This window comes from Rattus norvegicus, chromosome 3 (assembly GCF_036323735.1).
Source record: "Rattus norvegicus strain BN/NHsdMcwi chromosome 3, GRCr8, whole genome shotgun sequence".
NCBI lineage: Eukaryota > Metazoa > Chordata > Mammalia > Rodentia > Muridae > Rattus > Rattus norvegicus.
The window spans coordinates 115,191,175-115,256,475 of record NC_086021.1 but is presented as its reverse complement, the minus strand read 5'-3'; the positions used below and the strand labels follow the sequence as shown (position 1 = coordinate 115,256,475).

General features: G+C 36.7%; 1 long non-coding RNA gene and 1 pseudogene across 1 annotated transcript; both read left to right on the top strand.

Moving 5' to 3' along the window:
* The first annotated feature begins 4,582 nt into the window (after positions 1-4,582).
* LOC134486418 (uncharacterized) lies at positions 4,583-44,639 on the top strand. Its single transcript, XR_010065284.1, has 4 exons — positions 4,583-4,914; positions 40,487-40,651; positions 42,109-42,195; positions 44,416-44,639. It is a non-coding gene; the product is annotated as an uncharacterized LOC134486418 (long non-coding RNA).
* Positions 33,707-37,902, top strand: Hnrnph1-ps1 (heterogeneous nuclear ribonucleoprotein H1, pseudogene 1; annotated as a pseudogene).
* Positions 44,640-65,301: the final 20,662 nt, after the last annotated feature.

The window sequence follows — 65,301 nt, the reverse complement described above, 5'->3', positions numbered from 1 at the left end:
AAAATACTAGTTTCCAAATATGTTGACATATATCACATTTACCTATAGTATTGTGAAACTTGACAAAAAAATTGGAAAATTATATTTACTTACTACCTTTTACTATGTACAGTGCTTCAATGGAAGCATACTTAGGAAACATGGTTTTTTATATTCCAACTTATTTGTTTGCATAAATTAAATCAATAAAGCGATATAAGAAGCGAGCAATCTCTTTGGTTAGGAAATTTAAAGTAACAACTAGAATTAATTGTTTGATACTAGGATCTTAATTTTAAAGAAATAGTAATTTACTTTAAAGCATTTTAACAATCTAAGATCAAAGTTTCCTGTGGAGAATCCTATATAAAAGAAAAGATTGTCAATGTAGGAAGGAAAGGTACTAACTAGATTTTGGCTTTTTTAGTCTCTCAGGAAATTACAAAACATTGAACCTTTTGTAAGAACTTCACTCTGTGTTCCAGTACTTAATGTTGACACTGTTGAGAATGAATCATGATATGTGTGAAGGTTAAAAGAAAAAATGTTTAACCAACTGTCCTTTCTTAGGGCTGCACACTTAGTAAAATTTTCTTTTCTCTATATATTATATTTGGACATGTAGGAGTTAGATGATGCATTTCTTGACTACTTGAGTTCATAGCATCATCTTTATACTAATAGAACTAAGTTTTAGTAACTAGAATGAAATTAAGTAGCATAGGGAGGCTATGTTTATTCATTAAGAGAAGGAGGATTTCTTTGTAAATTGAAGACCTAGAATTTGTAACACAGCTTGAAACATGGAAAGGAATCCAACATGGATTGAGAAAAACCTACCCTCTCCATCTTATAATTTGATAAAGTTTGGATATTTGAAATAATAAACTTAATTACATAGAGTACCAGATATCCAAACAATGATTTTCATATGTATTCTTCCAATAAATGAGGGCTAGAGTATGGGATAATTTGTTTTGCCAAGAAAATTTTTCAGTGCCTGATATCAACTATGTATGGGATGAGATAAACAGTACAGAAAGAAATAATATTTGTTTTGTGGAGTTCACAGTACATGGGAAGACAAAGAAGAAATGTTTGTTTTTGTGGAGTTAACAGAACACTGGAAGACAAAGATGTGAAAAAGGTATTTTTTAAAAATTAGTTAAATTATAACTTGGAAAGTTCTGTGCAGATTCCTAGAGGAATCTAGGATACTGGCATATAACTAAGAAATTGGGATGAAATTTTCAGAGAAGGCAAAGTAAAGCAGTGAACTAAAGGGTGCTATGGTGAGATGTAATGAAGAAACATATTTTCAAATACGTTTGCTATTATAAATTACAGGTAAGCATATGACTGGAAGCATGACTTCTATACTAAAATATTTCATCATGACTAATTACTTTTTATTGAATTGTATGTGTAAATATTACAGTCAGCTTCAGGAAGTGTGTGTATGTGTGTAAGTGTGTGTTTGGGGGTGTATGCATGTGCACAGGCATGTAAATGGACACATAATCCTCTCCATCCCTGTATTTGTGCTTCAGACCTAGATGGAAGGTTAGATCTTCTATTTTATATACATGGACATAACTAACATCAAAAGAGATGTCAGAAAATTGAAAAGAATTCATGTGAAAATCCTGTTGGGGTTGTCTAGAAGGCAAAGCCTCTTTTTAGTAAAGTGGATTCTTAGATCAAACACTTTATTCTGAAAGGACGGTATGGTCAGAACGTGGTGACACTAAGAGAGTTGCTGGCTGTGCTTAAAAAAAAGTTTTATTTTTATTGATTAAATTTGTTCTTTGGGGTGCTTCTCAAAAGTGTAGCAAAACTTCTAAGTCACAAAGAATGCACATTTCAAACTTACTGTATGGTTCATAATTACTTTACAAATGTTTACCACTATCTCGACACATTTCCAAAACAAGATACTGGTACAGTGCTTATAAAATTCCGTTAAAAGAACTACGTGAATACATTCAGTACTATTACTTCTGTTTTGGAGTACTCTATTTAAATTCCTTAATATGTAAAAATCATGTGTATTTAACATATGAATACTGATGAGTTTGGGAATAAATAGCAGCATGCAAAACTTTTACCATTATGGTAGGCACACATTGTTGCCCAAATTCTCACATGGAACCATTTATTAGTGTATCAATGTTTAAAAAAATGTTGATCCCAATCACCAAAGAACACACATAGTATGTACTCACTGAGAAGTGGATATTAGCTAAGCAGAAGCTCGGAATACCCATGATACAACTCACAGACCACATGAAAACCAAGAAGAAAGACAATGACACCCAAATCTAGATGCTGCAGTCCTACTCAGAAGGGGCAAGACATAATCTCCAGGAAGTAGAGGGAGAGAGGGATCAAGGAGGGAGAGAAGAGGGAGAGGGGAAAGGGGAAAGCAGTGGCGCGGGGGCGGGGGCAGTTCAACTCCGGGAGGAGATGGAGGAGAAGCACACAGTGTCAGGAATTTGAAAGGAGTTGTATAGCAGTGGGGAAGGGGTAACTTGTGAGTAGTCACTAGAAAGTCCCAGATGCAAGGGACCCAAAAGGTTCACAGGGCCCAACAAAGATGACATTAGCTGAAATACTCAACAAATGGGAAATAGAACCTGTAGAGACCAGTGGATATGCACAGCAACCAGTTGAGGGATGGGGCCATCCACCCACCTCAAAAATATTAATCCAGAATTGTTCCTGTCAAAAGGAAATGGAGGGACAAAGAGTGGAGCAGAAACTGAAGGAAAGGCCATTCAGAGACTGCCCCACCTAGGGATTCAACCCATTCTCAGACACCAAATCCAGACACTACTGCTGAGGCCAAGATGTGCTTACCAACAGGAGCCTGGTATAGCTGTCTCCTGAGAGGCTATGCCAAAGCTTGACCAATACAGATGCGGATATATACAGCCAAACTTCATACTGAGTGGGGGGGATTCCAGTGGAGAAGTTGGGGCAAGGACTGTAGGAGCTGAAGGGGTTTGCAACCCCATAAAAAGAACACAATATCATCTAACCAGAGCTCCCAGAGACTAAACTACCAACTAAAGAGTAGACATGAGGGAATCCATGGCTCCAGCTGGATATGTAGCAGAGGATTGCCTTATCAAGCATCACTCAGAGGGAAACCCCTTGGTCCTGTGGAGAAGTCCACAGGGAAAGGGAATGCTAGAGGGCTGAGGCAGGAGTGAATTGGTGGGTGGGGGAACATCCTCATAGAGGCAGGGGGATAAAAGAGGGTTGAGGGTTTGTATAGGGGAAACTAAACTAGGAAGGGGGATAACATTTGAAATGTAACTAAATAACAACCAATTAATAAATGAAAAATGTAAACTGTTGCATATATTAAGTACAGAGTGCAGCATTTTCAGCTATGTTGTAGCGCCTGTATCTTTAAGTCTTGTCTTGCATAAGTAAAACCACTTTTCTTCTCCCTCATCTTGTACAGTATACTACAGTTTTTTTTGTATGAGTTTGTACAATATGTAATCTGGAAATGAAGTTTTACAGTATATGTTTTTCAATGTCTGACTTAATTAAGTATAATGTACTCTTGGGTCTTATGAATTAATTTATTTTAGTATGTCATAAGTCTTCTTACACACCATAGGTATGAACAGCAATGCTGTTGTTCTGTTCTTGAAGGGAACCATGTTGGATAGAAGATGACAGCATTCCTTCAGGTGGTTAGCAAGAAGTTGACTATATTTTATGCCATATTTTTAGTATTGTATTTACAGGAAATGTCATAATCTCTTCCATAATGTATATACTGACATCCCAACTAACAGTGCAAATGTGGTTAGCTTTTTTTATCAACATTGTCATCATTCATCTTTTTAAAGCCATTCTAACGAGGGTGAGAAAATATCTACTTTTGATTTAAATTTCATTTCTCTTTTCAAGTTGAACATTCTTTCATATATGAGTTGATTTGTAATAACGTTATGTACCCACTTATAATTGAACATTAGTCATAAAGTACAGGCTAACTATTCTATAATCAATAAGACAAAAGAAGTCAAATAACGAGGAGGGCACAAGGGAGTGGATTGAGTCTTCCTCAGAAGAGGGAATACACTATATATCAGGGGTGGATGGATTGAGGGAAATGGGAGGAAGAGGGGATGAGGAGGGGAGGAGGGTGGGACTGGGGATCAGATTAAGGAGAGAGGATATAAGTCAGTGGTGAGTGCAGAAGAAATACTAAGAAATGCCAGAAACCTGGAATGGAGAGAGGCCTCTGGGGGCCTATGGTTGGAACCCTAGCTGAGGCTCCTAGTACTAGGGGATAGGGATCTTGAAGTGGCCAATTCCTGTAGCCAGGAGTGACTGTCAGCAGAGGAGTAAAGAAAGCAACCCACCCAAAAATTCTTCAACTGTGTCCTGTCTACAAGATGTACAAGAACAAAGACAGAGCAGAGTCTGAGAAAATGGCCAACCTGTGACAGTCCCAAATTGAGACACATCCCACAGACAAGCACCAACCCCTTACACTATTAATGATACTCTATTATGTCACAGACAGGGGCCTAACATAACTGTCCTCTGAGAGGATCCACCCAGTAGCTGATGGTAACAGATGCAGAGACACATAGCCAAACAGTAGATGGAGCTCAGGCAGGCTTATGGAAGAGTTGAGGAGAGGATTGAGGGACCCAAAGAAGACAGGGCCTCTACAGGAAGACCAACAGAGTCAAGTAACCTGGACCCTTGGAGGACACCAGAGAGTGAAAAACCATAGAACGAGTGTGGGCTGGACTTAGGGCCCCTACACAAATGTAAAAGATGTCCAGTTTGGGCTTCACACAGGTCCTCTAACAACTGGTTTGGGGGCTGTTCCCCAGACCTGTTGCTGGCCTGTCTATGAACCTATTTCTCTAACTGGGCCACCTTGTCTGGCTTCAAATGGTGAGAATGTGATAAGTACAGCAGTGACTTGATTGACTGGGGAGGGTGGGGGTGCACGGTGGAAGGGAATTGAGAGAGGAATGGGGAGAGGAAGATTTGTTTGACAGAGTACTAGGTGGAAAGTCATAGTTAATAATGGGATGTAAAGTGAATACATAAGAAAATTAATTAAATTAGAAAAATAGAAATTCCAATTCAGTCATTAATTTTCTCCTGTTAATTTTGCATTTATTTCCTACTCTTCTTTTCTATTCCCTCTTCCTCCTCCTCCTCTGCTTGTCTGGTTCTGTTCACTTCATCACTTGTGGTCACATCCATACCATAAGATAGTACATGCGTGTGTAGGTCAAGGGACAGAGTTTTATATCTCATCGTGCTTCAGGGACATTTTCAATATTTGGTTGAATGGCAGGTTTCTTTGCTTGAACCTCTTAAGCCCATGTTGCTTTGCTTAAGTTCTCTGTGAATTATATTAGTTGGTTATTTGATATGTGATTTTAAGCATATATTCCCATTATGAAACTATGTTGGCTGTCTCTTTGGTCTGTTAATTTTAGACCTGAGAGCACAAGCCTTATAAGTGGTGCAATTTCATTTGTTTACTTATGCTTTCCTCTTTGTACTTTTTTCTTCCATTTTTATTAAGTTGGGTATTTCTTATTTACATTTCAAGTGTTATTCCCTTTCCCAGTTTCCTGTTCATCAACCTTCATTGTACTTTTGAAGTGGTATCCAGACAGTCATTATATAGACTGGTATCATGCAATGTTTTTTGTCCATCTGTCCATCCATCCACCCATCCATCCATCCATCCATCCATCCATCCTTCCATCCATCCATCTAACTGTATGCACGTGCATGCACATGATCATATCTGCCATGCTTGTGTGGAAGTCAGAGGAGAACTTTCAGAGATTGATTCTCTTCTACCATGTGAGCTTCAGAAAAGATTGTAGTCATATCAAAAATGTGGCAATAAGCACCAATACTTTTTGAACCATTCAAATGATGGTGTGCAATATAGTTTTGAAATCAAGAAATGTGATACCCAACCCTATTTATTTAAATGTTTAAAACTGTTTTTATTATTTTATTAGAGAAAATTTTAGAACCATATTTTCTATTTTTATGGAGAGCTCAATTATAATTTTACTGTTACATTAAACTTTTAAAAAACATTGTAGAGAGTAGGTGTGTATAGAGTATTTAGAAATATTATTTGTATCTATTTAATTCATAAGTTCTGAGTTTAGGTTGAACTTTGAAGATTTTTCTCTGCATGAGCCTATGCCACAAACAGATATCATATTCAATATTTGATATTAAGTCAAGTGAGTTTTTTTCCAAAATAACTTATACTTAATATCTCTGTGTGTCATGCTAAAGGTCACTATGGATATCAGGTATTTTAATGGTAAAATATACCACATACACAGAAATGAGCATCAGAACTGCATCAACAATTAAAAACTGCATTATACTTTCAAAATTGAGAACAATTTATATACGAAAGAAGACCGTGGTTCTTCCTATGTATTTGCAAACCCCTTCAGCTCCTTCAATTCTTTCTCTAACTCCTCCATTGCAGTTCCCATGCTCAGTCCGATGGTTAACTGAAAACATCCTAATCTGGATCACTAAGGCTCTGGCAGAGCCTCTGAGGAGACATTCATATCAAGATCCTGTCAGCAAGCACTTGGCATGAGCAATATTGATTGGGTTTGGTGGCAGCATATGGAATAGATCACTAGGAGGGGCAGCCTCTGGATGACCTTTTCTTCAGTCCCTGTTCCACTCTTGTTCCTGTGTTTTCTCCTGTGAGTATTTTGTTCTCCGTTCTAAGAAGGACAAAAGTATCCACATTTTGGTCTTCCTTCTTCTTGAGCTTCATTATGGTCTGTGAATTGTTTCTTCAGTATTCTGAGCTTTTGGACTTATCAGTGATGCATACCATGTGTGTTCTTTTGTGACTGAGTTATCTCACTCAGGATGTTATTTCTAGTTCCATCAATTTGCTGAAAAATTTCATGTTCCATATATTCTGTATCTATTTCTCTGTTGAAGGACAACTGGGTTCTTTTCAGTTTCTGGGTATTATAAATAAGGCTGCTATGAACATAGTGGATCATGAGTCTTTTTTGTATGTTGAAGCAAACTTTGGGTATATGCCCAGGAGTATAGCTGGGTCCTCAGGTAGAACTATGTCCAATTTTCAGAGGAACCTCCAGACTGACTTCCAGAGTGGTTATCCAGCTTGTAATCCCACCAACAATGGAGGTGTGTTCCTATTTCTCCACATTCTCACCAGCATCTGCTATCACCTGATTTTTTTTTAATCTTAGCCATTCTGACTTGTGTGAGGTGGAATCTCAGGGTTGTTTTGATTTGCATTTCCCTGATGACTAAGGATGTTGAACCTTTCTTTAGGTGCTTCTCAGCCATTCAGTATTCCTCAATTGGGAATTCTTTGTTTAGCTCTGTACCCAATTTTAAATAGGATTATTTGATTCTCTGGAGTCTAATTTCTTGAGTTCTTTGTATATATTTGATATTAGCTCTCTATCAGATGTAGAGCCTTCCAGAGTTCCAAGGGACTAAACCACCAACCAATGAGTACACATGGAGGGACACATGGCTCCAGCCACATATGTAGAAGAGGATGGCATTGTCTGGCATCAAAAGGAGGAGAAGCCTTTGGTCCTGTGAAGGCTTGTTTTCCCATTGTAGCAGAATGCAAGAGTGTGGAGTTGGGAGTGGGTCAGTGGGAATAGGGGCATCTTCATAGCAGCAGGGGGAAGGGAGAGGGGAAATGATAGAGGGGGAAAGGGAATACCATTTGAAATGTAAATACATAAAATATACAATAAATATTTATAAAAAAGAAGATTGTGATTTGTAAAGGGGGTAACACTGGTGCAGTGTTAGTGGCCACAAATTAGAGCAAATCCAATCTGAAGCCAAATACAGGGATTAAATATCAAGGCAAAACATAAACATGAGGCTCAAATCAATATTACAGTATAGGTGAATGTGTGGGACAAATGTATTTCACCAGTACATTTGGTACAGTCACATTTGAGTAAACCCAAGTTTCTTCCTCAACATATGAAAATCAACTTAGCTGTTCCAGAAGTGCTTCAAACATGCTCTGTGAGTTTTAGGTTTCATTTCTTCATTATATTCTTTTAATGATATTGTCTTTATCTTTATGTGCTTTCCTTTAAAGAAGAAATATATTTTGATGGAGGAAAAGCAATCCACAGTTAAATATGCAGCATTTTCCCATTATCTTAGTGTTTGTGTAAAACACTAGCAACTGTTATAAAACCCCTATGCTGTGTGTACTTTAATACACATTATTGCTTTACTATTACTCTCTGCTTAGATATTTAATAATCTTTGGTGTTTTCATTTGGTGTTCCTTTCACGTTAAGCTTAATGCAAACTACATACTAAGGGCACAGATTCTAACTTCTCTCTTTCATTTTGTATGTTTCCTGTAAAACAGGTTCATTTGTTCTAGTTTTGGGTATTTGAATATAAGTAGGAAAGCCAGAGCATTTTTTTTTCTTTTTTCTTTTTTTCGGAGCTGGGGACCGAACCCAGGGCCTTGCACTTGCTAGGCAAGCACTCTACCACTGAGCTAAATCCCCAACCCCAAGCCAGAGAATTTTTAGCTCATGAAGTTATCAACTTTCCCCCCATGGTTTCACTTCTGTCTTGTTTATATCATTCTTTTTACATTGTCTGCTTACATTGTCTCTTTACAATCTCTGGATTTCCTGTATCCTTAAGAAGTAGGAAGCACAAAAACCTCTTTAAGAATGTTCTGTTGACATCACTTGTGTCATATATATATATATATATATATATATATATAGTATTATGTATTACCTAGCTCTTTGTATAACAACTAAGGGATAAATTATTTTATGCCATTATTCCAAAGTTACATGGTCTAAATGCAATGAAGAATCATTCAGTGAACTCTCTAGAGACCGTTTACAGAATGAGAGGAAATCCTTGATATCTATTTATCTGATAAGGTATTAATATCCAGCATTTGAACATAACACTAGGAACTGAATACAGAAGTATTAAATCATCCTATGAATGAATGGGTTGAAAAATTTCAGAGATAACTTTCGAAGGGAAAATACAAGTGTTTGAAACACGCAAAATCATCAAATATAATGTAGTTTCTGGCATTTCTAGAAGATACCTCACAGAAAAATCCCACCTTCCTCAGGCTTTTATAATATTTCTGCCCCTCCTTCAAAATGGCTTTTGACCTTTGTGTGCTTGAGTTGTGTTATAGCTATATTATTTGAGTCTGGACTCTACTTGATGAGGGACGCTGCCTAAACATGACCTTAACAAACACCAATAGCTGTAACAACACAGAAGTGGAAAGGCTCACAAATCTTCATCCCTACACAAAGAACCACAGACAACTAAAGAATGCTGAGAACATGAAAAATAGTCTTCTCCTTGGAAATGCATACCAATTAATTTTCTGATACCAAACATCCTTGAAAAAACATTTTTGTACACTAAATAATACACATGCTGAACTGGTTGCATTTGTCTATTTAGAAATGTGTGTGTGTGTGTGTGTGTTTGTGTGTGTGTTGTGTTTATGTGCAGTCATGCAAATGAACATATTCATGACTGTCTAAGGTAACATATACAAAAGTATATTTACATTCATGTTTACTAATTAGCTATTCACACAGTTAAGAAATGAAACTGTTGATATTAATCAGCTGATGAGAGGATGTGTACATTTATACACTGGAATATTTTTAGCCATACAGAACCATATTACATTCAGGGAACTGGCTATCATGCTAAACGAAGTAAGCTGGACTCAGAAAGGCAAATGCCACATGTTTCCACTTATGTTCAGAATTTAGAGTTCTGTGTGTATGACAAACGCTGAAAAGAGATTATGAGGGGAGTGTTAGAATCATGAAGGAAGTAAAAACAGAGAGTAATCGAATACTTGTGGCATAGTAGAAGTATGTTATATTTGACTTAAGGATGTTGAGTTAATAAGAATAGGGAAACAGGTGTGGATGGCAGAGCATATAGAATGAAGAAGATGAAGAAGAAGAAATCATGTGTCAAAATGACACCATGAACCCACAATTTTGTTATCTTAATATTAAAAGAAATAGTGATCTAGACAATAAGCTAAGGTAAATAGTAATATAAGTTTAAAATAATTACAAACTTTTGCTTTGTGAAGGTTAAATGAGAGAGTGAAATTTGAAAGTAAAATACAAAGCAGTAACAATAAATTTGATTAATAAGAATGCAAATTGTTTAACAATGATTGGTTAAATCAAACATTGCCAAGAAATATATTATAAAAGTCAGAAAAATTACTGAATAAAAACAATTTAGAATGTGCTTATAGTTTAATACAGTGTACAAATTTAAATCAATACACTTAATAATCAAAACAAATTGAGAAATTATCTAGGCATTACTAATTCATGACTGGATAGAATCAAATTTTATTTTATTCAGTAGATATTTCATTTGTTTCTTAAAAATTGATTGAAGAAATAAAGAAAAATGAAATTACATCAATAAGCTGAGTCTATACTTTGGAAGTAGTAAAATAAACTACCAAAAATACACAAACTAATTTCTAAACACGGTATAAAGAGGAAATTCTGAAGATATGCATATTGTATGATGTAGTACAGGCTCCCCTTCCTTGCCTGTGGTGAGACAATAGACCTTGATTGCTCCTGACAGATCCTTAGAGAGGAAGTAAAAGGGAAACAGCAGGGAGTGCAAGAGACCTGAGGCAGCTGAGTAGAATAAGAACACCTTCTCAGGAGGCAGCTTCAGTAAGACAGCACATTTAAGAGAGAAGAAAACGACTTCTTAAAACTTTGGGGGAGCTTGGGGGCTTTTAGGGTCAGTGGACATCATTGGCCAGAGCCAGGGGTTGGGGTTGCCTCATTTGCATAAGGATTAATTTCAGATACTGCCAGACATGAAATTTTAAACTAGGTACCGGGGACAAAGAAGTGGGTGTGAAGGGCTCTGCTTACCCAGACATGCAAGTCTGGGGGCAGTGGGGAGCAGTCCCACTCCTGCCCATCTTAGAGTTTAGACATACCTTGGCTGCCTTTCCGTCCACCTCCCTGGTCCAACAGTAAGAGAGGACATTGTGATGTTTATTTTCAAATGTAAATACTAGTTCATCAGGTTTGATTCAATTCTACTTACTGGGTCTGAAAAAATATTTTATAAAATTACCAATAAAGTTAAAGACCTAACATACAAGACAGCAAGCAGAGATTTCTGAAAGAAGATATTAAAACTGAGGAGAGATTCCATTTTCATAAACAGGTAATAATGAGAAGATCATCAGAGTACAACCTTGTAACAAAACAAAAAACGTTTAGAACTTACCTTCTTCAATAAAAGTGTGAAATATCTAGTGTCAGGTTTCCTGTTCCCACACAAACATCATGACCAAGAAGCAAGTCAGGGAGGAAAGGGTTTATTCAGCATACACTTCCACATTGCTGTTCATCACCAAAGGAAGTCGGAACTGGAACTCAAGCAGGTCAGGAAGCAGGAGCATGCAGAGGCCATGGAGGGATGTTTCTTACTGGCTTGCTTCCCATGGCTTGCTCAGTTTGCTCTCTTATAGAACCCAAGACCACCAGCCCAGGGAGGGCACCACCCACAATGGGCTGGGGCCTCCCACCTTGATCACTAACTGAGAAAATGCCTTACAGCTGGATCTCTTGAAGGAATTTCCACAACTGAGGCTCCTTTCTGTGATAACTCCAGCTTGTGTCAAGTTGACACACAAAACTAGCAATACAGCTAGCCATAGAGAAATATATTTTATATTATTTTTAGTATAGATCATTTTCAGTATAGTATATCAATAGTATAGATTGTGTATATAATATTAGTGTAAAATATAACTGGGAATTTAATGTTTTTCACCCAAACATATCATTAAAAATCCTCCAAGTGGACTCTATGTATATATACAAATGATAAATAAAATTGTACAGTTTTACGACAAGACTTATAGACTGCATATCCTAAACATGGTGTGAAAAATGTTTGGCAGTATATATTAAAATTAAATATGAAAATATGTGATCATCAAGAAATTTTAATACTTTGGGATGGAGTAATACTATGTTAAATTTCTAGCACCCAGATAGTGGTTCACAGCCATTTATTCTCCAGTTCTAGGAAATACATACATATATATATATATATATATATATATGTGGGGAGGGTGGGTGGATGGGTGTGTGTGTGTGTGTGTGTGTGTGTGTGTGTGTGTGTGTGTGTGAGTGTATCTGTCTGTCTTTTGGTCTCTATCTCTATGTCTCCCTTTCCTTCTGTATGAGTGTGTATGTGGTATGTGTATGTGTGTATGCTGGAAAGACATGTGGGATAAATATAAAAACCATTGTATAGAATGAAAATATTTATAATAGCATCATTTATAATTAGTATACACATAATTAATGGGATTTCAAATGAACATCTACAAGATATTAGATTAAATTAATTGACGAAGGTAATATAAATGGGAAATAATCAAATAAAAGTGATTTCCGATCAACGAATACATTTCATAAACATCAGTAAAGACCCAAAAATACAATATAAAATATTATTAAAATTTTAGAAAAATTAAATTTTGATTATTAATACTTGTTTATTTTGGAGAGTGCAATAGGTATATCATAAGGAGGGGTTACAAAGGGGTTTCTTAAATTAAAGTGCTGTGTTCTTTTAATTTAAAACACAGGTGAGTTCATATTAAGATCATCTATTGAACAGCAGCTTTAATGTTGATTTACTATTGTGTCTATTTGTCACAGTTAAATAAAAAGAATCAGTGAAAGAAGCAAGGAATGAAGCTTTAATAAGGACTTTAAAAACTACATTAAACATAGGTAATTTTACCTCATAAATCTGAAGTAATCTATTTTATTCAAATCATGAAAGGTAAGTGATACCTAGAGAAATGATTCCTCAGATATAATAAGACACAAGTATCTTACCCAGATTAGAGATTTCTAAAAATTGTGTTTCTAAAATACACAAAAAAGACCTTTTTATTTTTTATTTATTTATTTATTTTTTTTATTATCTTGAGTATTTCTTATATACATTTCAAGTGTTATTCCCTTTCCCGGTTTCCGGACAGACATCACCCTCCCCCCTCCCCTTCCTTGTGGGTGTTCCCCTCCCAAACCTCCCCCCATTGCCACCCTCCCCGCATAGTCTAGTTCACTGGGGGTTCAGTCTTAGCAGGACCCAGGGCTTCCCCTTCCACTGGTGCTCTTACTAGGATATTCATTGCTACCTATGGGGACAGAGTCCAGGGTCAGTCCATGTATAGTCTTTAGGTAGTGGCTTAGTCCCTGGAAGCTCTGGTTGCTTGACATTGTTGTACTTTTGGGGTCTCGAGCACCTTCAAGCTCTTCCAGTTCTTTCTCTGATTCCTTCAACGGGGGACCTATTCTCAGTTCAGTGGTTTGCTGCTGGCATTCGCCTCTGTATTTGCTGTATTCTGGCTGTGTCTCTCAGGAGCGATCTACATCCGGGTCCTGTCCCTCTGCACTTCTTTGCTTCATCCATCTTGTCTAATTGGGTGGCTGTATATGTATGGGCCACCTGTGGGGCAGGCTCTGAATGGGTGTTCCTTCAGTCTCTGTTTTAATCTTTGCCTCTCCCTTCCCTGCCAAGGGTATTCTTTTTCCTCATTTAAAGAAGGAGTGAAGCATTCACATTTTGATCATCCGTCTTGAGTTTCCTTTGTTCTAGGGATCTAGGGTAATTCAAGCATTTGGGCTAATAGCCACTTATCAATGAGTGCATACCATGTATGTCTTTCTGTGAGTGGGTTAGCTCACTCAGGATGATATTTTCCAGTTCCAACCATTTGCCTACGAATTTCATAAACTCGTTGTTTTTAATAGCTGAGTAATATTCCATTGTGTAGATGTACCACATTTTCTGTATCCATTCCTCTGTTGAAGGGCATCTGGGTTCTTTCCAGTTTCTGGCTATTATAAATAAGGCTGCGATGAACATAGTGGAGCACGTGTCTCTTTTATATGTTGAGGCATCTTTTGGGTATATGCCCAAGAGAGGTATGGCTGGATCCTCAGGCAGTTCAATGTCCAATTTTCTGAGGAACCTCCAGACTGATTTCCAGAATGGTTTTCCCAGTCTGCAATCCCACCAACAATGGAGGAGTGTTCCTCTTTCTCCACATCCTCGCCAGCATCTGCTGTCACCTGAGTTTTTGATCTTAGCCATTCTCACTGGTGTGAGGTGAAATCTCAGGGTTGTTTTGATTTGCATTTCCCTTATGACTAAAGATGTTGAACATTTCTTTAGGTGTTTCTCAGCCATTCGGCATTCCTCAGCTGTGAATTCTTTGTTCAGCTCTGAACCCCATTTTTTAATAGGGTTATTTGTTTCCCTGCGGTCTAACTTCTTGAGTTCTTTGTATATTTTGGATATAAGGCCTCTATCTGTTATAGGATTGGTAAAGATCTTTTCCCAATCTGTTGGTTGTCGTTTTGTCCTAGCCACAGTGTCCTTTGCCTTACAGAAGCTTTGCAGTTTTATGAGATCCCATTTGTCGATTCTTGATCTTAGAGCATAAGCCATTGGTGTTTTGTTCAGGAAATTTTTTCCAGTGCCCATGTGTTCCAGATGCTTCCCTAGTTTTTCTTCTATTAGTTTGAGTGTGTCTGGTTTGATGTGGAGGTCCTTGATCCACTTGGACTTAAGCTTTGTACAGGGTGATAAGCATGGATCGATCTGCATTCTTCTACATGCTGCCCTCCAGTTGAACCAGCACCATTTGCTGAAAATGCTATCTTTTTTCCATTGGATGGTTTTGGCTCCTTTGTCAAAAATCAAGTGACCATAGGTGTGTGGGTTCATTTCTGGGTCTTCAATTCTATTCCATTGGTCTATCTGTCTGTCTCTGTACCAATACCATGCAGTTTTTATCACTATTGCTCTGTAATACTGCTTGAGTTCAGGGATAGTGATTCCCCCTGAAGTCCTCTTATTGTTGAGGATAGCTTTAGCTATCCTGGGTTTTTTGTTATTCCAGATGAATTTGCAAATTGTTCTGTCTAACTCTTTGAAGAATTGGATTGGTATTTTGATGGGGATTGCATTGAATCTGTAGATTGCTTTTGGTAAAATGGCCATTTTTACTATATTAATCCTGCCAATCCATGAGCATGGGAGTTCTTTCCATCTTCTGAGGTCTTCTTCAATTTCTTTCCTCAGTGTCTTGAAGTTCTTATTGTACAGATCTTTTACTTGCTTGGTTAAAGTCACACCGAGGTACTTTATATTATTTGGGTCTATTATGAAGGGTGTCGTTTCCCTAATTTCTTTCTCGGCTTGTTTCTCTTTTGTATAGAGGAAGGCAACTGATTTATTTGAGTTAATTTTATACCCAGCCACTTTGCTGAAGTTGTTTATCAGCTTTAGCAGTTCTCTGGTGGAACTTTTGGGATCACTTAAATATACTATCATGTCGTCTGCAAATAGTGATATTTTGACCTCTTCTTTTCCGATCTGTATCCCCTTGATCTCCTTTTGTTGTCTGATTGCTCTGGCTAGAACTTCAAGAACTATATTGAATAAGTAGGGAGAGAGTGGGCAGCCTTGTCTAGTCCCTGATTTTAGTGGGATTGCTTCAAGTTTCTCTCCATTTAGTTTAATGTTAGCAACTGGTTTGCTGTATATGGCTTTTACTATGTTTAGGTATGGGCCTTGAATACCTATTCTTTCCAGGACTTTTATCATGAAGGGGTGTTGAATTTTGTCAAATGCTTTCTCAGAATCTAATGAAATGATCATGTGGTTCTGTTCTTTCAGTTTGTTTATATGATGGATCACGTTGATGGTTTTCCTTATATTAAACCCTCCTGCATGCCTGGGATGAAGCCTACTTGATCATGGTGGATGATTGTTTTGATGTGCTCTTGAATTCGGTTTGCCAGAATTTTATTGAGTATTTTTGCGTCGATATTCATAAGGGAAATTGGTCTGAAGTTCTCTTTCTTTGTTGGGTCTTTGTGTGGTTTAGGTATAAGAGTAATTGTGGCTTCATAGAAGGAATTCGGTAGGGCTCCATCTGTTTCAATTTTGTGGAATAGTTTGGATAATATTGGTATAAGGTCTTCTATGAAGGTTTGATAGAATTCTGCAATAAACCCGTCTGGACCTGGGCTCTTTTTGGTTGGGAGACATTTAATGACTGCTTCTATTTCCTTAGGAGTTATGGGGTTGTTTAACTGTTTTATCTGTTCCTGATTTAACTTCGATACCTGGTATCTGTCTAGGAAATTGTCCATTTCCTGAAGATTTTCAAGTTTTGTTGAATATAGGTTTTTATAGTAAGATCTGATGATTTTTTGAATTTCCTCTGAATCTGTAGTTAGGTCTCCCTTTTCATTTCTGATTTTGTTAATTTGGACGCACTCTCTGTGTCCTCTCGTTAGTCTGGCTAAGGGTTTATCTATCTTGTTGATTTTCTCAAAGAACCAACTTTTGGTTCTGTTGATTCTTTCTATGGTCCTTTTTGTTTCTACTTGGTTGATTTCAGCTCTGAGTTTGATTATTTCTTGCCTTCTACTCCTCCTGGGTGTATTTGCTTCTTTTTGTTCTAGAGCTTTTAGGTGTGCTGTCAAGCTGCTGACATATGCTCTTTCCTGTTTCTTTCTGCAGGCACTCAGCGCTATGAGTTTTCCTCTTAGCACAGCTTTCATTGTGTCCCATAAGTTTGGGTATGTTGTACCTTCATTTTCATTAAATTCTAAAAAGTTTTTAATTCCTTTCTTTATTTCTTCCTTGACCAGGTTATCATTGAGTAGAGCATTGTTCAATTTCCACGTATATGTGGGCATTCTTCCCTTATTGTTATTGAAGACCAGTTTTAGGCCGTGGTGGTCCGATAGCACGCATGGGATTATTTCTATCTTTCTGTACCTGTTGAGGCCCGTTTTTTGACCAATTATATGGTCAATTTTGGAGAAAGTACCATGAGGAGCTGAGAAGAAGGTATATCCTTTTGCTTTAGGATAGAATGTTCTATAAATATCCGTTAAGTCCATTTGGCTCATGACTTCTCTTAGTCTGTCTACATCTCTGTTTAATTTCTGTTTCCATGATCTGTCCATTGATGAGAGTGGGGTGTTGAAATCTCCCACTATTATTGTGTGAGGTGCAATGTGTGTTTTGAGCTTTAGTAAGGTTTCTTTTACATATGTAGGTGCCCTTTTATTTGGGGCATAGATATTTAGGATTGAGAGTTCATCTTGGTGGATTTTTCCTTTGATGAATATGAAGTGTCCTTCCTTATCTTTTTTGATGACTTTTAGTTGAAAATTGATTTTATTTGATATTAGAATGGCTACTCCAGCTTGCTTCTTCTGACCATTTGCTTGGAAAATTGTTTTCCAGCCTTTCACTCTGAGGTAATGTCTGTCTTTGTCTCTGAGGTGTGTTTTCTGTAGGCAGCAGAATGCAGGGTCCTCGTTGCGTATCCAGTTTGTTAATCTATGTCTTTTTATTGGGGAGTTGAGGCCATTGATATTGAGAGATATTAAGGAATAGTGATTATTGCTTCCCGTTATATTCATATTTGGAAGTGAGGTTATGTTTGTGTGCTTTCATTCTCTTTGTTTTGTTGCCAAGACGATTAGTTTCTTGCTTCTTCTAGGGTATAGCTTGCCTCCTTATGTTGGGCTTTACCCTTTATTATCCTTTGTAGTGCTGGACTTGTAGAAAGATATTGTGTAAATTTGGTTTTGTCATGGAATATCTTGGTTTCTCCATCTATGTTAATTGAGAGTTTTGCAGGATACAGTAACCTGGGCTGGCATTTGTGTTCTCTTAGGGTCTGTATGACATCTGTCCAGGATCTTCTGGCCTTCATAGTTTCTGGCGAAAAGTCTGGTGTGATTCTGATAGGTCTGCCTTTATATGTTACTTGACCTTTTTCCCTTACTGCTTTTAATATTCTTTCTTTATTTTGTGCGTTTGGTGTTTTGACAATTATGTGACGGGAGGTGTTTCTTTTCTGGTCCAATCTATTTGGAGTTCTGTAGGCTTCTTGTATGCCTATGGGTATCTCTTTTTTTAGGTTAGGGAAGTTTTCTTCTATGATTTTGTTGAAGATATTTACTGGTCCTTTGAGCTGGGAGTCTTCACTCTCTTCTATACCTATTATCCTTAGGTTTGATCTTCTCACTGAGTCCTGGATTTCCTGTATGTTTTGGACCAGTAGCTTTTTCTGCTTTACATTATATTTGACAGTTGAGTCAATGATTTCTATGGAATCTTCTGCTCCTGAGATTCTCTCTTCCATCTCTTGAATTCTGTTGGTGAAGCTTGTATCTATAGCTCCTTGTCTTTTCTTTTGATTTTCTATGTCCAGGGTTGTTTCCATGTGTTCTTTCTTGATTGCTTCTATTTCCATTTTTAATTCCTTCAACTGTTTGATTGTGTTTTCCTGGAATTCTTTCAGGGATTTTTGCGATTCCTCTCTGTAGGCTTCTACTTGTTCTCTAAGGGAGTTCTTTATGTCTTTCTTGAAGTCCTCCAGCATCATGATCAAATATGATTTTGAAACTAGGTCTTGCTTTTCTGGTGTGTTTGGATATTCCGTGTTTGCTTTGGTGGGAGAATTGGGCTCCGATTATGCCATGTAGTCTTGGTTTCTGTTGCTTGGGTTCCTGTGCTTGCCTCTCGCCATCAGATTATCTCTAGTGTTACTTTGTTCTGCTATTTCTGACAGTGGCTAGACTGTCCTATAACCTGTGTGTCAGGAGTGCTGTAGACCTGTTTTCCTGTTTTCTTTCAGCCAGTTATGGGGACAGAGTGTTCTGCTTTCGGGCGTGTAGTTTTTCCTCTCTACAGGTCTTCAGCTGTTCCTGTGGGCCTGTGTCTTGAGTTCACCAGGCAGGTTTCTTGCAGGGGAAAAGTTGGTCCTACCTGCAGTTCCAAGGCTCAAGTTTGCTCGTGGGGTACTGCCTAAGTCCTCTCTGCTGTGGCAGCAACCGGGAAGATCTGCGCCGCTCCTTCCAGGAGCCTCCGTGCACCAGGGTTCCAGATGGCGTTTGGTGTTTTCCTCTGGCGCCTGGATGTGCACAGAGTGCAGTCTCTTCTGGTTTCCCAGGCGTGTCCGCCTCTCTGAAGGTTCAGCTCTCCCTCCCACGGGATTTGGGTGCAGAGAACTGTTTATCCGGTCTGTTTCCTTCAGGTTCCGGCAGTGTCTCAGGCGCAGGGGTCCTGCCGCTCCCGGGCCCTCCCCTACGGGAACCCAGAGGCCTTATACAGTTGCCTCTTGGGCCAGGGATGTGGGCAGGGGTGGGCAGTGTTGGTGGTCTCCTCCGCTCTGCAGCCTCAGGAGTGCCCACTTGATCAGGCGGTGAGGTCTCTCTCCCACGGGGTTTGGGAGCAGAGAGCTGCTGCGGTCCGGGATCCGCCGGTGTGGGACTTCCGGTCAAAAAAGACCTTTTTGAAAGCATATCATTATTAGGCCACTAACAGGAAAAATATAATTGGCAAGTAAGTACATGAGGCTGACTTAAAATTCAGTGATAATTAAAAGAGTTAAGTAATACAAATACTATATTTTCATAAAAATTCTAAATAGTAATATTAATTTGTCTGTAGGGTATTAGGCTTTAAAGTTGTATTATTTTTAACATTTTTATTAAAATAAATTAATTTGTGACCTATTTTATTATGATATTTGTATTAGTTTTCCTTCCATTTCTATGTCCCTGGTAGTTGTCTTCAGTTTGATGTCTTTTTTTTTTCCCTCATAGATTCCACTACAAAAAAACTTCATAAGACTTCCCTTTATGCATCTGGCTTATTTCATTTTAAATTATTACTGAATTTAGCTCCATCTGGTTTTCTTCAAAAGGCATATATATATATATATATATATATATATATATATGCTTGTATATCACATTTTCCTTATTCATCCATTGAAGTGCGGATACTGTAGGCTGATACTATAGACTACTGTGAATAGCTCCCTGCTAAGGGGGTACAAAGATCTGTGACAATGCCTAGTCACAAAGGTTCATTTGAGCTAGCAACAACATTTGAAGTGTTTCTCCTCTAAGATTATGCATGTGCAATCAGTCATGTGTGCATATTTTAACTCGTAATTATAAAAGTGCACATCACTTAAATGTATTAATTTAGGACCATACATATAAGTTCTGATGTATCCAATTTGTACGAATCTTAAGTATGATAGTGTAGTATACACAGGCAGGAAAGAACAAATGATCTGGGAAAAGAAAAAGAGCAACTTGTAGAGAAATCTACCTCGTTGAATTCTATTCCTCTGTGAAAGGAAACTAGCCATGAGTACAGGATGTTTCATATTGCTTTAAGCGTTTTCTTTCTATTTTTTAAGGAAAATGAAAAGATCGAGAGACAACAGAGCAATAAGAATAGCAGTACTAGGGTGGCATCTCAGAGGAAACAATACCCAATGACTTTCACTTTTTCTCTACCATTTGAATTTGATTCCATTTTTACAGAATCTCTTCTTTTAACACTTGAATATTTAAAAGTGAGAAAAGAGCAACAAATAATTTCAGGACAAACGTGAGTCATGTTTTGATTGTAATTAGCTGCATTCTATAACATCTTTCTACAGTGGTGCCCTGAAAGGATTAGTTAGAACTTACGCATGTATTAAGGCAGCCATGCAGTAATGTGTGCAAGGCAGCATAAATGAATGCCCACCTGTTGTGATTACAACTCAGTCTTGCTGAAACCACACATCAAGAAACACAGTAAAAAGAATCCAGTCACAGTACGGCTGAAGAACACAGACAGAGCCTACATTTCCATGGCCATTGTTGTGCACGTTTTTCAATTCTCTGTAATTATATTCCTCTGGGGAATACATTAAAAATGAAGTCGTTTCTTGCCACTAAACTACTACTTGTAAAAACTATGTTAGTATGCTAAATATAGATTTTGATGAGTGTCTAAAGGATTTTCACTGCCAAAGAATATTCATCTGAACATTCAGTATATGTATTTTAATTACATTAAGTGAGACTTTGGAACATCTGACATCTGTTTACTAGTAAACATTTAATTAAGTATTTGAGCATAACAATGCTAAATGAAATGTTTTAAAGATGCTATTAGACTCTGTAGTTCTATATTGAGTCCTCACAAAGTCAAAGGAGGACAGTAGTCTATTCCTATCCAGAGAGAGGACAAAGCACCACTTTCTATGTTCTGTCTTATTTTATGTTTCCTTGACTGTTCCATGCATTCTTATTCCAACCTTCCCTCAGTAATTCATCAACTCATATTTAAGAAACAGTTTGCATCTTCATATAAAAACTATGGGTCAAAACTTTGTTCATTTAAAGACTATTGTGCACGAGGCATTTAAAAATTGTTTCTTCAGTTAAAGTGTGAGTCTATCATAACTGCTGTTTTCACTATTACAAAGAACACAGAATTAGCAGGCAGATGGCCTTATTTAATATCCAATCTGTTCTCTACCTACGATACTTAAAAGTTCTATGGCCTGTATGTTATCTCTCTAAAATGTCAACTGAGTATCTAGCAATACACTGGGCCTACCTTCTCAACAACAAACAGTGCTATTTGTACCTGAATTCTAGATGTACTTAAATATTGCTTTCTTCTGATAATTATAAAGGAATCCAATATCCATTGGTGTCTTAGCTTTACCATGTACAGTATTTGTTGTCTATGTGTATTATTCTGTTTAATCTTCAAGGACCAAATGCTATGAATTAATTACTCTCTTTTACATATTTATTAAACATAGGTTAGAACATTGGTAACTTATAAAACCAAACTACAAAACATAGAAAGTGAATCTTATTTTATTCATAATAGAACATAATACTTCAGTCACTCTTTGAGCATCTCCCTTCTTTAATTCTCACATCACCTTTCCCAGGCTGTTATAGCCCATCTGACAAGGGATGAATCTTCCACCCCTGAGATGGAAAAGATTAGCTGTTAATCTGGGAGTTGTAGGAAAGTAGATTGCCCCATGGACACATATTCCAAGATTATGAGCATTTGAACTAAATTAAAAGGGAGAATTGGGTTTGGAGTTTGTGCTTATTTTACTTGGCTACTTAAACCTCTTCCCCTGCCCTCTGAGATCCCAGTTCTCAGACCACCAGACATTTGATGTGAAGTATATTAGCCTCTGCTCCAGGCTTCCAGGCTTTGTAAACTGCCTACCTATATTTTCTGTGTTCTAGGTTGCAGATGGAATACTAACCTTCTAACCTCCTTACACATTGCCTGTTAGTTCTGTTTTTCAACAAAACCTAGACTAATGAAGCCTGCTTCCTTATGTTCCTTTTGGAAAGAAGTGTTAGAGATGGCCAGAGTACATTGTGAATAAGAATAAAAGTATACAAGTAACCAATACACTCAATATTACATGTCAGATATCCCTTAGGTAATGCAGATATATAAACCCTGCGAGGGTACATTAAAGGAGAAGTCATCAAAGTCACCATGAATTCAGCATCTAGTACTCTACTGAGGGTAGGAAATCTATAATATTTCCCTTTCTGTGCCTTTCTTTTTTTTTGGTCAACTTCCATTGTTCATATTGAACCTGCTAATGAGCTGAAACAGGAAGCCATAATGAGCAGTATGCAGGAGTCAGCTCACATGCAATGAATGAGTAGAGAAGAAAGGACGTCTTAGACTGTCACAGCCATTGAACTTCAGAATTCCTTTCTGCTACAGTCAGTTCATTAACTTCCACTCCCAATATACTAAAATGTCTCTTGAGGATTACACTCAAGAACACAAAGGTAAGTTACACATAAAATAGCATTACCTTGTTTCTGGCTAAGATCTACTCTATAAGTTGGGTAGAAAAAAGGAAAGTAGATACCTCACAATCTGACTAAAGGCTGCTTATACTGTGTAAAACTGGAGAAAGGGATAAAACAAATTCACACCATGACTTTACAAATTGTGTGTAAAGCATCTTTATACTTTATAAGAAAAGAACTAAAATATTTGAAGGTATTTTTGCAGAATTTGATGACTGTAGATATGATTTACTAAGACCTGAAACCTTGGTGAGAAAAGGAAGGAAGGAAGGAAGTTGATTTTTCAGGTGCTTGTTGATATTCTAATTGTTGTTGGATGTCTTAATGGCCACTGCACTTACCAATAGCAAGCATGTTTGACACCACTCGACTATTGTAGTTTAGTGGTCATATCTTTCTTGATGTGGGTGCCATTTTTTCTAAGAAAAAGAATATTTTCATAGAGTTGTAATGTTTCCATTTCATGGCATCATTGCCCCATGATAATAGTATCAACTGAATGAGGTCTTATTTTGTTGACAGATTAATATTGTCACTTTAAAGCCTGAAATATCCACCCCCTTCAGGCTTACATTCTATCTTTGTCTCTGACTCTATATCTCTCTGTGTCTCTCTCTGTGTCTCTGTCTCTGTGTCTCTGTCTCTGTGTCTCTGTCTCTGTCTCTCTGTCTCTCTCTGTCTCTCTCTGTCTCTCTGTCTCTGTCTCTGTCTCTCTCTCTCTTTCTCTCCTGTGTGTGTGTGTGTGTGTGTGTGTGTGTGTGTGTGTGTTGTGTGATGTTGTAGTTTTGACTTAAGGAACACACACACACATGCTGTAATACCCATATGGCTCTCAGAGTACCGCCCCAAGCCTGAGTCTTTCACATTACAAGAGTATGTTTAGAGAGAAAGGGTAGAATATCAAGCTTTATATAAAAGTGCAACTGTATCATAGAGTTGAATACTAATGGTAATTTTAACCTTTCTCCAGAGAAGTAGAACGAATTACGATCTAAAATTTTAAATTCAAGGTAAACACCACTGATATGTACCACTCCAGATTACTCTGATGCTCATGGAAACTGCAACAGCCCTTTATATCTTTATGCTGTTTGCTTCTGAGTACTTTGTCAGTAAGAATAAATGTATGCAAGCAACTAATACACTTAATATTAAGTGTCAGTTGTCCTTTATGTAATGCAGATATATAAAATGGAACAACGAATGAGAAGAATGAGCAAAGACACAGAATCATTTTCATGGCTAGATTTGGTATGATTTTCTTCAAAAAAAATGTGGCTGTTAGTCTGTCAAGGCCCTAGCTCCAACTATTATGAGGTTCTGAATTATTCATTGTTATAAATAACGAGAAATGCCTTGAAGTGGACACAATACTCCCTATGAGGTGTAAATAAGGTATTGCATAGAGGCTGTGATCTCACTGATATGGATGCCCTAGTAGATGAACTCGGCATACTGTGGTAATTATAATTGCCTGTGGAAGGTTAACTCTCCTATCTGCTCCTCACTGCAAATATGACTTGAATCATTTGTATGTCTTTGTTTTAAAGATTTCTTTTTTTAAAAAACAAAAGCAAAAACGTGTCCTAGGAAGCTTTTCAGCTCAGCAACTGGATCATAGCAGTCCAGTCAGTTCTCTTTGTCATGTACTTGAAACCAAAAGGAGGCCTTACAGCGTATAGGAAAAGTCAAGAAGAGTGAACTTTCCAAGAAAAGGAGATAAACAAGGATGAGCGATCACCTGAGTCTGGGGCATATATTGGATCAGTGGTTAGATTTGGTTCCTTTGTTTTGCTCAATTGTGGGATGTTCTGTGTCTACAGTTCTACTGTAATGTAGTAACCAGCATTATCTATGGTGTGAATTATTGATAACATCTTTGAAAGATTATTGTATGAGATGACTAAAATTTAGAAGCAGAGCAAGCATTTAAAAGCTAAACAGAGACTGAGGGGTAGGACATGTTCTTACCCAGACAGCAGTGAGTAGGGACAGCTGCTTCTTTAGGAATGGCATCCATGGCATAGGATTGATTAACCTTACTCCCTTATAAACGTAATTAGCAAACATCTGCATCTCCAATCAAGTCCCCAAGGCTCTGACATTTTCTCCATGTTGAAATATCTTTATTGTATTGATTGAACTTTTCCCCAGCAGCTATTCCGACAAAGTGAACACTTGGTTATATGATACAGCAAAGCAAGGGATGGAAACAATATTTGATGAAGTTTAATGTAAGACTCTCTTTTCCCCCTCTCCCCTTTTCCTTTGTCCTTCACTTCAACATGCCTCCCCTCTCTCCATTTTTTTCTTTCACATATGTAAAACGAAAAAAATCAAAACAACAAAACACAAACAAATAAGCAAACAGCAGCAACAAACAAACCTTTAAGCTCCTGTCCACATCTGTATTTTGCAGTACAAGTATAAGGATATTTCAGATCAACTTAGTTTCAGAAATAACCTGTGATTGTAGATGCAGATTGTACATGTATTTTACATTTCCAGGCATGTTCCTTTGTTCTTTAGTGTTCCTTCAAAATCCATTCAGAGTTTGATCTTCAATAATGGCAGATTTATTGCTGAGATAACAAGGAAAAGGGAAATCTGTCTCCTTCCCCTTTGTATGAATATAAAGACCAAGATGTAGATTTTGATGGAGGGTGCAAAATTATTTTAACTCTGAATGACCTCTTGTGGGTCTCAAGCTCTCTGAATTATGTTGCCTTCTCTTAACGTGATTTCAAAGGATATCCCTGACAACCAACTGATTGCTCAGTCTGCATTGAGAATGGTCTACATAGGTGCCACAATTTAAATAGATCCCCTGGCTTCTTTGGATAATAGCTAATATTTAGATGGGTATAAGCCCGTGCCAATGGAATAGTGTTTGGAAGTGGAAAATTACAGACATATAGGTATAAAAAAAAGGTCCTCATTTTTATGGAAGGAAATATGTTCTTTTAATATGCTGTGATTATTTTTAGATGTTGAGATGAGAGCATGACTCACCGCCTTCCACTGCTTCCACTCCGTATGCTAGTCCCCACTCATCTTTCCTGACACATCGTGCTGATGAAGGGAATGACAGCCTGTTCCCCACACTGTGGTCATCAGTGTGTGTTGCAGCTGCTTCTGGAAGTATAGGTAGTCTTTTTCTTCAATACGTACTCTCAGACAACACATTAGTATTCTAAGGATCAGTACACATTAGAGCTGAAAGGACACAGCAACCCAAAGGACACTCAATGGGATCACTTTTCCTAGCAGTTAATAAGCTTTCAAAATACCAGAAAAGGACTTTTGGGTCTGACTTTCTTCTTATTTATTTATTTATTTATTTATTTATTTATTTATTTATTTATCATTGTGAAACATTTCTATTATACATATGAATAGTATAATAAAGAATTGCTAGTATATAAATAATGAGACCACTAGAATTAAGATGCTGTTCTTGACTTTTAATAATCAATATTCATGGATTGTGAAAGTACTGAAATAATGAATGTTGAGACAAAAGAAACTGTAGTTTATGTTACATTTTGTCATGTAACTCTAGTAGTAAAATTCTCAACTGGTTCTGCTATGATATGATGGTTGCAAATATAGTATAGACACATTTTTATCTTAAAGACACAAATAATTTCGGTAATTAAAATTTTGGTAGTACTTGAGACCTAGTAATTTACTTTGGAAAGTACAATATAAAATTAGTGACTGTATGAACCACTTGAAATGTATTAATTTTTCCTCACATTTTTTTTCGATTTTTTATTGGATTTTTTCATCTACAATTCAAATATTATCCCCTCCCGTTTTCCCCTCCAAAACCTGCCTATCCCATCCCGTACCCCCTTCCTCCAAGAGAGTATTCCCCGACCCATCCACCCAATCCAGTCTGTCTCCCCACCCTGGCATTTCCCTATACTAGGGCATAGAACCTTAACAGGACCAAGGGCCTTTCCTCCCATTGATGTCTGACAAGGTTTTCTTAATCTTAATTACTATTGTTTCAATTATTAAAAGTTGTTTGATCTGAGAGAAGAATTCTTATGCCTTTTATCATTTTTAGTAAGACAATGAATATTATTCAGAAAACAGTGTTATTTGAAATACTAAATAAAATTACAATTGTGGGGAACAGCACAAAACTTACAAGCTTTTGTTAGAACAGTGAAGAGCACTATAATGGTTGCGGCGTGGGAAATATTCCCAAAAGTAGCACATTTTCAATTGAGAAACCTGCAGAAGCAAGGTTACTCTGACCTTCTCCAGCCTGTCTTCCCTGAAACACGATCACAAACATTTTATGGACGCCCACTAGGAAGGAAAGGAAGAATGTTAACAGACTCCGCAGAAAGTTTCCACAGATCATTATTGTATTCTGTATGTCCTGTCTTAATTCTGCACAACTCAGCATTTTATTTTCAGCATAAAAATTGGATGATGTTCCTTAGACTTACATGCTAAACTTTCCTTCTCTCCCTCTTTTTTCTGTCTTCCTTCTCTTTTGCTTGATTGAAGCCATCAATACTAGATGGATGAATTCTTAGCATGTGTTCTAACTCTGAACCACATCCCTAAGAAATATTCATTTTTCTATAGTTCCCTGGTCTCCTAAGTCTGTTATTTTATATATTTATTCATTCTTTCTTTTTTGACACAGAATTTCATGTAGTAAGACTGGCTTCAAATTTTCTATGTAGCTGTGACTAGCCTTTAAATACCTGATCTTTCTGCTTTCATTTCTGAGTTCTTAGATTACATAAACACATGTAATCTCTGATAATATTTTTATGAAATAAATTTATTATGATTTTTTTTATTAAGGGGGCTTTGAAATTGACATATCCGTCATAAACTTATAAGCTTATAAGAATGAGTATTAAATGTCATCCCCTACTTATTCATAGTGATTTTTAAGTCAAGTTTTTCCAAAATTTCCCAACTATAAAACAAAAATATATGTATAACAATCATTAAATATGACAAAAAGAGAATTTTTCCATGTTTATATGAATAGCATGTTTCTTATGGGTATGTTTTTAGGAAAACCAATATTTTTAAAATTATCAGTACTCAAATCTGGTAAGTAAATTGTTTTGTAGCACTGAGAAAACAGTTCCTTATGCCATTTAATTTTTCTCATATTTAGGAGACAATTAGTTATTTGCAGTCAATTTTATCAAGATATAGTCATGATTCATGTTCTACCCCATCCCCAGCCAAGATGCCCACCCACCTGCTCCCCCGCACACCCTAGTTCTGTCTCATTGCTGGCCCACTGCTCATATTTAAAGAATTATCCTCTGCCAACTTTTCTATTATTCCTCTGCCCACCTTGCTACTTCCAAAAGTAATCTGTCCTTAGTAAATTCCTTAGAGTGATCAACAGTATGGTACTTGTAAGCTGCACTTTACCAAACAAGAGGTAGAGGATAGAGGAATGTTCAAACTCATCATTATCTTGCCCATATAACACTCTCACCTCAGCAATGCCCTTGGTTTTTTTCTTTATGTGACTATAGGACTGATGATTGTATAAATGTTAGACTATGAATCTCTATTAAATCAGACAAAAACCAAATAGTTGTCATGGTAGTTTAAACCATATGATATTTTGACAATCAATTAAACCCTTATGCACATAGTACTCTCCCCTGAGATGCACTTTTTTATATGACTTTTAAAGTTAGAACTATATTGGGAATGTTTCAAGAAAACATGAGAAGGAATTCCCAGGGTTATTTATCTAGTAGTCCTGTCTCTTCTCACTCTTTTTTCTCTTTCAGTGATAAGATTGATGGATGAACCTTAAAGTTAAAAATATGTTGAAAATAAAATTGGAATGCTACCTCTGTCTTAAAAAAGGTGAAAATGAGTGCTAGTGATTCAGCAGTGAAATTATAGAATATTCATGTCCATGCATAAAGGAAGATGGACAACCTAAGCAGCAGAAACACTTAAGAGAAGTTTTCTCTGAGTCCTAAGTTGCTGTGGATGTTTCCTGTAGGAGAGTGAATAACAGCGATTTAACCACAGCCGTCCACTTCTGGTTCTAGTGCCCAGATGATAACCTATTTGTACGTATAACTTTCAATAGTGAGTCTACCTAACTCTTTGATCAGGACCCTGTTTAGATATTCCACACTCACGAAATCCTAAACTATATAAATAATTCAGTACTTGTTGATACAGACCTGTCACATAAGCTCCAAATCTAAGGGTACTAAAGCTTAAAACATAATTACTGATTGTTATGCTTTCTAGGGTCCACTTTTCCCCCTTTTGCTAGCTAATAGTTATCTATATCTGGGCATTGTATAAAAAGTCACTCGTGTAGACTTGAAATTCAACATATATGGGGTGGTACATTGTACTATGAATGTAGGGAGATAGCTTCAGGGTAGAGTTTTGTTCTTTATTGAGAAGCATGCAATACATTTTCTGAATTTAAATTTTTGTAAGGGAGATGAAAATGATCATAGGAGTACCTTAGATTTATAAAATTAGTGAGGCTATGTTCTATGCACTTAAACTCATTATCAAAATTATTTGAAATGTAACATCTTAATTAGATCACTATATACAGTGTAGGTAAATACCAGTGTCAGTTACATTTCTCCTATCCCTGAAATTGAATTTTTACAACATGCAGTAGTATTTTGGGGACACTCTCCAGATTGTACATACAAAAATGACTAAACCAGACACAATGTAGAAATACAACTAGTATCTAATGCCTTTTTTTCTTCTTAATTATCATTGTGAATGTTTGGTTTTTCGTTTGTGAGATTTAATACAAGATTGGAAGGGGAGAATGTCATAGGAATCAGGGCATCATTTTCTTTTCATTTCAAGTCACCATAATGACTGGAGGCCACCAAAGAGTTATTTAAATAAGCCATCATGAATATGACTTGAATTCTTTACCACTTTGATATAGTGTTTTCAAAATACTGTGTGTTAGTATGGAATTAACAACATATGTGGACCCATACATTTAATTTTGTTTATATGATAGGGTATAGAAAATCTGAAAAACAGTGTCAATTAAAGGTTTGAAAGCATTGATAGAGTGCTAATTCATTTCTTAGATCCTCAAAGGTTATTCATTTTATGCTATTAATGACAAACTTGTTTGCCTTATTTATAAAAATTGACTAAAATCAGCAAATATAACAATATAAATTTGATGAAAATTAAATATAAATTTAGGGTTGTATAGATGGCGCTACACTTACGAATACATATACTTTACTTAAAAGAGGACTCCATTTTAGTTCTTAGTAAGTCCAACTCCAAATGGTCGGATACTGTCTTATGACCTCCACAGGTACTACACACATATGCATAGTCTCATACACAGAATTATACACACACATACAAACATAACTAAAAATAAATCTCTTAAATATATAAAACATAAGTAAATGTTTGTTATTCATAGAATGACATCAACTGAGTTCATCAGAGTTTGGTTAGAGGTTAAATTATATGATCACACTTACATTAAATCAATTTAAAATTTTTATCTTTCAAGTATCTTGTAAATCAAATTGGTAGCCTCTTATTATTGGTTATTAATGCACATATACATAAATCTGCAAAATCTGTTCGGTGTTACTTTTATATATATGAGTTTAGAGCTGACCACTTTATATTAGTTAAACAGTTATGGGACTCATTACTGTCAAAGATTAATTTGCTCTCAATTAGTAGTACTTATTTGCTCTTTGTCTAGGGCAGGGGCCCCATGGTTGTTCTCCTCTTAGCATGTCTACTGGTGTTTCTGTTGTACAGGTTTTGTTTTGACATTATCACTGATTTTAATTCCCTTATTTTGCATAAGACAGACACAGAAAAAAGTTTAGAAGCCTTGAACATTTTATATGATATTTTAATTACTTTTAACCTATGAAATATATGTAGTTATAAAAGGAAATAGATAAAAGTAAATTTTTGTTTTTTTATTATTTTTCTTTAATCTATTTTTTACAGTCTAGTCATTATCCTACTCTCAGTCTGCCCTCTGAATTCCTCATCCCATACCTTCTCCCCCATCTCCAACAGGATGTCTCCACCTCCTACCCCCACCTCACCAGACCTCCCCACTCCATGGACCTTCACTTCTCTCTAGGGTTAGTTGCATCTTCCTTCACTGAGGTCAGACCAGGCAGTCCTCTGTTGTATATGTGTTAGGGGCCTTGTATCGACTGGTGTATGCTGCCTGGTTGGTGGCTGAGTGTCTGCGAGATCTCAAGTTAGATGAGACTGCTGGTCTTCCTATGGGGTCACCCTCTTCCTCAGCTTCTTTCAGATTTTCCCTAATTCAAACACAGGAGTCCACAGATTCTGTTGGGTGTAAATATCTGCATCTGACTCTTTCTGCTACTTGTTTGGCCTCTTGCAGGGCAGCCAAGCTAGGATCCTGAGTGAAAGTAAAACATAGCATTAGTAATAGTGTCAGGCCTTGGAGTCTTCCCTTGAGATGGATACCAATTTGGGTATATCACTGGACCTCCTTTCCCTCAGTTTCTTTCTTTTTGTGTTCCTGCAGGTCTTTTAGACATGAGCAACACTGGGTCAGAGGTTTTTACTGTGGGATGGCAACCCCATCCCTCCTCTTGATGCCTTGTCTTTTTAATGAAGGTGGATTCTACAAGTTCCCTTTCCCCGATGTAGGGCATTTCATCTAAGGTCTCTCCCTTTGAGTCCTGAAAGTTTCTTACCTCACAGTTCTCTGTTATATTCTAGAAGGTACCCCTCCTCTTAACTGCTAAGGTTTCCTATTTCCATTCTTTCTGTTGGCCCCCAGGGCTTCAGTCCTGTTCCCCCATCTACCCAATACCTGATGATGTTTCCACCTTTCCTCCTCACTGTCTCCATTTCCACCCAGGTCGCTACTTTCCTCTACTCTCTGTGATTGCTTTCTTCTTCCTCCCAAGTGGAATTGAGACATCTCACTTGGGCTCTTCAGCTTGTTAACCTTCTTGAGTTCTGTGGACTGCATCCTGGGTATTTTGTACATTTTTGGCTAATATCTACATATTAGTGAGTACATACCATACATGTCCTTTTAGGTCTGAGTTACATCACTCAAGATGATATTTTCTTTCTCCATTCATTTGCTAGCAAAATGAATGATGTTCTAGTTCTTAATAGCCAAGTAGTATTCCATTGTGTAAAGGAACCACATTTTTCTGTATCCATTCTTCCATTGTGAAAAATCTGGATTGTTTCTAGCTTCTGGCTATCACAAATAAGGCAGCTATGCACATAGTGGAACACATGTACCTGTGGCATGGTGGGGCATCTTTTCTGTATATATGCAAGAGTGGTATAGTTGGGTCTTCAGATAGGTCTATTTCCAATTTTCTGAGGAACCTCCAGATTGATTTTTAGAGTGGTTGTACCAGTTTGCAATCCCACCAGCAATGGAGGAGTGTTCCTCTGTCTCGACATCCTCGTCAACATGTGCTGTCACCTGAGTTTTGATCTTAGCCATTCTGATTGGTATAAGGCAGAATCTCAGGGTCCTTTTGATTTGCATTTCCGTGATCGCTAAGGACTTTGAACATTTCTTTAAATGCTTCTCAGACGATCGACATTTCTCTGTTGTGAATTCTCTATTTAATTCTATATCCCATGTTATTGATTGCATTGTTTGGCTTTTGGCAACATGAGAGCTCTAGAACAAAAAGAAGAAAACATACCCATGAGGAGTAGATGGCACAAAATAATCAAACTTAGGGCTGAAATCAACCAAACAGAAACAAAGCGATTGATACCCCAAATCAACAAAACCAAAAGCTGGTTCTTCAAGAAAATCAACCTGATAGATAACCTGATAGATAAACCCCTAACTGAACTAACTAAAGGACTCAGAGACAGTATATAAATTAGCAAAATCAGAAATGAAAAGGAAGACATAACAACAGAAACTGAGGAAATCCAAAGAATCATCAGATCCTATTACAAAAGCTTATACTCAACAAAACTGGAAAATTCAAAATTGATGATTTTCTAGAAAGAAATCAAATACCAAAGTTAAATCAAGAGCAGGTAAGCTAAACAGGACCACATACCCTAAGGAAACAAAAGGAATCATTAAAAGCCTCCCAACCAAAGAAAAGTCCAGAGCCAGATGGCTTTAGTGCAGAATTTTATCAGATGATCAAAGAATAGCTGATACCAACACTCCTCAAACTGTTCCATAAAACAGAAACAAAAGAACACTACCTAATTCATTCTATAAAGCCACAATTACTATGATACCTAAACCACACAAGAACCCAACAAATAAACTTCAGACCAATTTCACTTGTGAATATCAATACAAAATACTCAATAAAATTCTTGCAAACTGAATCCAAGAACACATCAAATCATTATACACCATGATCAAGTAGGCTTCATTCCAGGGATGGTTCAATATATGAAAATCCATTAATGTACTCCACTATTTAAATAAACTGAAAGAAAAAAATCACATCGTCAACTCATTAGATGCTGAAAATAAACCATTTGATGAAATAAAACACATTTTCATGTTAAAAGTATTGGAGAGATCAGGAATTCAAGGCACATAGCTAAGCATAGTAAAATATACAGTAAACCAGTAGTCAACATCAAACTAAATGGAGAGAAACTTGAAGCAATCCCACTAAAATCAGAGACAAAACAAGGATGCCCACTCTCCTCATTTCTATTTAATGTAGAACTTGAAGTTCTAGCTAGAGCAATAAGACAACAAAAGAAGATCAAGGGGAAAGAAATAGCAAAGAGGTCAAGGAATCACTATTTGCAGCTGTTAAGACAGTATATAGGAGCAACACTAAAAATTTTACCAGAAAACTTCTCCAGCTGATAAAGGGAAGTCCCCTTCTCCTTCCCTTTCCCCTTTCCCTTCCCCTTTCCCTTCTCCTCCTCCTCCTTCATCTGCTTCTCTTCCTCCTCCTCCTCCTCTTCCTCCTTTTATTAAGTTGTTTTATTTACACTTCAAACATTGCCCCGCTTGCCCAGTCTCTCCTCCCAGAGTTCTTCACCCCATCCCCCATCTTCTTTGCCTCTAAGAGTATGCACCCCCATCTACCTACCAAGCAATCCCTAAGTCACCCTGTGGAAGAGTTGTGGGAAAGAACGAACGCTGAACTAGATGCCGACCCCACAGAAGAACAACAGTACCAACTAACCTGGACCACACAGAGTTCCCAGAGACTAATCCAATTACCGAAGAGCATACAGGGGCTGGTCTATGGCCCCCGGCACACATGTAGCAGGCACATATGTAGAGAGGATGTGCCTAATCTTGTAGAGTATATGTTATCTTAAGTAAAATGAACAAAGTATGAACTATGTTATCCAAGTTTAAAATATTTTGAAGCTTTAGTAACCAATACAGTATGGGTTGATCATAAAAATAGTCACAGGTCAATGTTACAGCTTAAAAGACCCAAAAGTATATTTTTCTGTTCAGCCACACTGAGACTTTGTGAGGAGCCCTGCAGTCTGTTTCGACGCCAGGACCGGCGAAGGAACGATGACGCTGGAAGCAGAAGGGGGAGAGGGCTTCATGGGGAAGGTACTGGGCTTGCCCTGGTCCTGCTTCAAAGACAAAATGCAGCATTATTTTTTCTGACTACAAAATTCAAAACGGAGCTCAAAGTATTCATTTCCTCTCTACCAGAGAAGGCAGACCAAGTGACGAGACATTTGTTGAACTTGAATCAGAAGATGAAGTCAAATTGGCCTTGAAAAAAGAGAAACTATGTGACACAGATATGTTGAAGTATTCAAGTCAAACAGCATGGGAATGGAATGGGTGTTAAAGCATACTGGTGCCAATTGTCCTGACACGGCCCGATGATGGCTTTGTATGGCTTCTGGAGGTAGCAAGGAAGAAATTATTCAGTTCTTCTCAGAACTGGAAATCATACCAAATGGGATAACATTGCTGGTGGACTTCCAGAGGAGGAGTACGGGGAGGCCTTCATGCAGTTTGCTTCACAGGAAATAGCTGAAAAGGCTCTAAAGAACCACAAAAAAAGAATAGGGGACGGGTATATTGAAATATTTAAGAGCAGTTGAGCTGAAGTTAGAACTCAATATGATCCACCATGAAAACTTATGGCCATGCAGTGGCCAGGTCCCTATGACAGACCTGGGGCTGAGAGGGTATAACAGTATTGGCAGAGGAGCTGGCTTTGAGAAGATGATGCATGGTACTTATGGTAGAAGCTATGGAGACTATGATGATTATAGTGACTATAGTGATGGCTATGGATTTGGTTCAGATAGATTTGGAAGAGACCTCAGTTATTGTTTTTCAGGAATATCTGACCACAGAAAGGGGATGGTGGTTTCTACTTTCCAGAGTACAATGGGACACTGTTTACACATGCAGGGATTACCATACAGAGCTACTGAGGATGACATTTATAATTTTTTTCACCACTCAACCCTGTGACAATACATTTTGAAATTGGTCTTGATAGCATAGTAACTGGTGAAGCAGATGTTGAGTTTGCAACCTATGAATATGCTGTTGCAGCTAGTTCAAAAGATAAAGCAAATATGCAACATAGCTATGTGGACCTCTTCTTGAATTCTACATCAGGAGCAAGCAGCAGTGCTTAAGGAAGCCAAATGCTAGGAGGCATGGGTTTGCCAAACCAGTCCAGTTATGGTGGCCCAGCCAGCCAGCAGCTGAGTGATGGTTAGGGAGGTGGCTAGAGTGCCAAAGAGCAGTGTGAGCGGATACGACCAAATTTTACAGGAAAACTCCAGTGATTTTCAATCAAACATTGCATAAGTGGTCAAGGAGCAGTGAACAGCAACTACTATAGTACGGGAAGCCATGCATCTATGGGCGTGAGTGGAATTGGATGGTGTCTAACATGTCTAGTATGAGTGATGGACAGGGAATGTAATTGATTCTGATCACTGACTCTTGGTCAAAAAGAATTTCTTTTCAAACCCTTCATTTTAACAGTTTTTCCAATCCAGCCTTGTGGTTTTATGCCTGCTCTCTTAAGTGAGCATTGGCATCACTCAAAGAAGGTTCAGTGTTGAACAGAGCAGTCACCCAGGATGATAGGGCAAAGTTGAGTAACTTCAACTGTTACTGTAGGGTGTAGGTAAGCAGAAAGTGTATTTAGGTTAAAGCAGTTGAATTATGTTAAATGTTGCTCTTATATATACATACATACATTGAACACTATTGATGCAAGTTGAAGAGACATGCGAGGAGCTGTGTCTACAATTAAAAGTGAAATATCTGGCATATTTGTCAATTCCAAATTCATTTGATGACCTGTAAGGCATGTGAGTTTAAAGCTCTTTTTCCTTTTTCCAAGTTAATGGGGAAATTTTGAGACACAAGACAATTACTTTTTAGGGTTTTGGTCTTGTGTATGAAATTCTGAGGCCTTGATTTAAGTCATTCACTGTACTGTGATTTACTTTTAGGTGTACTGCACTAAATGAACCTTGTCAAATAAATCTTCTTTTTAAACCAAAAAAAGAGACAAAACCAACCAAACAAACAAAAACAAAAGTAAACACACACATTACAGCAAAAAATACCTTTAACAAAGACACCCAAATTTCATATTCATCATGGAGCAACTAGTTATTCCTACTGGGAAAATGAAATTCAACACATCATAAAAACCTCATTTCAAATCTGTATAATCATGACTGTAAGACCATTGTGATAACATGATTAGAAGAAAAAGTAGAGGTGGTATTTCAGATTAATATACTTTTATATACTTTCAAAAGTATGGTATATAAAATCAAAGCAGAGTGAAGGGGATTGTTAAAACCAAGAAGGCCTTTTTCATAGCAATGGATAAAATAGGGAGTTTGTAAAGATGCGCAAATAATTGTAATAAGTATTGTAAATTACAATCTAATAATGGCTTATAGGCCAAATACATGAAAAAATAAAACATTGTAGAAATAAAGGCACTTATATGAAAATGCATAAAGACATGGATTGCCATTACTCCATGAAAATATATAATTAGAAAATGAGTCTATAAAAATTTCTAATTACACCAATTATCAGAGAAATTGTGCTATTTTTCAACTCAACACAAACTAGATTTACCTGTTAAGAGGGGATCTCAATTCACAAATTGCCTCCGTCAGATTGGCCAGTAGCTATAGCTACAGGGAGTTTTCCAATCATCTATAGATTGGTAAGTACCAGTCTTCTCTGGGTAGTGCCACTCCTGGAAGCTGATTCTGTATTACATAAGAAAGCAGGTTAAGCAGTTAATGGAGACTAAGACAGTAGACATTACTCCATGGTCTTTCCTACAGTTCTTGACTCCAGGTTGCTGATCTGGTTTCTGTTCATGATGATCGGGAACCTGAACAGCCAGCAAACCCTTTTATCCTTCAATTTGCTTTTATCAAAGCAATAGAAAATCAAGAACAGAGATTATAATTTAGACTATAATAAGGTGTCACCTATTAGAACAGACATTTTGAGAAGATAATTGGATTCAAGTAATAGGAATGGTTTAAAGAAAACCAACGTTTTTATACCTGGTAAAGCTTTGGAGTGTGTTTTGAAGTTTCTTTAAAACCTAAAGACAAATCCATCTTGAGCTCCATCAGTGAATACTGAAGATGAGGGTTCATTTTTATCAAGAGCACTCTTCACCATGTCCAAGTTTTATGTCAACTTAGGTGTCCACCAACAAAGGAATGCTTAACCCATAGGACAACTACAAAATGAAACACTACTCTGCCATAAAAAGAACAGTTTTGCCATTGGTGATCATGGATAAACCTGAAGAACTAGTTAAAAAGTCACAACTAAGACAAATATCATGGTTCCATGTGGAATCTACAGAAGTTGATGACATAGAGGCAGATGATAGAATACTAGCTTCCTGGCTCCTGTGAAATCAGTTTGAAAAGTCAAAAAAATAGTAATGAAAGGTCATAAAATTCAGTTAGACTTGAAATCTTTGTTCAAGAGGTCTATTGTACAGAGCAGAAACTATACATATGAACTTATTAGGTTCTTGAAAATTCTTTGGCAGATATAAACTGTTCGCACAGCAACAAGATTGTGAGGTCATATATCAATTACCCTAACTTAGTCACATCAGAGTATATATAATTAAATTTACCATGTTAGGCACTAAACAAAGTAAAAATGTATGCATTCATAATTTTAACATTCTGAATATTGAAAATAATATAGGATTCATATTTTCCTGTATCTTCAAAATTGTGATATTTTTAACATATTTTGTAAAAGTGCATGATGTAGCTCATTATTGTAAAGTGCACTTTTATTATAGTCATTGTTGATTGCTCCTCATTTTATTTATTGGTTACTGAAGTTTCCATTACCCTCTATCAACTCTTCCTATGTAGTATGTCTTTTACTTTTAGATTGTAAAATATTCATTTGAAAGTGCTTTTTAAATATACTATAGCAGTGCTGGAATATGCCTTCATCAGTAAAGTTCTTGTCACACAACTGTAAGACCTGAGTTTGCGTCTACAACACCCATGTAAAAAGATGATCACACAGTCTAGCATGTATTTGAAGTTGTGTATTTTTATATTAAACATTTTTCAGTCTGTGAGAATTCAGGCCTAATGCCTTCCCTGAAAAAAATGAACACTTTATAATCCCTTATTCTCTACTGGAAAATGTCAAGGATTTGGCATGGTTCACTATCAGCCTTATTATCCCACTTCATCTAGATGGACAAGCATGTCTGGTTATTACACGTCTTACATGCATACTTACCCATTATATCTAAATTACGACTAATATCTTGCCAATATTATCACTACAGGCTGGAACTATACCTCTGTTTCCTTCTCAATTTTATGATATGGGAATTATGGAACATTTTATTTATTAATTGCTTCCTCTGCTAGAAGTTCAAATTTTCCAGTTGAACTAATTAATTTCCAAATGAAACTAAATTAATAAACACACTTTCTTCCTATAAAACGTGGTCAGTGCTTGGTTGTGTCTTTTTCACATCCTAATTTTGTATAATTTAAATCAAATTATTTTAATTATTTTTGACATTATAAAACATGCCAAAATAACGTATGTTTAGAAGATCTGATTACAGGATTCGGCAGATAAGGGTCTTGCCAAAATTCTAACATCCAGAGTTCTATCCAGAGGACCCATATAGCAGAATGAGAACAGTGAATCGTGTTTATCCTTTGACCTCTACATGTGTAGTAGTCTGGGACACACACACACACACACACACACACACACACACACACACACACATTTATCAATTTACTGGTACAATCTGATGACTACATTTTTCTCTGTGTGTGTGTGTCTGTGTGTGTGTGTCTGTGTGAGTGTGTGTGTGTGTGTGTGTGTGTGTGTGTGTGTATTATTGCTTGAAACTGGAACTACTGAGTAACTAATGAGGTGGTTTATACCTGTGCCAACTTGAATCCCCCTCTCTTCTAACTCTGTCTTGGCCTGTATCTCTTCATCTAGAATTGGGGCCTTATGATTTTTTTCCATTCATGTTGACACGTCAAGTGATGTTATCTCACATATTTTGTCCTATGCTATTTTACTACTGCTATGCAGTCTTCCAACTTGAATTATTTTCCATCAAATATATGCTTTGTTTATTATACAATAGGCTTTCTGAGATTCCTTCTGAATCTTAGAAACTCTCAGATATCTTAAATCAAGGTTTTATACTCTTTCCTTCCCCTGTGTCAAGTGTATCTCCCAATACCACTTATGCTATCTTTTTTCTCACTAGCTGAGTGTCAGTTTCATATATTTAATGCTTAGTAAACTTGCTAGAAGGTAAGTCTCAGGAAAAGAGGAAATATTCTTTATTTACTGTTATACTTCTAACAGTTCAAAAACTAAAATGATACTTCTCTGTAAATGACTACTAAATAAAAATTAATTTATCATCTTGTACGTATCTAAGCTTTTGTTGGATGCCAAATGCTTTAAATCAATACTGGAAGATGAATACCCTTCATTTAAGGGCTGTAGTGCAATAAAGGTAGATATTTAGCACTGTAACAGCTGCAGTAGCCAGTAACACCAAGTATGGAGTGGTACAATCAATGCCAGCTTATGTCCTCTGTGAAAGATAGTTGTTTGTAACTTTAATTTTTTCAAAACCTGTTTTAATTATGGTTTTTACATGCTTTAATCTCCCTTTTAGCCCACCACCCACCATAGGTAGTGGAAAAGAAAGCATATGGGGAAGCAGACCTGTTTAGAAAGGTTCTTTAGAACAACTCCTGTCTGTGTTGTCTGGAAATCCACAATTCAGTTCACAGGTTAATAGGTACATCTCGATCCATTCATAAACACTTCATGTGTATACCAGCAGTCCAGTTTGAGAGAGTCAGGTTAGCAACAGAGGTGACATACCTCCTAGCAACAGCCAGGCCTCAGTCTTGGCTTGAGTCAGCAGGGGTGACCATGAGCCAGGAGTTCTTGGCTGTGCCTCTTTCAAAGATCAGCAGCAGAGACATGAGACCCATAAGCATTGCACAGCTAGCTCTATAAGCAAGCCGACCTCAGCCTCCATCACTGTCTGTTGCGTCTTATTTACACCCTCTAAACATCACTTGTCTTCCCTTAGTCTCGTCTCAACCCCTGTCTCGCCTCAGCGCATGTGTCTGTCTGAGCTGACATCATTCTGCCAATCAGCCTGAGTCCGAGGAAGCAGCAAGAAATGGCAGCACACCACCAGAGGAATTTTGGTGCATTTCTCTTTACAGACTCCGGACAAATGCCGCTCTACTATGTAAGGCAGATCCATACATGTGTATGGTTAGCAAAATGTCCTTCACCGCATGTCCTTTCACGTGCTTGCTTTAGCAGAACATCTTCTTTCCTGTGTCTGCTTCAGCTAAACGTTCATTCACCAGTCTGCCTTAGTCTTTCGCCTGTGTCCACTTCAGCTAAATATTCCTTCATGTGTTTGCCCCAGCAAAACACCAGCCAACTGACTTTCCGAAAAATCCTAAAGTTTCTACTTCCTTTATTCAACCTTTCCCCGTTTCTTTCTAGTTTTACGTGTAAGAAAGCTACCTGGATTAGTAGCATCACGCTGACATTTATTAAACTTCATGGACATCAGTTTTTAACTATGGCACCTAATGTGGCATATTGAGACTATGAGGGTTCAATCAACCCTGATAGTCACCTGCATTTTATCAAAAATTTTATGTCACAGAATGCAAAATAAAGCAACATTATTATCCTCATCATCATTATCAACGTTACGTAAAGGTTATAAAAGCTATGTTTGAATAATTGTTCAGTCAGAAAAGATACAGACAGCAATAGGTGACCGAGAGAGTATGTGTATGTCTTTATGTATAAATATATAAATGTATTAATACAATATATGTGTATATAGATACCTTAGCACAGCAACACACATATGTCTGAATTTTTCAAATGGAACTGCGAAGTAAGGCACCTTTTATTCCTATGTATAGTCATGTGAGCAAAGAAGTCCACTTTTGCATAGCTGATAACTGTGTTCGCACCGTGGGGAAGCACTGAGTAGAGAGTAAGCATTTTTAGGCCTCGTTCTGACTGCTCTCCTGTAGCATTGCAATCCTGTCATCCAGCCACATGTGCTTCTGACACAGATCAGCATCCATATGCATGGCCATATGTTTCTTCCTTATGAGGCTCCTCATCTCCTCCTTCCCATCCTATGCCTTGTATTCCACACATTGTATTTCACTCATCACACCGCTAGCCAAACAAGAAAAACTGTTGCTCTCCAGAAGGAAACAGAAGTGCCTGGGACATGTGAGGGTTGATCTATTCTGACCTTGTATGCTATGATTATGTTTCTGGGTGACTTCTCTGATTTGTCATCACAGAGGATAAATTAGTGGTTTTCTCTGCTTTGTGAGTTGGAGTGTAGGCTGAAGTTCTTTGCCACCCCTTCACTTTTCAAATGAATTAAGCTTCTTAGAATAACCTAGAGGAATTGAGTTTTGCATGTGTTTCTAGCAGCTTTGTCTGCAATGTAGGTGATCTAAACTGCTAGGACACCCAAAAGAGTGCTGGTGAGAAATGCCATCTGACTCATCATCACCCATGAGATCCGAGTGTGGGGTCTAGTGGGAAGGAAGTAGGACAAAATAGAAATGTGGAAAACCATGAAGAAACTTCTCTTTCTCCAGGTCAACTGAAACCACATAAACATTTAATTAATGATCACTCTGTCCTCTCTTGAAGGAGCATCACTCAGGAAGACTACTGCCTCTAAGAGAAATGTCACGAGGGTTTGCAGTAAAAGGAAACTTTGGGGAGAGAAACTATGTGGTAAGAAATAGCTCACAAGGTAGTGTCAGAACTCTCTATTGACATTAAGACTCTAAAAGCATCTATATACAATTTAGGGACCAATATACAATGAAAATATGGTTTTCCTCATAAAGCTGAAAATTTTATACCAAAATATTTAAAAAACAAAGGATTCTTCTTTTGTTGTATATTCTTCCTTTTAACTCATGGGTGAGCATTTTATTGGATTCTTAATATCACATTAAATGGATAAAATTTATTGGTTGACTGGCATGCATTTACATTTTAGTTTCATGCAATACCATTTTAAAGCATTTAAATTTAGATCTTTCATATAATTACAATTGATATCGTCTTTTTGCAAGGACAGTAGAAGTACTGCAGACAATTAGCTCAAAGTTCTAAAAACTGAACTGAACAGAAGTGTTTGGCATAATAGTCAAGGATCTTGACATGGAGTATGCCCTTAATCCTATTTTACTTGATACACACATGGACACACACATGCATACACACACACACACACACACACACACACACACACACACACACATACACACCTGTGTGGTATAAATAGATGCATTCTATTGTTTTCATGTTGATGAATAATGGGAAACTGAAAAATAGAACTATGGGATGCCATATATATCCCTTTCTGTGTTCCTGCTTTAAACTTAGTGATTGACTACAACAGGAAAGTAATAGGATTCTCTTCAACATTCCGATAGAAGGAAATGATATGTTACAGTCTGAATAAAGATTAAGCATACTGTGGTGAGTGAAATTAGTTAGAGAAAGATAAAACCTATATGATTCCATTTATATGAGAGATATGACATACTCACACATAAATTCCAAAGTTATTAAGGACTGAGAGAAAAGGAAGTATCCCAGCTGTTTAATGGTGTAAGAGTCCAATCATACAAGATGAGCAAACTCCAGAAATCTTCTATGTAACATCTATCTGTGTTTAATATTAGATTATACATGTGAATTTTCTAAGGGATAAATCCCACATTAAAAATTTTGGTATAAGAAAAAGGAACAAAGGAAGAAAGAAAACATGCAGAAACTCTATAAAAATATGGTATTTTACCAATGAGGAAACACATAATAACTGGAGGTTTGGGGGAACAAGCCTAGTTCTGGCAGATTCAACAAGCTATGCTGCTCAGTCTTCCTTCCCAATACACTAATTAAATAGGCTCAGTCACCCATTCCAATACACCAATTGAATAGACATGTAATGAGAAAGCACAAAAGAGATTTAATCAATATGCATTGGAAAGAGCAATAATGACTTTGCCCCAAAGTTTGTATGCAGGGTACTAACAGATGTTTTAGTCCTAAGCAGAGAAAATGTTACAACAAGGTGGGGACAAAAATGGAAAAAAAAAGTTCTGTAGTCCTGGGTAAGGTATAGTCTGACTGGCCATTGTCTTTTTTGATTACATGGTAGTCTAAAGAGCTCTAATTGTTTGAAGGGCCAAGCTGGTTCTCAGTAGAGAATTACTCATGCTCCAGGTGCTGGGTTGCTGCTGAAGATATTATAGGTCACGTTCTGTCTCTAACATGTCTTTTTACTAGAATCCAAGGTGACTGCTCAAATCTATGGTGACTGAATGTTTAGGTCCAAGAGTGAAGCATTCAGGTATACTCTGATGGTCTTGGAAAAGGTTCTGTAATGAGATAACAAAGGCTGTTGTTATACTTATCCTTGTTCTTTCCATCTTGAAAAGGAATGAACTGTTAGGTACTACAGGTTTCTAGATATGTATTGTGTGTGAATATTTCACATGCACTAGGTAAAAAGTTATCCCAAAGAGGCAGCAAGGCAGAATGTAGGTGGAAAGAAGAGTATTTCCTTCTGCATTCAGTTACCTTAAATGCTTGAATATAGAGTCAATGCTTTTCAGAATCTTTGTCATAATGGAGGGTGTTGAATGGATGAATATATGAACCAAGTGTTATGAATACACCTTCTTGTAGGCATGTTATTGAAAGAGTTCTGTGCTTTATGACACCTTTTCTGGAAAAATATTTTAGGGATTTCTTGCAGAAGGAATGTGGCACATTTAATTGTCTGAAACAGTCTAAAATAAAGCCACTAGGTCTGGCATATGGAATATGTAGTCAGAGTGGTCTATGTAAGTGAAATGACCTTTATTTCAAGATTGATTAGAAAATGTTGTGTGACTTCATCAGATACAAAGAATGTGCTTTTATGCTCTTTTAAAGGACTGAAGGAGCTGGAGGGATTTTCAACACCATAAAAGAACAACAATATCAACCAACCAGATCCCACAGACATCCCAGAAACTAAACCACCATCCCAAGAGAACACAGGGATGGACCTGTGGCTCTAGCCACATATGTAGCAGAGGATGGCCTTGTCGGGGATCAATGGGAGAAGAGGCCCTTGGTCCTGTCAAGGCTTGATGCCCCAGTATGGGGAATGTCAGGGCAGGGAAGTGGGAGGGAGTGGGTGGGTTGGTGGGGGAGCACCCTCATAGAAGCAGGAGGAGAGTGGATGGAATAGAAGGCTCTGGAGGGGAAACCAGGAAAGGGGATAACCTTTGAAATGTAAATTAAAAATCCAATAAAAGAAAAAAAAATTAAAAATTCAAAACCCTATCCCAATCAAAGAAATGTATCTGCTGGAAGCAAGAGAAGAAAAGTTAAGATATTTTCTGTAGCTCACATGATAAAGTTTAGTTATGAAAAATTATTGCAGGATAGAAAGACATGTTTATTGAGGTAAAATGTATGAATAAAATGTATGCAAATTGATATGGATGAATTTTGAGGTTTCTAAAAATAGATATCTTGTGTTCATAAATCAAAATACCATGAGCCCATTTAAAATATTTATTTTTTATTGTAGTAAGTTTTCTGTATATAATATATAATCATATACATGCATGCCTTGGCACTTCTGCAGAAACCAGGGGACAATTTTGTGGAGTTGGTTCTCACTTTTCACTTTTTAAAAAATTTAAATATTTGTTTTAACTTTTTGAGATCATAAGTAAATAATTTAACTCTTCCCATTCCTACCTCCAATCCCTCTCATCATAAATACCCCCTTTTTCTCTTTCAAACACATGATCTCTTTTCCATTAATATATGTCTACGTATATATATATATATATATATATATATACATACACAAATTGCTCAGTACGATAATGTTATTTGCATGTATATATTTTAGGTTGTAGATGGACAGAAGCACAACATGAATCCCTGTTCACTACAGTTTTATCAGTTCTCATTTTCTATAAGGGTCTCTTTTGCAAAGAGAAGTTTCCTTAATGAAGAGTGAGAACTATACCTTTTTGGAAAAGAATAAACATGTAGAATTTAGTTAATTATTATGCTGGTTTAATAAAACGGTACTTTTAGGATCTCTAAGATCCAAGAATTCACTGGTCCTGGTTTATTGGCTAGGAATCAAATACCAGACCTGGTTTCCCACATCTTGAGAAAGCTTTAAATCCAAACAGAAAGCTATTCATTACCACCAGATATGCATGCCATTACTGCACCTGTGACTTACGGTCACATGTTTGTTATTTCTGTGGTTCATAAGCATCATAGTAGGAGGGCATTCGGTTCTGTTTCTCCTTTGTAGGATTGCATATCACCTTCAGGCATCATGGAGGTTATTTTTCGAGTATGAAGCATTCAGGTCAATTCCATCTCTAGAACATGTGTCCAAAGAGTATGCTGTCTTCAGTAATAGGGACTTACTTTCCACATCCAAGAGACAACTTAAGACAGTAGAAATATATTGTAATATTTTAAAAGTCTCTTGGAAAACCCTAACCAAGCTTTGAACCATTTTATGTAGGTTCTAGAAATTGAACTCATATTGTCACATTTACACTGTAAACGGCTGAGCCATTTCACTGGTTCCAAATCACAAATTTAGTTTTTAAGTGACTAACAGAATGTAAAGACCACTGGAACAAATAATCAAAACCTTAGATAGGTGTGTTCTCTATCACTTAAAATAATGAATGGCTCAATGGGATATTCTCATTGGTCTAACAATAGGATAAATACTATGGGAGTAACTATCCACTTACTGATTGGATATAACGCCAACTCTATGATATGGAAGTCACCCTTGGCACTGTTAAATTCATGGCTAACTAGAATATGAAGCCCTTGGGACAACTTAATACTGTTACCTACTAAATAGACATAGTTTAAAAATGTACTCACATGCTTATCTTTTTAACCATAGATAAGTAAAATATTTTTTACAGTAGATGATTAATTCAGAGATCCATAACTGTTCAAGATGCATAGATTCAAAAAACTGCAGTGTGCTCAGCTCTAAATAGAACATCTATATCACACCATTTTTCTCTGAAGTATGGAGATCTTGATGGAAGAGTGGCCATAAAGATTATAATATCCAGAGGTAGTAGACATCTGTATAATATATTGTTTGATGGGCATGAAAAGGGCATTTTACACAAGAACTCACAGCTGTGTGACAGTATGCACAAAATACAGCCATACACAATGCTACTGTGGATTCTTGAGGAACTCATGAAGTCCTATCCCCAACTAAAAACCATATTTGATGGATGCTAGTAGAAGGATAATGTAGTAACTTTTTGAAGCGAGCAGTCATTGCTCTATCAGTGCTCTAGTGGATTTTCCTATACTCACATACATATAGCAAGTAGAAGCAGAATCAGTTATTTGAAAAGAAGACATCCAAAAGGGCTAATATCCAATACATACAAAGAACTCAAGAAGTTAGACTCCAGAGAATCAAATAATCCTATTAAAAAGGAGGTCAGAGCTAAACAAAGAATTCTAAACTGAAAAATATCAAATGGCTGAGAAGTCCCTAAAGAAATGTTCAACATCCTTAGTCATCAGGGAAATGCAAATCAAAACAACCCTGAGAATCTACCTCACACCAATTAGAATGGCTAATATAAAAAATTCAGGTAACAACAGCTGCTGGCAAGGATATGGAGAAAGAGGAACACTCCTCCATTGTTGGTGGGATTGCAAACTGGTACAACCACTCTGAAAATCAGTCTGAAGGTTCATCAGAAAACTGGACATAGTAATAACTGAGGATCCAGCTCTCCCACTCCTGGGCATATATCCAAAAGATGCTCTAACATATAACAAGGACACATGTTCCACTATGTTCAAAGCAGCTTTCTTCACAATCGGAAGAAGATGGAAAGAACCCAGATGTCTTTCAACAAAGGAATGGATACAGAAAATGTGGTACATCTACACAATGGAGTACTTACTACTCAGCAATTAAAAACAATGACTTCACGAAATCCATGGGCAAATGGATGGAACTGGAAATTATCATCCTGAGTAAGGTAACCCAGTCACAAAAGAACACACTTTTTATGTACTCACTTGTAAGTGGATATTAGCCCCCAAGAAAGAATCCACAGACCACATGAAGATCAACAAGGATGATCAAAGTGTGGACGCTTCAGTCCTTCTTAGAAGGGGGAACAAAATATTCACAGGAGAAAATAGAGACAATGTTTGGAGCAGAGACTGAAGAAAAAGTCATCCAGAAATTGCCCTACCTGGGTATCCAGCCCATATACAGCCACAATACCCAGACCAATGGGCCTGCTTCAACTGTCCTACTAGCACATATTTTAAATAGAAACTATAGTATTCATAACAAGAATGGAAGAAAAACATGTCTTGTGGAGAAATATAATAAATGACTGGATTAAAATTAGTTGCAGGATGTGTAAACAAATAATATACTCAGTGCTGTTACAAATGAATAGCGCATTCTATTTACAGCCGCAAAGAAACAGCTAAGAGAGCATTCAATAATAAACATACTTTAAAATCATAAATGTAATAGCAAAATGAATTTCAGAAAAATGCTTGTCTTTTTTTAGAAATTATTCAACTAACTCAGCTTTACAAATTCACACTTCGATAAGATTTTTAAATGATCTTATTTAATAGAGGATGAAAGATAAAAGGAGAGCCTTGTTGATCATCATAGAAACTGGAAACAGATACATAAACTATATATATAGCCTTGTTTATTCCTTAAAATTTGTAAATGTCAAAATCAAGTTCCATAGTTTTTTAGATAAATTTGCAAAATCTTCTAAAATATAAAAGTAAAACTTAAGAGAACTGGGAAACAGAGAGACAGTATGATGAAGGTATCAGGCACAAAAGAAGGTTTACACGGTTAATGGAATGCTACAGAACAGGCAACCTGCAGGGTCATCCAGTATACCCAGTTACCCAAAAAACATTGAGAGCTTTCGATTCAGGAGACACATGTGTAGATGACTGGGACACAGTGAAGGCATCCTGAGTGATTCCTAGCTGTATGGAAAAGCTAGATGCAGTAAGAAAGTAATAAAATGGTGAAGAAACTTTGAAAGTGGAGATTTCAAATAAATACAGCAAAGAAATGATGAGATATGTGGTTCTTAGGAAGATAATAGAAGGAAAAAAAGAAATCATGGAGAGGAACTAGCTAGCACAAGAGCTAGAACTTCAGAAGGTATATGCTGCAGAGAAAAATTCAGAGGCCCACTAATACAGAGAAAAGGAACTAAAAGAAAACTCTTTATGGAAAAGACAGTAGTGAAGGCAAGGCCCAAACTCTCCAGTAGTCACAGACAGAGACCTCTAACTTTGATTAAAAGAAGGATCAATGAAGGAAATGAAATAAGATATAATAAATTTTCTAGAGGGCAAAACAATAGCTAAAAATAATATTTCCCAAGGAAGAGCATACCAATTGGTTACCCAATTCCAAGTGGTCAGCTGTGAAGATATTAATATCCAAGTACTAGAGTACAGAGTTAGCAGTATAGATCTATGGATTTAGGAATATATATGCATACTCACATACATATATGGGTAATAAATAAAGATTGCAACAATTGAAAATTAGAAAATAGGGTATATATGAGGGTGTGGAAGGAGACAAGGGAAGGCAGATATGATGTATTTGTATTATTTCAAATACATAAATCTAATAAAAGAAATACTAAAACATTTTGCAATCCTTTATAGTGACATTTTGGAGAATTGACATAATCAGTTATGCTATAATGGATTGTGTTCAAGGATATCATAATCAGAGTAGGTTTATTATGACAGTTGTAAATAACCTAGCATACCAAAGGTGGGGAAATGATTAAATGGAACATAAAATATATTTAAATTTTTAAAATATGCATTTAATAAAAGAATACAAGAAGCACACACTATGGAATTCATTTCAATGACCAAATTCTTCTTGGTACACGTACTGCAGCATTGATAATATAACCAAGGTTACCCTTTGGAGACCAATGTTTCTCCTGTGGAGAACACTGATTTGTCCCTTTGTAATAGTGATCATTTGTTAAAAGGTTCCTTGATTGGGGACATATTTGTTTTATTTGGTTTAGGGAAAGGAGTGGAAAGAGAGACAGAGAGGGACAAAATGAAGTTGGATAGGTAGAGAGGGGGTAAGTATTTGGGGGGGTTGGTTGAGGGAAAATTATATTTGTTTAAAATATTTTAAATAAAAATGCATAATTGTCCACATAAAAATTAATAATTTAAATTTTTGTAGGATAAAAGTTGATACAATGAAGGTGAATATATATATACATATATATATACCCATTTTGCCCGTTTTCATTTTGGTGTTGTGTTGTTTGGTATTAGGAAAAGCTTACATTCTAGCTGAAGCACAGGTGATGACAGACATGGAGAAGGACATTAGGAGGATGGCAGAGCACTCCGTAGGGAAGACACAAGCCTCTAAATGCAGTCACCAAAGGTGCCTTTTTAAAATTAAAGCTCAATTAGAATATGTTAATTGTTAATTATCATAGATATTTATTAATAAGTTAAAAGCACAAGCGTGAATTCCTAGTGGAGTTAGAAGGAATGTTTGTAGGTCATACACTATGGATATTGAAATATTTCTTCCCTAGTTATATTTGCTGGTCTATCTTTGGAAAACTAGTGCAAATTATAAAGCTGTACTAAATCATATTTTAAATGAAAAACTAATTCTGAAACAAACAGAATTTAAAAATCTGTTTAAGAGGCAATTAGCTGTTTTTAATGAGGATAAGTGAGAAGAAGGAAGACAGTGTTCTAATTTTTTTTAATTTTCTATTTTTTATCAGATCATTTATGTATTTATATTACAAATGTTATCCCCTTTTCTGGTTACCCCCTCTCCCATTCCCCCATCCATGCTTCTATGAAGATGCTTCCCCTCCCAAACACATTCCTACCTCAACACCCTAGCATTCTCCTACACTGCAGAAATGAGCCTTCACAAGACCAAGGGTTTTTCCTTTTATTGAGGCTAGACAATGCCATCCTCTGCTACATATATGACTGGAGCCATGGGTCCTTCCATGTGCACACTTTGGTTGGTGGTTTAGTCCCTGGGAGCTCTGGCGATCTGGTTGGTTGATATTGTTGTTCTTCCTATATGGTTGCAAACCACTTTAACTTCTTCAGTCCTTTCTCTAACTCCTCCATTGGGGTCCCTGTGCTCTGTATCAGTAAGGCTCTGGCAGTCTCTCAGGAGACAGCTATATCAGGCTCCTATCGGCAAGCACTTCTTGGCATCAGCAATAGTGACTAGGTTTTGTGGATGTATATAGGATGGATCCCCAGGTGTGGCAGTCTCTGGATGGCCTTTCCTTCAGTCTCTGCTCCTCTTTGTCCCTGTATTTCCTGCAGTGAGTACTTTGTTCCCCCTTCTAAGAAGGACTGATGCATCCACATTTCAGTCTTCCTTCTTCTTGAGCTAAATATGGTCTGTGAATTATATCTTGGGTATTCCAAACTGTTGGGCTAATATTTGGTTATCAATGAGTGCATACCATGTGTGATCTTCTGTGACTGGTTTACCTCACACAGGATATGTTGTAGTTCCATCCATTTGCCTAAGAATTTCATGAAGTCCTTGTTTTTAATAGCTGAGTAGTACTGTTCTAAACCTTTAGCTAAAGCAATCTACTTTCTAATCTTTGAGATTCAGGTTAACATTTCAGAATAGAAGAATGTATGGTGATGCATTCTATTTAATCCATTAGATCAAAAGATGCTTAAAAGCAGAGTAAAGGTCTCTTGATTAGCATTACAGTAGCGAAAGCTCCCCCTTCTGCACAGATTCCAGCTTACATCTCTCTGTAATAGAGATACGATAGAGGTTATGTGAAATACCGTCATGTGTTATGAAATTTACACCTGACAGTGACCATGGGAAGCATACATCATGAATAATTTATACTTCAGAAAATGAACCTTGTTTAACTATCTGTCTCATAAATGAAAGCCAGCAACAAAAATGAGGTAACACCACAAGAAACCTGGCCCTCAGTATCAAACTCACTGTGTTAACCTCCTGTTTGTACTTTCAGGAACACAATTTTCGTCCTGAAACTGCTAGCATTTTGTATATTTTAGGGACATTTAATGTGGGCTTAGTTTTGGCACCTTACCATTAGGAGAGAAAATTCTTTGCCAGCACATGAACATAGTAATAGAATATATTCAAGTACATAAATGCATATACAGCATATGACGACAAGTAAGCACATAGGTTTCATGTGGAAACTTTGTTCTTTCATTTAGTAGCAAGAGTTGAAAACTCAGATGTCTGCCACATTTCAGGCATTGTTGTAGATGATAATGATATAGAAGTGAACATATAATTAATGCTAATTGCCAACAGGTGTCAAGGAGTAATTCACCCAAATGCCAAGAGAACTTGTAAAATCAAAGACGAACTGAATGGAGAATTGCAAGAAAGAGAAAACTCAAATTAAATTGTTTTCAAATGTTTAACTTAGTTCACTAATATAATTTAATTTAAAGTTTGCCGTTGAGATTTTCTAGGCAGTATATTATTTGATAGAAGTTTGAAATGAAAAATATTAAGATACAGCTTATCACAATCAAGTGTAGGATTCTGTAATATACCGTTCTCCATAGACTTGAGTCCTTCCCATAAGAGAACTGATCAGATTCTGACAAAAAATGACTTAGGTATTACAGTGTTGTGCCATGTAAATCTATATTCCTCTTTTACATAGAAACATAATGCTGCAAGAAGTAGATTGGAGCCCCAGTGGTGATTATGCTATTACAATCCAGAGATCTTACCTTGAAGACTGGATTTGTATCCTATAGATTCTGTATCAAGTCAAATGCGTCTCAGTCATCAGGCTCAGCACTCCACACAAAGATTATGCCAAATGGTTTGAAGTGTTATTTCCATAGTTCTAACTTTCAAGATATCTTTAACAGAGATGTTAGTGGTTTTATTCCATTAGTTAAAACAATCTTTAAGTGCCAGAGAAACAGAGAATATTAGAGACATCACAACGATTGCTTCAAATGGGCCTTGAAGACAAACAGAATATCACAGACAGATAAACTGAGAATCACTTGGCCACATTATGATTTGACTGCCAACCACTGAAGAATTTTCTAAATATATTTTTTCCCGATTCACTTGTTCATTCATTTGTGCACATGTGTGTGCATGAATGCATGTTCCATTAAGTGTATGGAGGTCAGAACACAACCACTTGTGTTTATTCTCGTTCGTCTTGTGGATCACAGAGATTGTATTTGGCTCATTTGGCTCAGTGCCAAAATCATTTACATGTTCAGCTTCCCTTCAGCCCCCCACAGAAGACGTTTCTATTACATGAGATCCACAGTACTCAACCTTAACTATTGACCAATTATTTAAGAAATAAGTTAGCTCTATTATAAATCTCTCAAATAATGACAAATGGAACTTGGAAAACAAATATTCTAGTTTCTTTAAGCAGTCCAGTTAACTTTTATCTGTATTTCTACGTGGATCAATACTATTTTTAATGAAACTAATCGTTAGAATGCTTTTAATTCTCAAAACACTTTTTACTATCCTTTTGCCATCTTTGTTTTTTCCTCATTTTTATTAATGTGACCTTGAGTGACTGCCCTCATAAACTTCTTATATTTGAATTCTTGATTCAGGATCTGCTTCTGAAAAACTGACGTCAGCCATCTCCACTGATGTCAGCCTTAACCAGTTCTCAAGCATGCTCAGAGGCTACTGTGAGTCTCAAGGCCAGCTAGTGAATCATAAGGGATAGCTCAGACAGCTGCATCCCAAATAGTAGCTGTCAATCAGTGAAGATAACCACAAAGTTGAAAGATTTGTCAGTGTGGGCATTCAATATCCTTAAGACTGATGGTGTATTCCTTAGAGCTACTTTACAAACTACAGACCGATACTTATTGGTGCCAGCTGCAAAAAATTCTAAAGACAGACATGGTTTTGGATTAAATTCAAGAAAGACACATAATTAAAACACAATATTAAATCATGTCTGCTCAAATGCTGTTATCTGTCATGGCTGATCGGGTACTCACACTATAACTCAAGCTGTTCTCTAACCCCTGCCAGTCCTCCTGCTTCAGACTCCTTAGTGCTGGGATTATAGGAGTAAGTCACTAAAGCTGAGTTACTGGATATAATTTGAATAAAGTCTAATTGCTCTTGTTAAAATATCAATAGAGAAAATGCCAAACATAAATAAAAGTTAATGCTGGTGATCTAAGATCCTGTAAAAAATTAGAAATTGCTTCAAATCCACATAAATAACTATACATTATCCAAGATATTTTATAAACCCTACAAAAACTGTCCTCTGTTATAACAAGATTCACAGCATTTTTCCATTTCTAGGCCTTGTGACGTCACTTCAAAATCTGTAGTCTTCTTTAAAATGAACACTGATACTGGAAGAGGTTAAGGAGTTTAGGATAGGTGTGAATATTGGTTTAATGACTTTCTTCATTGGCTATAGTGTATGGCTTTTACCAGAAAGTGAATTTCTTGTGATATTTCCTAAGCTGAAGGTTTCCAGTTAGGAAGAGTGAAAGACCTTAAGCCAATGTTGTTATTTTTATTTGCATTCATCTAGGATGCTGCTGGAAATTCCTGAGTAATGTGTAATATGATCCTTCCTATGACTCTAAAAGTTCCTGGTCTTTCCCTCAGCATCATTTTCTATGGGCTCATTAACAGTGAGCTTCTTAAAGTTCCTAGGGGAAGACGCATGAACTGGGAAGTGTTATTAGAGCCATCATAATAAATGATTGCCTTCATGATTCTGAATCAATGTTACAGATCTTGATGTTAACTCTGGCAACACAGTTATTCTCACTCAAAATGTATCTACTGACCCAGATTTCTTTCTTACTTAATTATTTGAGAATTTCATAAAATGGTTTTGATACTATACATCCTGCTTTTGGGAAATCTCCTTGCGTCTATCCCTTCCATGCTTACCTCACGTCCATGTTTTGTGTTGCCCAGTAACTCCTGAGCACGAAGCCTATGCTGGAGTGTAGTCAACCCAAAGAGGCTATGTTTTTAAGGAAATCTCCCTCTCTCTTGAAGAAGTTATTAAATGCCATATGTTTCTCAGCTAATAGTGGGGTTTCATTCTCACAAGTCTTGCATATGCTGTCTTATACACCTAACACTATATTCATGTACATAACATTATATTCTGGCTGAAATGGACTGTTTCCTGGAAGTCAACCCCACCTCTAACTTTACAAGATCTCCTCTTCTTCCTTCCCCTCCTCCTCATCCTGTTTTCCTCCTCTTTCTCTGTGAAGATCTGAGATCCTTGGGGATGTGGATGATATTTGCATCTCATTTGGGTCTGATAACTGCAAAATCTCATTTGGACTATTGATGGACTCTGTTGATAAAATTCAATGATGATGCTTTAATGATGCACTGTCCTGTAAGTATAGCAATGATTAGTTAGGAGCCATTTTGATACTATGTCCATTTAGTAGAATATTATTATGCTTTCCTCGTTTGAGTTTATGAAGGGACCCTTAGGTCCAATCAGAGTGTGATTGATTTCCGCATGATATTTATGCCACGATTATACCAGTGAGCATATCTTGTCAGGCAAGTACTTATTGGTTATTGGTCACAGCTAAGTATGACTTATGATGACCTTTCTTCTCTAATATCTTGAATAGCATCTTTCAGAACTATGACAGTTAGTCAGTAGGGCTAAGCTTCCAAATGAGTATTCCTTTAATTTCTCCATGTTCTATGACCCTAGGGGTAATGTTCTGGAGAGTAACCAAGAGTACTGGTAATAGCCTGTAATGCTTAGACTCTTTTGGATTCAATAACTCAAAGGAAAAAAAGGTGATCTATTTATGAGGATTTACTTATTAGAATGTAATGTCTAGTTGGAGTATTTCCCCTCCATTGTAAGCTTCAGTAATACTCTTTTATATGTCCATATTTATGTATTTCAGGAAACTTCTAGAAACTTTTTCCATATATTTGTTAGTTATCTCCCAAGATTTCTCTTCTCATTTTGCTTTTCCATTCTCCTATTCCAATTTAACAAATTCTGTTCCATTATTTTCCTCAACCTTTTACACCATTGTATTCTGTCTCTGCTCCCTCCCAATATTACTTTATTAATTTTCTTATCTCTGTATTCCAAATGACATATATATATATATATATAGTTAAAGATTTAAAAGTAACATGTACAATTGAGAAAAGTAACATTCAATTTTTGTCTTTCTATACCTGTCCCCTCGTTATATGATTCTTTCTAGATCTGACCATTCAGCTTTGAATTCATAATTTTATTCTTCACAACTAATAAATATTCCCTTGTACAAATGTGCCTCATTTTCAAAATCCATTCTTTAGTTGATGGACAACTGATGTTTCCATTCCTGGTTGTTGTGGACTGAGCAAAAACGAACATAGAGCAGCAAACTCTCCTTTGGGTATATGCCTAAGAGTAATATTGGCTCAAAATGTGGTAGATACACTTATGCCAAAACATGGAAAACCAATCATCCAGCAAACAAAGAACTCAAGTAAAAATTGGATCATGCAACAAAACAGAATTCTAAAATGATGAAATGTAAACAACGGAGAAGCATTTTTAAAAAAGTATAGCACTCTTAGCCATCACAAAAATACAAATTAAAACCACTTTGAAATTGTATCAAAATTATCTTTTCCTGGTAAGAATGACATACATGCAAAGCACAAATGACAACAGCCCCTGGGGACCATGTGGGGACCATGTGAACAGAGGTAAAAACTCACTCAAGCAAATGGGAATGTAATCTAATATAAGCACTATGAAAATCAATATGAAGTTTTCTCAAAATGTTGAAAATGTTTATTAATGTATAGAAATGATCTTAAAATATGGTTCTATTACAAAAATAAAGATTTATTTTTGATGCCTTGTACTCGTCACACATTAGCTGCTAATTCATTGTGTGTTGAGTTCAGAACATTTATCAGTGAAGTCATCTGTGCCAGGTATGTATGATCCACTAAATGTTAAGCATAACCTTATACATAACCAGTTTCTCTAGTAATAAACAAATCTTATGTTTCATAAAGGGACACCATTTAAGATGATCTGTTTGATGTCTAGTGAAGATGATGTGTGATCTTTCACTAACATGGTTCTGAAAATGGGAATAATACAATTTTACCGTACTTCTAATCATAAAGATTTTTATTGTAAGAAACTACAGGAAAAGAACACCTTTTCCTACAGTTATTTGCCAGGTACCATATCTGAATCATTTGCATCCTAGAAACTAATAGAGTCAAGTTTGTCTTTAGGAAGATTTCAAATTAAAAATAACCATAGAATAAAGTTTGAGAAAGATTATTTTAAAATAGGAGAAGGATATTTTCCAAACATAAAGGAAAATATAGTTCATTAAACTGTAATATAAGCTTGTATTTATATTTCATTAATTTGTAAACAAGTTCAGAATAATGAACTCAGTTGAAATTAAAAGTTTCTTAATTTTTACCTGCAAAGAAGAGATATTACTATAACCTTTGTCACTTTGGAAGTTATACCTATGATAATACACTTACTCAAATTATGATGAATAGAAATGTAATTACAACATTAAAAGAAACATGAATAAATGAAAGTGTTTCTTCAGAGTTTTCACTGGGTATTTGCAGACAAATTAAATGTCTTTCATTAAAAGAATAGTTAAATTGATTTTATTCATATAGAATCACAATGCAAATATTATGAGAAAGGAAGACCCCACTGATATAATTCACATTTCTAAAAAATTTGATAAAGAATGCATAATAAGTTGCTTCTAACTTAAACTTTTAGTAGTACTAATCTTCAGACATTGTAGCACAATATTACCATATACAAAGTTTGCTATTTAGAAATTTGCATAGTACTACTAAATAAAATCACAAAGTTTTAAATAAGATTATAATTCTGTATTGGTCTTCATGCATATCCTTAGCTGTATGTGACCCTCACCAACTGGAAACTACTGATTGAGAATAGAATTACACCCATCACATATTTAAAGGAAAAAATAGAACTTACTCTTCTCTTAATACTTTTTTTAAATTTGAATTATTCTGTGTTCATTAAGATTAAAATAATTTTCTTTTCTAAAAGAATGAAATATTGGGTTGTGGAGAGGGATAAGTGGATAAAAGGACTCTTCACACAAATTTCAGTCCCCATAATCCCTGTCATCTTAGCATTCCTACAAGTAGATGGGAGTCAGAGAAAAATAAAACACCCAGAATTTCATAAGCAAGTCAGTTTGGAATATGCCAGTTACTATGAGACCCCATCTTAAACAAGGTAAAACAAGGGCCAAAGTCCAAGATTGTCTAATTTATGTTTTCTACACATATTCTACCCACATGTGTTATTTATGCCACTACTTTAAAATTTTAAAGGTTTTCTTTTTTTTTAGAAATATTAGTTTAAAAACAAAACCAAGCATTGAGATGGGGAAATGTCCAAGGATTTCCATTTCCGACACTGAAGATATTTGCAATTAACACCTGCTGCCAAAAGGAAAACCAATCCTGTGCCACTGAATAAGTCAACCACATGCTCAGACAGGCCGCATGCCCAGGAGTGGTTAGCCAGCACCAAATGAACTCCATGTGCTATCATCCAAACTTTTGGGCTAGTTTTTTCAGAGTTGCATTTTATTTTTTGTCTTACTGGATTTTATTTGTTTTCTTTTTATTATTTTTTGCTTTTGGAAGGACTTGAAGAGTTGGTGAGGAGAGAATGAATTGAAGAGTATATGGGAAGGGTTGGTAAGGTGAAGAACATGATCAAAATATATTGTATGAAAGAAATGGAGGACAGAGAGAGAGAGTGAGAAAAAAACCAAAGTCAATAGCACCAAAGAGGGCTGAAGTGGACTTCTAACTTCCAAATGCATGTACTCATGTGTATTTATACATGCATGCATAGACACACACATACACGCACATGCACAGGCACACACACACACACACATCTGTATACCTTGATATAAATTGATCATACTACAATTTATGCCAGAGATTCCTAGATGTGCTCTACAAGATAAGAATTTTTATTATTTAAACCCACGTATCCCCAAAGAGAGCTTTTGGAGATTGAATCCTACAAAATCTTGAACACAAATTTTATATTGATTTTCAAGATGAGTAAGCACAAGGAGGTGTGCATGATGCAATACCTAGAAGGGGCATGTAAATCCATGCAACATTCTCACTTTCCCTTAACTTTATATATTTCTCCCATTTGGTTAGTTCTGAGGGACATCCTTTATCACAAAGCAGTGAATTCAATCAAGAAAAATACCAATATGAGGATTGTTTATGAAGTTCATGGCTTCAGCTTTCAGTTCAGTATATCATTAGCTCTGAGACTGTGTCTATACTCTCTCATTTCCTAAATCAGATTCCTCACCTAGAATGAGTAAAGTGATCTCAATACCTCCCTGACCTGATATTAATATTCTTGAGAGGTAATGTATCCAGCATGCAAACTACATAAGCATATCCTATGGACAAGAGACAGCAGGATGAGCAAAGATGACTCCATATGTGCATGTCTGTGCTCCTATGTACAGAGACCCTGACAGGCCTCCAAATCAGCACAAAAGTATTTTTCAAAATAAAATTAAACAATTAACCTATTTAAAAAAGCACAGGCATGGGGTTGGGGATTTAGCTCAGTGGTAGAGCACTTGCCTAGCAAGCACAAGGCCCTGGGTTCGGTCCCCAGCTCCGAAAAAAAGAAAAGAAAAAAAAAAGCACAGGCATGTTTTAAATGTTTGCATAAATTATACCAGATAACTTAAAAGAACATTTTAAACTCAATTGCTTCATTCATTGTTTAATATGTCATTCTGTCATAGAGCAATATATAGGAGACCAGATCATTTCACATCATGTTGACTGACAAGTGGAGAAAAGGGTCAGTAGACTGTCAGGTAAAATATTCCTGAGAATCCATCTCCAATGAAATACTTTACAGCCAATGCTAACTACCTAAATTTTCCAGAACCTCCCAGATTCCTATCAGTACCCAAAGATCGAAGATTGAACATATGGACATTTTTTTGAGAATATTTGATATCCAAACCATAATAAGATTTTGCAACTATGTATTATATGAATGGTACTATGAAAAAATTCTACTAATGATATAAAGGAACATCATTGTTGCTCTTAAATCTGCACTAAAAAAATGAAAAGCAAGGTGTATACACTTGAAAAGTTACTTAATTGTCTATCATTAATACCAAATTCTGTCACAATGTAGTGTGATATTATTTACCTAATTATTTCTCTTATCAAGAGACAAAGATTTCACAGAAATATTCCAACTCTTCCCAGGCACATAGGATCTATTCTTGCAATGCCAATGCTTGGAAGGCCAAGGAAGATGGATAGCCAGGAATTAAAACCTAGCCTGTATGTTACAGTTAGTTTCAAGCCACAATGAACCAGAGTGAATACCTGACTTAAAAAAAAAGTGATAATAACAACAAGAGGGACATCCATATTTTCCATGTAGTAAATACAAATTTAATTAATATTTTAGTCTTTATGAACCTGATTTTTCAAACAGAATCATCTATTTCTTTGTGGCAGTCAGAAATTTGTGTTTATCTCCTAGTACCATGAGCTTCAAGTGCACACCAAGTACTTGTTCTTGATAGCAAAGTTCTTAATCTTCTCATAAGGCACTTCTAAACTGGAAAATTTTGCTTTTCTCTGTATCTCCACAAGTTCTATTTATTCTTTTAAACACAGGCCAGTCACCAGTTTACAAGTGTAAAATCACACCTTCAATACATACAATTCACATTCCATGAGAACTTCCTTCATGGAGCTAATTGAATCATATTTCGAGTGTTGTTATGACAAATCGTGAACTCTGCAAAGAAGTGGTTCTGAGTTCATCCACCACAGTAGAAACCACGGGGGGGGGGGGAGAGTACTAAGTTGCTACTAAATATTTTGTTGGTCTATACTAAAGTGATTTCTCAGTGGTTAGGGCCTGGGTTTCCAGAGGACCAGACTTTGGTTCTTACCACCTGAAGCACATGACTCACCATAGTCTGTAAATCCAGCTTCAGAAGGGCTGAAAACCTCCTATTATCTGCAGAGATACTAACAGGCATGTGGCATTCACTCACAAGGACAAGGCACATAGAATGAAAAAAAAAAGAAAAAAAAAGGAAAGAAGGGAGGGAAGTAGGAAGGAAAGAAAAAAGGAAGAAAGGAAGGGAACAAAGACGCAAAGAAAGTAACGAAGCAAAGACAGAAAGAAAATATGAACATAAATAGAAATCGGTACAGAAAATGTGGAGCACTTACACAATGGAGTACTACTCAGCTACCAAAAACAATGACTTCATGAAAATACACAGGCAAATGGATGGAAATATAAAATATCATCCTGAGTGAGGTAATTCAGTCACAAAAGAACACACATGATATGCACACACTGATAAGTGGATATTAGTTAGCCCAAATGCTCAGAATACCCAAGATACAATTTACAGACCACATGAAGCTCAAGAAGAAAGAAAACCAAAGTGTGGACACTTCTGTCCTACTTAGAAGGGGTAACGAAATAATCATGGGTGGTAGAGTGTGGGAGGGATTTGGGAGGAAAGCAAGAGGGGGAGAGAAAGAAGCGGGAAGGATCAGGTATAGGAAGAGACAGGGAAGATGTAGAGAGGGTCAGGAAATTGAACAGAGGTGTGTAGCAATGGGGGGTGGGAAACTGGGGGGTAGCCAACAGAAAGTCCTAAATGCCAGGAAAGCAGATGCTCCCAGGACCCAAGGGGGATGACATTAGTTCAAATGTCCAGCAAAGGGGTGAAAGCACCTGTAAAGACAATAGTCCGAGATTAGGCACAGCCCACAGTTGAGGGATGGGGCCACCACACACCCTTCTCAAAAATTGTAACACAGAATTTTTCCTGTCTAAAGGAAATACAGAGATAAAGAGTTGAGCAGAGACTGAAGAAAAGACCATCTAGATACTGCCCCACCTGGGGAATCCATCCCATATGCAGCCACCAAACCCAGTCACTATTGCTAATGCCAAGCAATGCTTGATGACAGAAGCCTGATATAGCTGTCTCCTGATAGGCTCTGCCAGAGCCTTACTGATACAGATGCAGATGCTTGCAGCCAATCACTGGACTGAGCACAGGGACCCCAATGGAAGAGTTCGGGGAAGAACTAAAAGGAGCTGAATGGGTTTGCAACCCTATAGAAAGAACAACAATATCAACCAAACAGACCCATCAGAGCTCCCAGGGACTAAACCACCAACCAAAGAATCCATATGGAGTTACCCATGGCTCCAGCCACATATGTAGCAGAGGATGGCATTATCTGGCATCATTTGGAGGGGAGGCCCTTGGTCCTTTGAAGGCTTGATGACCCAGTGTAGGGAAACGCTAGGGAATGAGGGTGGAGTGGATGAGTCCTTCATAGAATCAGGGACAATGTGGTAAAATAGGGGCTTTGCAGAGGAGAAACCAGTAACAGGAATAACACTTGAAATTAAAATAAAGGAAATAACCAATATGAATTTTTTAAAAAATGCAATAAGTGAAAAAATATATTTTCGTATTTTCTAAGAAGTGTTATTTTTGACTCGCATACATATAATTAGAAAGAATGGCTTCTGTTATTTATTTAAGTAATAAAGAAAAGTATAACAACCAGTTATAAGAATTATAAATTGAAGGAATGTCCTGTGAGTGGCTAGAGTATTATTTCTCTAGCTTGCATGTTGGCACAGTTAGTAAACATGCACAAGTTTAACTATGTAGTGACATCTTTTTCAGACTTGCTCAGTTGTTACTAAATTTTAACTTTTGAAAACTTCATTATATTTTTGAAATATAATTTGTTCTGTGCAAATACTGATGTTATGGCTACATCTCTAAGTCCCTGAAATGATTATGAATAGCTTCCTATAATTAGAATATTCATTAAAGGTGACTCCTAGCCAAATAATAATTAAGCAGAAATAATTTATTTTTTCTTTCTGCATAAGTATGGTTATTTTAATATTGACAAGAGTGTTATAACAGAGACAATATTCTTATTTTCCAAAGGCATGTTGAAGATATTAAAAGTTATATTACTATTTATATATTTCTAACTATAAATAACATGTGCATCTATATGTGTGCAGGTATAGTTCTACCAAGTAGAAAACATATAAATTTTAAAAATTGCAACAACTTATGGCTGAAAAATTAGAATCCTTTTTCTTTCTTACACCAAGCCAAATCTTTGATTTAAGAAGAGGTGCAAATATTATGATTATAAGTAAAGCCAGTTTAATTTCTAAAAACAGTTTTAAAAAATATTTACAAGATATTTGAACTACTAAAGGAAAACATTTGCTTTCCTAGGATATTTCATGCTAGTCAGCCAGAGAGCATGAATTAGCAGTGCTTAAGAAGAGGTCAGCATTGGGGGTTGGGGATTTAGCTCAGTGGTAGAGCGCTTGCCTATCAAGTGCAAGGCCCTGGGTTTGGTCCCCAACTCTGGAAAAAAAAAGAAGAGGTCAGCATCACTGAGGTTCAATCTGTGATAGTGACAGAGCCAAGTCTACACCTTGTACTGACAGAACTTGGTAGTGTAGTAGTCACCCAAGTAGTGCTGCTCTTGAAGGTATGGAGAAGTTACGGAGAGTGGCTGAGACTTGTTATTCTCTGTCAGGGCTAGGGTATCTGAAAAAGGGTCAAAAGAGCATATTGTTGAAAGTGTACCTTAGTTGCAACAAGTGACACCAGTAGTTTTGGAGATGCCAGTGCCATGGGATGACAACCAAGAACAGTAGTAGCAGTGGAGTGGAGTCAGCTGGAACCTAGAAAACAAGCTGTGTATACTGAAGAGAGCAGAGTCAGAGAAGTAACCCACATCCCTTTGAGGAGCCCAGAAGATAGTGATTGAATCCCAGATAACTAAACATGGTGTTACTTACACTCATAGAGTTTTATTTTAACCTGTTCAAATTGTGACTGTACCCTCGTTCTTCAGGTTTGAAGAAAGTGTTTGATGTAATTTTGATTTTATAGGAGCCCACAGCTGAAAGACTTTGAATATTTTATAGAGAGTTTGGATTTTTAAAGGCATGATGTTTGAAGAAGACTGGACTTTTAATATGTTTAGATTTGTAAGAGCTATGGCAACTTTTTATTTATAAAGACCTTAGTCTTACATTGTGATGTTAATATTAACATCCTAACCTAAAGATAAACAAGAAAGGAAAGGTTCTAATACAAAAGTGATGTGTTGTGTGTCAAGTTCACAAGATGTCATTTGTGATTTGTGTGTCAACTTGACACAAGAAAGAGTCATCAGAGGAGAGAATCTCAGTTGGAAAAATTACCTCACAAAATCAGACTATAGGTAAGCCTGGGAGGCATTTTATTAATTAGTGGTTGATAAGGAATGGATTATGCCATCTGTCAGCTGGTATTCTTAGTCTCAATAAAAAAACAGGCTTATCATCAACCATGCAGCATACACCAGCCCGGTTGCCCCCAACATATATACAGCAGAGGACTCCCTGGTCTGCGTTCAGTCAGAGAAGATGCACCTAACTATCAAGAGACTGGAGGCCCTGGGAAGTTTAGACATCTGGTGGGGTGGGTGGGATGGGGACATCCTTGTAGAGACTGAGTAGGGGGAAATTTGAGGGAAGTGGGGGAGGAGGTATGGTATGTGGAACCTGGGAGGGGGATAAAATCTGGAATGAAGAAAGAAAGAGAGAAAGAGAGAGAGAGAGAGAGAGAGAGAGAGAGAGAGAGAGAGAGAGAGAGAGAGAGAGAGACAAAGAGAAAGGGAGAAAGAGAAAGGGAGAAAGAAAGAAAGCAGATTTAATAAGCAGTCAGGAGCAAGGCAGGAATTAGCACTTCTTTGTGGTCTCTGCATTAGCTTCTGCCTCCAGGTTCCTTTCTTGCTTGAGTTCCTGTCTTGACTTTCTTTGATGGTAAATTATGATGTGGAAGCATAAACTGGATAAACTATCTTGTCCCAAAATCCTGTGGCCATGGTGTTTCATCACCACAATAGTAACTGTAATTCAGTAACCTAATTTTGACATCACTCAATTCATGAAGAACTAGATTCCAAATATCATCCTAGGGACTGAGTATGTTCTTGTTCAGTGGGATTCAAGTGCTCTGTGCACTCTTTTTCATCCTGATACCTAGATGTAAGAAGGCATATGAGGAAATCTAAAGCTAGCCAAGCATCAAGAAATCCAAAGTCAAGGCAGTTTTCATGGCGCTTGGAATAGAACTTAACTTCTATGTGCTGCCAAGTACTTTGCCACTAATACCATTCCAAGATAAAAAAACTAAAATCAGCTCATTTGGCTTGTTTTTCTGATTGTTCTTTCTACTCTGATAATAAAATACGGCCTGATAATAAAACTTTAACACGGTTTGGGGGCTTCACTAGGCCAAAGTACTGAGAACTGAGGACAATTTGGCAAAGAGGATCACATAACTTAAATAATCCAAAATTAGTAGCCAGAAAAACAGCCTAAATTCACTTTAATTTGCTTTGTATCACCTTTAAGTATTTTCCCAAAACTTGAAAGACTCATCTTTTACTTTGTCGGGTTCTGATGCTAACATGATATACATGTTAAGTGGCTTAAACTAGTAATCAAGAGGTCAGTCACTAGCTATGTGGCCTAC